Raw genomic sequence first — 72,089 nt, 5'->3', positions numbered from 1 at the left:
AAGAATGAGTTTAATACTACATAACATCCTCCATTTGGTCTGGTATCAAGTGGGTTATGAATGATGTTAACAAGGGAACTATATGGATTATAGAAAATGATCTAGATATTTTTGTTTGGAATGATTCTTGGATAAAAGATAGACCTTTTGTTTCCTTATTTCCTAACAGTAATTACATCAAAAATAATGAAGCTATGAAAGTAGCTGACTTACTTCATAATGGGAGTGGTGCATCATTACAAGTACGCTCAATTTTTTCAATATTCAGAGCTTCCTGTTATTGATGTCAATAATAATATATTGATTTGGCGTGAATCTATCTTTCAATATTTTTCTGTTGATTCGTCTGCTCAAAGCATTAGAAATAAGTTCCCTTCTATTGGTTGGGGAAAGAATATTTGGAAGAGTTTTGTGCATCCTTCCATCCCAAGCAATGTATGAAACCTTATTCATGAAGCTTGTGCTACTGATGAGAAATTAAAAATTAAAGGTTTTGAGATGGTGTCTAGATGTTTTTTGTGCAATAATGATGAGGAGAATCTAGATCACAGTTTGTGGTTATGTGACTTCAGTAAGCAGATTTAGCAATGATTTTTTGCTATCTTTCAATTCTTAAACCCTCAAAATTTTGATGATGTTCTAGGTTTTGCAAAAACCAAAGTCATATTGTTAAAGAGAACTGGTTAATTGCTTCTCTTACCACCTTAGAAAAGTTATGGTTTCTAGGAAACAAGATTACATTTGATAATAGTGTCGTTAGGCCTGATGATCTGATGAACAATAATCCAGTTGACAGGTGAAAGTGAAACAAGATTGAAGGGAACTATGTGTAATACTTCTTGTGATCTTCATATTTTGAAGTTTTTTGGTGTGAAGAGTATAAGTGTTCAAAGTATGCAGGTTATTAATTGCAAGTTTTGTCTTCCTATATATCCCAAAGTGTTGTGTGTTGTGATGGTGCTTCTAAAGGCAATCCCGGTGAAGCGGGTTATGGATTTATTGCTAGATGGTGTAACGGTGAATACTTAACTGCAAAATCTGGAGGTATTGGAATTGCTACAAAATTACTTTGCAGAAATTATGGCAGTTCTTTGTGCATGTTTGCTTTTGAGTTCTGTTAGCACTTGTCGTGTTTTTTTTTTTGTGAACTCTTTTTGCCCTCTTTTGGTTGTTAATGGTAAAAATAGGTTAAGCAAAAAAAAAAAAAAAAAATCTAACAAACATCAAGGATCTGGAATACTTACACTCTTATCAAAGAGAAGCCTAGATTACTACCACCTTACAAGAACAATCCAAAGAAATCAAATAAGAGTTTAAATATCTATCACGTGGAATCAAAAAGTTTGAGGCGAAGAAATCTTTGTGATTTATATCTATCTTGTTCTTGGTTTATAGTTCGAGAACTAACCAGTAAAACAAGGTTCGAATTAAAGAACTATCAGGTAAAAGACAATCTGACCGGACTTCATGAATCCCTAAGTGAAATCTTCAAAGTCATAACCTAATACGGTCTTAGTTGAGGAAAACTATGTTATAGAGGACGAATCTGGCTTAGCAACTAGGTCACCAGAGTGTTAGGGATTGAGAATTCTAGTTGCATAAGTCATATATTTATATAGATTATCAAGGCTTGAGATAGCTTTGAATTCAAGCAAATATTGCTTGGACTTTAAGCTAAATAAATTTTATAGTTAAATAAAATTCTTGGTTAGGATTCATGTAAGCATGTGAGTGTTTATGGGTGAAAACTGTTTCTACTGATTTTGGTAAATTTGGGTGTGTGGATGAGAAACGAATCTAAACCCTAAACAAATGCACTGCACGGGAGTGCTTTTGATTCGAGAGATCAATCTATACAATTCTGGCCTAAACCGAGAAATGGTCGTTCCAGACTTGCTTCGGTCACAAAGTGAAGGAGATGGGGTTGATCTTAGGGAGGGAAGCGAAGAAGGTGTTGATATTATGAAGGTGTTGGATGTTTGTGACTTGTATCAGACTGATGAACTTCTTGCACAATGAAGCTATCATTTTTGGGTGTTTTCTGAATACTGATGACAACACTTGGTTTCTTCTGTGTTGTTTGAATATAGGTCGAAGAACCTATTTATACAAGTCATTTGAGCACAATCCTTATCTCGTAGGAAGTGGAGGAAGTTGAGTGATGGAGTAGTGGGGTCGTGTAGGTGATTGTCACACGATCACGCCTTTGCCCACTTCCCTCGTCATTGTTAACCGTCCATGCTTCCTGACACGTTCTCGTAATGGGCGTGTTGCACGTCGCACGCTGTAAACCGCCAGACCAATACCCCAGTAAGTATCCCCCAGTTTGTGACATGTTTGATGTCTCGAATGAGTGGGTCGAGTCGTTGGATCCGCCGCAAGAAATAGCATACGGTGCTATTAGGTTAAATAACTAAGTTAAAGAATTTATATTCATGAAATATCGTGTATGCTCGATGCACGTAATGCATCGAAAACAATCAATATGCATGAAGCATCGCTGTTTTAAAGCTTAACTGAATAAGTCGCGGATTAAGCGTCTTAAAATGGTAGCATGTCCAACCATCTTCGAGTGATCTTTTGGAGACCGCGTGGGCAGGCCACCATCTGGTCGATCACTCACTACGGTAGAGTGGCGGACGGTGACCACCACTGGGGCGCTTTATTGGTCGCTTAACTTTAAGTCTAAGCCGTCCGTCCAAGCTGGCAAAGTTCGACGGATGAGATGATTTACAGCGCATGTTTGCCGCCATTGATAGATTTTAGGGTTTTAAAGAGGTGCACAACATCCCCTTTGGCTTGATCGAGTTCAAGCATGGGCGTTTGTTATAGTGGGACCGACCGGTCATGCATGGAGACGGCCCATTGTTGTGCATGTATACACCTCTCGATCCCATGAAGGTTCGATCTAGGCCACTCAATTTGACTGGCAAAGATGAGTGGCCGTGATCGATTTACGACAGAAATCCGTTGCCGCAAAGGAATAAAGGCCGCGCAACATGCCATATTTGGACGAATGTTTCGAGGTGCCTGGACATAGTCTGCCTAGGTCGGTCGGTTACACGCACAGGTGGTCCCATAGTGATCACATCAACATCCTTGTGGCTTCTTGAGTCTATATCTACACCCTCCGTTTAGGCTGGCGAAGATGGATGGACGTAATCAAACTACGACAGATGTGCATTGCCGCAAACCCTAATTAGGGTTTTGAAACAGTCACGCACACGTGACTTTGGCCAAACGATTTGGTAGCTGTGCTTCTCCTTTGGGAAGACCGATCGTGTGGGGCCCACGTTGGGCTGATGGTAAACATATGTGCACCTTCCTGATGGTTCTAGGCGCGATCTAAGCCATCCAAGTACGCTGGCTAAGTTGGATGGTTGTGATCGATTTAAGACACTAGTGGGATTTCCACGACCCTTTAAAGCATCACGTCAGCCATGTTTTGAGCAAACGTTTCATTTTTCCATGGCTTTGCCGTGGGAAAACCGATCTGGTAGGGGACAAGTGGGCCCCCCAACGTGTGCGTTAGCGCTTCCCTGATCATTCATGGGATGATCTAATCCGTCCAACCAGGCTAGTGAAGTTGGACGGTTGTCATGGTTTTAAGACTGCCCTGAACAATCTATGCTCGTCGAGCTTCTCCCAAAACGACGCGGCCACTCAACTTTGGGTTGGCGTTTGATAGCGCCGAGGGAGTATGGTGATTGTTCGACCGGCTAGGGCATAAGTGGGCCCGTCGGTGGTCATCACAACAATTGTCTATTTTTGCCAGGGTTTGGCTAGGCTTGTTAAATTACGCGGCCAACTTGCGTGACCGTGATCGTTTCTGAGACTTATATGGACAATGCAGATTTCCCTTAAGGAAATTAAGCATGCTCGATCGGCTAACCAAAGCGCGTCGATGCGAGACTCTCTTTAAAGAGTGATGTAGCCTTTATGGGTATTTCGTGCACATATCAAATTGGCACTTGGAGATTCATGTTACTCTGCTGAGAGTGAACACTCAGTCGTCATGTCATGCTAATAACGAGAGTTCGGCTGAGAACAACACAGGAAATACCAGGCAAATCATGCATTAATTAATAATGTTAAAAAAATTACAGAATATTTGGGATTGATGTTGCACGCACCATTCTGGGTGAATTTTGTGTATTTATTGAATTGCTTCGAATAAATAAAGTGAAGAGGTACTCATCACTTATCAAACGGCTGTACCCTTTGCAGGATGTCAGCGCATTATCAAACGGTTTTACCCTTTGCAGGATGTCAACACATTAAATTTGGTTTTACAATTTTAGCCCTGAACTAAAATCCACCATCAACATTAAGTCCCCTACCTAGCACGCAATGGTTGCACTATTGTGGGGTAGGCATTAGATGGTGACAAATAAAGATAAAACTTATGAGACAAAGTTAGATGTTACTAGGAGAGATGGGTCGTTCTGTCCTTGGAGCTTGTCACGTTCAAGAGGCGTCCAGGTGAGCGTTCCCCTAGCATGATGTCGGTTGGCCACAGGTAGATTAGGCATATGGTTGGTTGGATTCTCAAACTATTCATGACGATGTCGTAATCCCCGACTCTGATGAGAACGGGCCTTATCATGAGTAATATCCTTAAAAGGCTGCTGAAGCAATTTCTGAAAAAGATGTTGAAGCAGCTCCCAAAGAGAACGGTGATACAGCTTCCGGAAAGCGTGTTGAAGAGGCTTCTGAAGCGAACGTCGAGGCGGCTCCCGGAGAGAGCGTTGAAGCAGCTTCTGGAGCGAACGTCTAGGCGGGTCCCGGAGAGAGTGTTGAAGCATCTTCTGGAGCGATGGTCGAAGCGGGTCTCGGAGAGAGTCTTGAAGCGTCTTCTGAAGCGAACGTCAAGGCGGCTCCTGGAGAGAGCGTTGAAGAGGGTCCAGAGAGAGCGTTGAAGCGCCTTCTTCTGGAGAGAGTGTTGAAGCTCATTCTTCAGGAGAGAGCGTTGAAGTGGATTCTTCAGGAGAGAGCGTTGAAGCGGCTTCTGCTGGAGGGAGCGTTGAAGCGGGTCCCGGAGAGAGCGTTGAAGCGCCTTCTTCTGGAGAGAATGTTGAAACGCTTTCTTCCTGAAAGAGCGTTGAAGTGGCTTCTTCAGGAGAGAGCGTTGAAGCGGCTTCTGCTGGAGGGAGCGTTGAAGCGGGTCCCGGAGAGAGCGTTGAAGCGCCTTCTTCTGAAGAGAGTGTTGACTTCCCCTTGTGAATTACATGCTTCTTGATTGACCATCTCTCTTGTGTTGAAGAAGTCCTTGACTGACAGCGCAGGAATTTCATGCTGAGCCTCAGTCCCCAAGCGTGATTTATATGGTTCTATATTATATGGTCGGTAGGTTTACCATAATAAAGATATCGCCATCTCGCCTCCGTGACTCTATTATTTCTACATAGGAAAATAAAATATGCAGAAGTTCGGATTACCTCTGTCCGTAGTGGTTGTTGCTATGGTGAAGCTCGGGATTGACAGTCTTCATATAATGGTAGAGATTGTCTCGTTATTAGAGGGAAAAGTTAATGATGGAACCGATAGATTCCTTGATGTTGCCTCATGGAGTGAAAAATAGGGAGACAGTCCCCTGCCCACGAGTATCTACTGAGCCTTCGACTTGATAGACATTGTCACGCTGGGTTCATGAGGTCGTCTTTACGTCTGCATTGCGTTTCATAGACGTCCAGGAACATCACTAGTCTTTGACAATACGTCTGCTCTCTTGAGTATATCCTCCTCTTTGGACATCTTGGAATCATAATGATAGCGTGCTTGCATCTCTCTAAATTCACCATCTTTGAGATGGGCAGTGCTAAGCAGTCCCCAATCACACTCTTTTGCCATTATCATATTTGGATCGTGTCTTTGAGGAGTAAGGAAGTTACTTCATGCGAATGACTTAACTAATATGTTCTGCAAATATGATGAAGCTCTCTTCATGGAGAATCTGTATGTACCTCTTAAGTCCCAGGTGCAATCTCCTTTGGTAACACAACTACTTCTTCTACGGGAGACGAAATTCTGAAAGCGTCTCTCATTGATGTTTCTGCGGTTGATACAGATATGGAATATCTTGGACGTTGTTTCATCATTGTGGCAGTCGTGCATGTAGTACTGGAGTTGGAATTGGTGATTTTGGACACGCAAGATGTTGTATCTCGGTGGTTTTCCTCTTGCTGCTTCAGCGAAACTGCTTACAGAAGGCTGAAGGTTGTATTTCCTTTTGGTGAGATGTATGCTTCCACGAACATCATGAGGCTCATCATTACTGACAGGCTTGTTCTTTCTAGCAGGGCAGGTGCTGTCGCAACTGAGCGTTTAGCAGCTTCACGGAGTTCAGAGGATGTCTGAAAATGTCTGAAAGCGCAGGTTCTTCGACAAAGCACGATAGACAGGTACCATCATATTGATGCACAATTACACCACTTGTTATTCAGTCACATTTGGATCGTGACCCTCCAGTGCCTGAATTCGGGGCCTCTTGACATAATCATTTGGATGTTCGCTGTTTCGCTGAAGCATTTCTCTTAAGTCTGACAGAGTGATTCTCCCAAGATGGGATTATTTCTCGACATGATGATGCGGGAATCGCTATCTTCTTGAGGCTGCTCCCTTGAGGTGTCGGCTCCAGTAGATCTGAAGATGTCCCGGGCTCGCTCTCGTCCGGGATGACATAATAGGCGAACCCTTTATGATGATTTGGAGATAACAATATTCGTTGAATCTTCCGAAACGCTTCCTGTTGTAGTGCGGTCCATACGAAACTTGCTCCTTTCTTCAGCAAGGGGATGAATGAAGCAACAAGCTGGGCTAGAACCAGATATAAAACTGTAGTTCACCTTGCCCATGAAGCTTTGGAGTCCCTTCACAATTCTCCGAGGTAGCATCGTGAGGATAGCTTAGGTCTTGGATGGGTCCACTTTGATTCCCTCAGCAGTCACCTTTCGAACACTTGTCGTAAGACTCCTGTGTGGGCCACCCGAGATTTTTATTTGACTACTATATCATCCACGTAGTCTTCAACTTGCTTATGCATCATGTCGTGGAAGATTGCCGTCATAGCGCGTTGATACGTTGCACCGGCATTAACCAAATTGGATTACAATATAATAAAAATTTCTGAGAGGAGTTCAAAAAGCTGTCTTACTCGCGTCATGATCATACATCCTTATCTGATTGTAGCCGCTATACCCATCCATGAAGGAGAACACGCCGTGTCCGCTGGTGGCATCCACTAACATGTTGATGTTAGGTAGAGGAAAATCATCTTTCGGGCATCATCTGTTCAAGTCTCTGAAATCCACGCAGCACCTGATCTGTCAATTTTTCCTTTTTACCGGAACCGCATTAGCTAACCAGGTTGGATGATGAATGGGTTTGATGAATCCAGCAGCTAGCAACTTCTGAATCTCAGTCTTGATTTTCTCTTCTACCTTGTGTCTGAACTGCCTCGGAGAATGTTTAACCGGCTTGGATCCAAGTATGACATGTAAATGATGGGTGACCCATTTTTCATCTAAACCGGGCATTTCTTCATAGGTCCAAGCGAATATGTCCTGGTACTCTTTGAGAAGTTCCACGGGCTTTGTGCGTTCATCCGTATACAAGGTTGAGCTGATGGAGATAGGCCCAGGAGATTCCTCATTCCTGATGTTAACGATTTCGAGCTCATCAGTTGTGGAGTTGGTGTCATCTTGCAGCTGTCTTGGAGCATATAACACTTCTTCTTGTGGCTCATCGTTGTTGTAGCATTCCGTAGGGCGGAAAGACTGGGTAACAGTATTCCCTGCTAATTGCTAACAGGTACACGGTTTTCCCTTTCTGATTACGGCTCGCCACAATATTTCGCTCCCTCTTAGTGTGAGCATGGGTCGTGGCTTCACATGATGAAGAATAATTGGTACGTCTTGTCAGCAAAGATGCATCGTGGGACTTAGCCTTCAATGATGCAAGTTGGTCCTCTTCCTGGATTGACGCCCACGTGGGGAGTGGGGTGCAATGAACTTTGTCTGATTCTTCCCGCAGAGCTTCTTTTGGTTCAAACAATTCTGATCCACATATTGGTGCGTAAGGAGACAATGATGCAGGAATACGAACGACTTCTTTATTCAGCATAGTCTTCAGGCATTGGTGATACGTCGAGGGGACGATCCTATTGTCATGAAGCCATGGTCTCCCTAGTATCATAGGGTAGTCCGGCTCATTTTCTATGAATTTGAATTTCACCTTTGATTGGACGAGCCCTAAAAATAAATTCAAATTGACATACCCTTACATGTTGGTTTGGTTTCCTTCAAAGTCTGTCATCTTGGTAGGTTGTCGCACGATCTTTCTTGGGCGAACCTTGGCCGTCCTGAGTGTCTTGAGAGTAATCACATTCGAAGATGCTCCCGTGTCGATGAGATCCCTTTTGAAATATGAATCTTTGATGCATGCAGTAACCTGTAGGGCCCGGTTGTGACCTTCTTCCGCCACCATGTCTTCTTCTGTAAATGTGACATTATTCACAGACATCTCTGGTGTTTTCGAGGCTTCTGGACGCAAAGGAGTTAAATGCACGTCTAGGGCTATCTGGTTGATCGCAGCAAACGTCTCCACCCGCTGATTCTTCTAGAGGTGTAAAAGTTCGCATAAACTTTCCACTAGAGAAGTTACTTCCTGGTCCACCGGCCTCTGGTTCATAGTGAAACTATTGTCTTGAGGAGGATCGTTGCGAGGATAAGTCCCCAGTGTAGAAATCTCTGTGACAGGAGAACCGCTCATATTTGATGTCATCTTGATGAGGAGATCGAGTATGTCGTTTATTGTTTCTTTGATCAGGTCCAAGTTCTTCGTGTGAATCTTCTGCATCCGTGCTAACTCGATCAATATTGAGATTCTTCTGGTTGCACCACCAGATATACCGTTGGGAAAATTGGCATCTTCATTGGAGGAACTTCGATCGGGATCTGAAGTTGTTGGGGCAGTCCTAAGACTAACCATTTTGAAAATCAGCCAAATGGGATTGGGTATTGAAGAAATTGACTTCACAACCGAGAGATTAATCTCCCACTGTGATCGCCAATTGTTTATGGGTTAAAACTGTTTCTACTGATTTTGGTAAATTTGGGTGTGTGGATGAGAAATGAATCTAAACCCTAAACAAATGCACTGCACGGGAGTGATTTTGATTCGAGAGATCAATCTATACAATTCTGGCCTAAACCAAGAAATTGTCGTTCCAGACTTGCTTCGGTTACAAAGTGAAGAAGATGGGGTTGATCTTAGGGAGGGAAGCGAAGAACGTGTTGAGATTATGAAGGTGTTGGCTGTTTGTGACTTGTATCAGAATGATGAACTGGCTTGAACAATGAAGCTATCAGTTCTGGGTGTTTTCTGAATACTGATGAAAACACTTGGTTTCTTCTGTGTTGTTTTAAGATAGGTCGAAGAACCTATTTATACAAGTCATTTGAGGGCAATCCTTATCTCGTAGGAAGTGGAGGAAGTTGAGTGATGGAGTAGTGGGGTCGTGTAGGTGATTGTCACACGATCACGCCTTTGCCCACTTCCCTCATCATCGTTAACCGTCCATGCTTCCTACACGTTCTCGTAATGGGCGTGTTGCACGCTGCACGCTGTAAACCGCCAGACCAATACCCCAGTAAGTATCCCCCAGTTTGTGACATGTTTGATGTATCGAATGAGTGGGTCGAGTCGTGGGACCCGCTGCAAGAAATAGCATACAATGCTATTAGGTTAAATAACTAAGTTAAAGAATTGATATTCATGAAATATCGTGTATGCTCGATGCACGTAATGCATCGAAAACAATCAATATGCATGAAGCATCGCTGTTTTAAAGCTTAACTGAATAAGTCGCGGATTAAGCGTCTTTAAAATGGTAGCATGTCCAACCATCTTCGAGTGATCGTTTGGAGACCGCGTGGGCAGGCCACCATCTGGTCGATCCCTCATTGCGGTAGAGTGGCGGACGGTGACCACCACTGGGGCGCTTCATTGGTCGCCTAACTTTAAGTCTAAGCCGTCCGTCCAAGCTGGCAAAGTTGGACGAACGAGATGATTTACGGCGCATGTTTGCCGCCGTTGATATATTTTAGAGTTTTAAAGAGGTGCGCAATATCTTCTTTGGCTTGATCGAGTTCAAGCATGGGCGTTTGTTTTGGTGGGACCGACCAGTCATGCGTGGAGACGGCCCATTGCTGTGCATGTCTACACCTCTCGGTCCCATGAAGGTTCGAGCTAGGCCACTCAATTTGACCGGCAAAGATGAGTGGCTGTGATCGATTTGCGACAGAAATCCGTTGTCGCAAAGGATTAAAGGCCACGCAACATGCCATCTTTGGACGAACGTTTCGAGGTGCCTGGTCATACTCTGCCTAGGACGGCCGGTTACACGCACAGGTGGGCCCATAGTGATCACATCAGCATCCTTGGGGCTTCTTGAGTCTATATCTACACCCTCCGTTTAGGCTGGCGAAGATGGATGGACGTGATCGAACTACGACAGATATGCATTGCCGCAAACCCTAATTAGGGTTTTGAAACAGTCATGCACGCGTGACTTTGGCCAAAAAATTTGGTGAGTTGTGATTCTCCTTTGGGAAGACCGATCGTGTGGGGCCCACGTTGGGCTGATGGTGAACATATGTGCACCTTTCTGATGGTTCTAGGTGCGATCTAAGCAATCCAAATACGCTGGCTAAGTTGGATGGTTGTGATCGATTTAAGACACTAGTGGGATTTCCACGACCCTTTAAAGCATCACGCCAGCCACATTTTGAGCAAATGTTTCATTGCCCCATGGCTTTTTCGTGAGAAAACCGATCGAATAGGGGAGAAGTGGGCTCGCCAACGTATGCGTTAGCGCTTCCATGATCATTCATGGGATGATCTAATCCGTCCAACCAGGCTAGTGAAGTTGGACGGTTGTGATGGTTTTAAGACTGCCCTGAACAGTCTATGCTCGTCTAGCTTCTCCTAAAACAGCGCGGCCACTCAACTTTGTTTTGGCGTTTGATTGCGCTGGGGGAGTATGGTGATTGTTCGACAGGCTAGGACATAAGTGGACCCGTCGGTGGTCATCACAACAATTGTCTATTTTTTCCAGGGTTTGGCTAGGCTTGTTAAATTGCGCGGCCAACTTGCGTGGCCGTAACCGTTTCTGAGACTGATATGGACAGTGCAGATTTCCCTTAAGGAAATTAAGCATGCTCGATCGGCTAACCAAAGCGCGTCGATGCGAGACTCTATTTAAAGAGTGATGTAGCCTGTACGGGTATTTCGTGCACATCTCAAAATTGGCACTTAGAGATTCATGTTACTCTGCTGAGAGTGAACACTCAGTCATCATGTCATGCTAATAACGAGAGTTCGGCTGAGAACATCACAGGAAATACTAGGCAAATCATGCATTAATTAATAATGCTAAAAAATTCACAGAATATTTGGGATTGCTGTTGCACGCACCATTCTGGATGAATTTTGTGTATTTATTGAATTGCTTCGAATAAATAAAGTGAAGAGGTACTCATCACTTATCAAACGGCTTTACCCTTTGCAGGATGTCAGCGCATTAAATTTAGTTTTACAATTTTAGCCCTGAACTAAAATCCACCATCAACAGTGAGTAGTTTTCCTTGAATCACAAATGAGGATATGCATTATGACCCGGTTGGTTATGGAACGTGCACAATGGTGGTTCGACAAGACCAAGTGAGGTCGTGAGCCTTCAAGCAATAATGGTGTCCAAATACTAAAAACTAAACAATAATCCACAAGCCCAATAAGATTTTATGAATAAAAGTGTCTTCGAAGTGTTTATGAGAGATATAGGAAAAGTGCAAGGATACCACAACAATTAGTGTACAAAAGTACAAGGGCTCCTTTGCAAATATTATCCTTTTTTCTTTTCACGAAAAGTATATGGAAACATGTCCAAATCGACAAGGTATGCAAACATTTTCGCTAATCCCTTGGACAGTTCGTGAACTTTTTCCATTATCAAAAACAAGGTATACATACTAGGTCAAATATGACATGTACTTTTTGACTTAATAGTAGTTTTCTGAACGATGTCAAATATGACATGGTATATGGATACGTGGTATTCATAATCCTTCCAAGTTCGTGTCTTAACCCATAAAAAGTAAATGCTACAGAACTATGTCAAACATGACATGTATGGATACGCGGTATTCATACCCCGAACTGTTGGTGAACTTTTGCCTCTCATATTAGTATCCAAAACGTTCTCAATGACCATCTATATTATACAATGAAGTGGTGTGTGTGTAGCCTGATAAATCCGACCATTGATTTTGTCATCCCACGATGTGGATTGATTCGTTATATGTTCTATATAGACGTCCGTCGGATTGTTGGGTTTCCTGATTTGACTATGCTTCCATAATAAGAATATATGGTTAACTACGTTTCCTAATAAAAATACGGGAGAGGGATATATCCAAATTTCCTTATCTGACTACATTTTGAGAGATACTTACGTAGACAGCCGAAAAAATGTAAACAAAAAAGGAAACCAATGCAAAAAAATCGCAAATTTTTTTTTCAAAAAAAATTTAGACAGCCGTAGGACATTAGCACAATATCACAGTATCTATATATGTACTAGGTATCAAGTTAAACTAACTAAGTTATGGTAAGGTAAAGTAAGGAATTGGAGAAAGTTGTTGGGCAGGAAGCTTCACCCGGGTGCAACCTGGTGCTTCATTCTCTTCCTTTCGCAGCAAATTAAGACAAAGCAAAAAGAAAATGTTACCAAATAGACACGAACTCAAAAACACGAATAGCACCCCATGAAATCATCTCTTGCAAATTAAATACCCAATGACATAATTTAATTTGCAATTTAAAGAAAGCACGAGGAGCAAGCATAAAACCTTGCCCAAAAACATAAAAAATGAACAACCTAAAAGTTTGACTCGGTCAATCAGACCTTTGAGGATGCAAATGTACAAATTGCTGAATGGAGACAAAGTTGTATAACAAAATGGACAAACAAACTCGGTGTAGTTTACTAATATTCTATGTACAATTTTAGAACCATGTATAGAGATATTAGATTCACGCATATTACAAATTAGCCTTGGGACAGATCCAAACATTGACTTTGGCCATTCTGCCGCTTGGACCGTTAGTTCGCGAAATGTACATCCGTCCGTTGTATCTATGACGGGGATTTTATTATTTTGGACGTTCGGGATTGATGCCACGATATAAGAATATATGACTTTGAAGTAATAATAAGGTTGTTATAAAAAGAAGTGATTCTGTCTTGGGTAATAGACGGCCCTTGATTTCGGCAATCCGACGGCTGAGAAAGATAGTTGGCGAGATTTCTATCCATCCGTCCGTTTTAGACATATAATTTTGAGAGAGATTTACGTCCGTTGGTTCGTGAGATGATCTTATTTTAATATTTTGTTTTAGACGGCGGGGATTATGCCCCGGCCCGGTGCAAAACGAGACTCAACATTTCCTTATGTGACTCGAATCAACATTTCCTAATGCGTGTCGGTTTCCTTGAAAGTTTTCATGCACTAACTATAAATATCCTTTCTGATTTTACCAAAAAAAAACAAATATTAATTTGAAGACTCTATATATTTTACCTAATCACGGCTAATTTTAATGCGGATATCATATTTGCCTTTAAATTTTTTAATCCACGGCGGGGGCCGTAGGCTCCGGCCCCATCCGACTATTATGACCCGCCTAATTGAACACGCTATTGTGACCCGACTAACTAACACGGTATAATATGACACGACCAACTAAATATCAGGACCGTTGTGGTATTGATCGGACTAACTAAATATACTCCCGACTATTATAGATGGACTAAAATATGGGAAGACACTGGCCGACCGACCAAACAATAAACAGAACTCTAAAAGGTTGAGCCTCGACCGTAGGCCGGGGTGATACCTAGTATTTATATATAAACTAAGTACACAAAGCCAGTGAACAACTTGGAAGTATGTGAAAGATCAATTTAGAAAAAAATAGTTTGTGAACAATAAATTTTTTTTGAATAGAATTGACATAGATCCATGAATAACCATTAATGCTGGAATCATATGCTAAAATCATACGACATAGTCTCATAGATACAATGGTAGATACTTTGGATAAATAGTATAAATCAGTCTTCACATACCCTTGATGATGAAGTTCTCGTAAATGTCTTCATTTGTCCTCCAGTATTCAATCTTCGAGGGTACTTGGTGATATTTAATACTCAACTAACATGCTCTAATCCTAGTATGAGACTCAATTTTAGTATACTAGATTTTAAGATATAGTTTTGTACATCTAATATTGACAACAATCTTGAGATAACAAAACTTGTGAGTTTGACCGAGCGATACTCTAACAACTACCATAACATCATATACCATAATTCGAAATAATAATAAGAGCACCGGGACATTTTAGATCTATAAAGACAGGTATTAAATTGGCAGGGTGTCAAGTGGGTATGATTCCGATCGAATACCATAAGAACCAAATCCTATTATTGAGTCGGACTCGACTCTGAGTAAAAAAATATTAAAAGTAGAACTGCAACCGCTAAAAGATCCAGCTACGTACCTATAGGATTCGGGTTTCCGTTCGTTCTTTATAAAACATTAAAATATCTTTAAAAAATGTGTTATTTTTACTGATTTTGGTTCAAATCTAATTTCTTACAATCATATTTATTGTTATTATTTTATTAATGTTCTAATTGATGATTAAATGTGAGGGATATGAGAAATATAAATAGACGCCGAAGTTAAAATCAATTTAAGCTAATTATTCCCAAAGTTTAACATATATCTGGATACTCGGTGGGTGAGTATACTCTTTACGTATCAAAATTACTATGAGCATCTCCAACGTCATTGGGCAAGGTCTTAAATAAGTACGATAAGTGAGATTTATTTTTATTTATTTTTTGACTGAAATTCAACTCCAATGCAAGCGTCCTAATTTACGAAAGATGACATAAATGTCATATCATGAGAGGATACCAAAGAGAAAGTCATTTATTTAAACTTTCTCAATGGCCGTGGTTTTAAGTCCATGTCGTCATATTTTCCCAAAGATTTTATTTTTACCTCCCAAATAGGATAACCTTAACCTCTAATATTGGACGAGTTTTAGGCGAAAACTCTTTTCTTTACTTGTTTTTGCCACATAGGAATGACCACAAGCAAAAATTGTCATATTTAGATCTACATGTAGGATGAAAGAACGAACTTGATCCCTACTATTGGAAATGCCCAAAAGCTTCTCCAATGGTGAGTATTCTAGTCTAAAAATGCTATGCCACATTGGATTGCAGACATTTTCATAAAAAATCATCTCCAACACATTAATATGCGGATGAAATGAGAAATAATTTTGAAGACATCCTAGAAAAGACTTTACTTATTAAGTAATTTAAAATTATATACATGTACTATTAATCAATCATACAACGACGCATGTAAAAATCGGAGATTAAAACTTCCTACTCCTAATGCCTAGGATTTCTTGGCCTCATCGTATGATTAAGAGGATGTCCTGTAGTGATGCCAGTATAAAATATCCACACTCATCAATGAAGCTTTAAGATGGGTCTAGTGTTAAACTCACGGGTCGGATTTGAATCAAACAGTTCCAGTAATTTTGATTATCAATTCGGTTGCGGTTGAACTTCGTGTAAGTATTGTCTGTTTACGACCCTGTATCTTATGTTTCATTTTCTCTCAATGCGCCCTTGTTCCTGTCAATCAAAAGAAGTTAACTAAAATGCAAGAAGATTATATAATCTACACTAAAATAGTTATTCCCCATCTTTTTTATCTTTCTTCATTAAAATAGTTATTTGTTTTGTGAAAGAAATATCAAAAATTCTTGATAAACCTTCTGAAAAACTACACAAAAATCACGCAGTCACATGAAAAACACTTTTTCCGGGTCCCATCATATTCATATGGGATCCATTGTCTCTCAAAATATATTCATCATTGCCCTTTTATTGGGTATTCGGTATATAGTATTTTTTTCCCTGCAATTAAAAATGATATGCGAAATATTTGGTTTTTAGCTCTTCGATTCTGCCAACTGAGATAAGCAAGCTATTGTCAGGGCCGTCTTAGGCCTAGGGTGGGTTAGTCGACCTCCCTAGGCCCAAATTTTGGAGGGGCCCATAAAAATGCATAATCACCTAATCAACCCTTTTCTCTTAGATATGAATCAGGGATGGTGAAAAATCAAACCTTTGAAGACGAGAAAATTGAGAATAGTAATGAGATCAGTTTATGGTTTAATAATGTTTTTCAAAATTTCGGCTTGTAAAATTCAAAGTTACCTTCTTTTTTTTGATTTTTTTTTTGTTAACCTTCGAAAATTATCCTTCATAATACATACTAAATTACAAAGTTATTACAAATCACTGAATTTAATTTATTTATTTTCTTGACATTTTGCAGCGAGTATAGTATCTGGATCAAGGTAGTCAATATCGATTGTACAAGATGATATTACAGATTTTTATCGGGTATCGGAAAATACCTACACAATATCGAAAATATCAACGATATAAAGACGAAACGATATTATCAGTTGTAAAGGCCGGTATAGACCGATATCAGTTTTACTTGTACACCGATAATGTTTCAGTGAATGAATTTTCCATCAAGTACAACGTAAGTTGGAGAAGGTAAAAAGCCTTAATTTATTTATAACATAAAATCAATGGCTTTATGGTAGGATATAAGATGGAAACCATATTTCGATTGCAAGGCAGAGAAATATAAAAGATAAATCTGAAGGATAATAAAAAAAGATTTACCAGCATAATGGGACAACAATCACAACGTTGGCGAATAAACCACCTTGTATTTTGGAAATTGGAGATAGTGCATGATTCTTATTATTTTTTATATATGTGTACAATTCTTATTGTTTTTTATTATGGTTTTATAAATATTTGAAATCCTAGTTCTAATAATGTAACACTGATAAAAACCGATATAATCTTTTGTATAGGTGTATCGTACCCGTCCCATACGAGTCCGACACGCGATATTAACTACCTTGATCTGGATGACATTTTCTTTTAGCAAAAAGCAAGATAGAAATGTCAAAAATGTGGGCGACCTTCGGCCACTATTATTATTTTACAATGGTGTTTGCTAGCACTGTACAACTCTAAATAAAAATTTATTTTAAAATTCTCACTGCGCTTTTTAATCATCGATTCTCCAATTTTTATCTATGTCCATTACGCAAAAAAAGAAAAAGAAAAAAAAAAGAGAGGCCTATTTTTAAAAGAACTGTTTTTTTGGGACCAGCCTTTTTTTGGGGACCATTGTTTTATTTTGGGTAAGACATTAGAAGTAAATCTAGGTCACCCCTTATCTAAATATTTATATTAATACCAAAATTATCCATTTCAATTAAGTTAGTGTAATGATTAGTTGTATCATTAGGTTAATATAATTGGTGATTAGTGCAAGATTAAATCAAAAAATAAATAATTGAACTAAACTAAATGTTTAGTGCAAGATTAAATCAAGATTAAATTAAAAAAATTGAACAAAGGTTCGGTAAGGAAATATTTTTTGCGACATAACCGAACCTTAGTTCGGTTGGGAAATGTTTTTCGCGAGGTAACCGAACTATGGTTCGGTTGGGAAATATTTTGCGAAACAACCGAACTAAGGTTCGGTTGGGAAATGTTTTTTGCAACTAACCGAACTAGTATGTTAGGTTGGGAAATGTTTTTTGCTGCTAACCGAACGATTAGAGTTCGGTTGGGAAATATTTTTTGCGACTTTACCGAACCCTTAGTTCGGTTAGGAAATGTTTTTTGCAACGTAAACGGACTATTATCATGTTGGGAAATATCTTTGCGAAATAACCGAACTAAGGTTCGGTTGGGAAATGTTTTTGCAACTAACCGAACTATTAGGTTCAGTTGAAAAATGTTTTTTGCTACTAACCGAACTATTAGGGTTCGGTTGGGAAATGTTTTTTGCGACATAACCGAACTAAGGTTCGGTTGGGATTTTTTTTTTGTGAAATAGCCAAACTGTTCTTCATGGTCATCATTTCCATTAGATTTAGTTAGTTCGACAAATTTTTTCACATAATTCCTAGCCGAACTTCTCTTTGCAACTTCCATTTTCAACTCATTTGATGGTTAATACTCATTTTTCAATCAAACGAGGAACGTCAAGGAAAAAGAGAAGAAGAAGAGAACAATTTTTTTTCAAAACTAAAAAATTTGGATTCCCCACTGTTTTTGTTTTTGATTTTGATTCTGGTTAATAGATTCATTTAGATTAGATATATATGATTAGACTTATATAGTTATTACGTTAGTTTTAATTTAAATTAAAGTAAAGAGTAAATGTGTATTTACCTAACTTTAGGACACCCCTTATAAGTATAGGGAGGTTGGCATAATAAGTCCATGATCCCAAAAAAAACCATGGTCCCTAAAAGATGATTCTTTTAAAAGTTTGCATCATAGCACCTTGATTTTGGAATCTGATCACCTACAGTTTTGTATCTGTTTTTGGACTGCTCAACAATCTTTGTTTTGGCCAGTTAGTGGGAACCAAATTTATGTGCCCTTGTGTGTGTGTTTTCTAGTTGATTGATCAGCTTCCTTACTTTTCTTTTTCACTTTCTCCATACTCCTTTTTGTTTTTTTTCCTGCCTGTATTTTTGCTCTCAGGTTCCCCTCCTGGTAACTCTTCTTCTTTGAGTGTACTGCAACCTGTTCCAGCAATTTATTTTGTTTCTTCTCAAGTCCATTTGTTGCTTTGTTACTTTCTGTTTCTCTTATTTTCTTTGGCTGAGTTTTGCTGTCATAGTGCTTTCTACTTTAACTAGTTTCTTTAACTAAATTGTGTGTGATCTGTCTCTCCTCACTTAGTTTCTTCTATTAAGTTGGTCTTTTTTCCTTTTCCTTTAATCTCTTTTTTCTTTGCCATGAGAATTCTCTCATGGAATGTTCAGGGTATTGGAACCCCAATAACAAAAGACCATCTGGATCATTTATACTCCAATTTTAAACCAGACGTGGTTTTTCTTTCGGAAACAAAAGCTCCATTTAATAAAATGGATCTTATTTTTAAAAAATATAATTTCCTTGATTGGTTCATTATACCACCTATGGAAATATCTAAGGGGTTAGCAATTGCCTGGCAAAACAATGTAGATCTAAAATTAGTGTCGGCCCAATTTAATGTGTGCCATTTTGAGGGTACTTCTGATGATAAAGAGTTCGAATTAACCTGTATTTATGGTGCAGTAGAGGCCGAGGAGAAAATAATACCATGGTGTCATATTCAGAATTTAGCGAGCCAAATTCAAAAACTATGGACACTGATTGGAGATTTGAACATAATTCTGGATCCCGCAGAAAAACAAGGTGGAAATAATACAAGTTCAAGTACTAAAATTCGTGTTAGACAGATAGTGGATTCTCTGGGCCTACAAGATGCGGGATATGAAGGCGCCCCTTTCAAGTGGTCAAATAACAGAAGCGGGGAAGCTAATATATGCGAAAGGATTGATAGAGCCCTAATATCCTACCAATGGATACAATTATTCCCAAATACAAAGGTAAGTCACCTAACTTGAGTAGGGTCAGACCACACCCCTATCCTTTTAGATACCAATCTGGAAATCAGAAAATTGCAAAAACCTTTTAGATGCATTAGGTCTTGGCTTTCTCACCCAACCCTCAAATCAGTAGTTGAAGCTTCTTGGAACTCTCAATTTTCAAACCGGTCGTCCAAAAACTTCTCATCAAACCTGAAGTTCCTTTCTTCTGATCTGGCTCAGTGGAATCATGATGTTTTCGGTAATATTCATAAAAACATTAAAATCATTTCTAGGAAAATAGATAACATTCACAAATCTGGAAACATCGCTTCCAAGATAAATATTCTCAAGGATCTTCAAGCGGAATTAGGAAAGTGGCATAAAATCAAAAATGATTACTATCACCAACTCTCTAGAGATAAATTCTTCAAAGAGTTCGATCAAAACACAAAATACTTCCATGCATCCGCTTCAAATAGGAAAAAATTAAATGAAATACACTATCTTAGAGATCCATCTGGGCTCTGGATTACAGAACGGGACCAGATCAATTCTCTTCTCATCAATCATTTCTCTCAAATAGGCGCATCCCGAATAACTAATTACAATGTTGATCTGAAAGAAATAATTCAGCCTTGTGTATCGGAGTCAGAAAACTCAAGTCTAACCCAAATCCCTACAAAAGAAGAAATCTGGTCAACCGTTGCAAATATGAACCCTTGGGGCCCCCCAAGCCCAGATGGATTCCAACCGGGTTTCTTCAAAGAAAACTGGGACATATTGGGCCCGTACATAATTAGTACTACACAGGAATTTTTCAGAACTGGGTTTTTGGAAAAGACTTTTAACCACTCTTTCAGTACACTCATACCCAAAATATCCACCCCTAAAACCCCGGCGGATTTTCGCCCGGTCAGCCTCAGTAACACAATCTATAAGCTCATTTCAAAGATCCTAGTGAATAGATTAAAACCCATTCTGAATAGGATAATCTCTCCAAATCAATCAGCTTTCCTTCCAGGAAGATAAATAACAGACAACATTATCATAACTCACGGGCTGATACACTCAATGAAAAAGTCTAAGAAGAAAAAAGGATATTTGGCTCTCAAGATTGATATATCAAAAGCCTTTGATAGAGTGGAGTGTATTTTTATTAAAAAGTCTCTATTTTCATTCGAGTTTAGTGACTGCTGGGTTAACTTAATCTCACAATGCATATCCAAAACTTCTTACTCCGTTCTTCTTAACTGTTCTCTGGGACCAAATTTCTCCACCTATCGGGGTCTACGACAAGGAGACCCCCTATCTCCTTATCTATTCCTAATCTGCACGGAAGTCCTCTCCAGGCTTCTTGAAAAAGCGACAATTGAGAAAAGAATTTCAGGAATTAAAATAAACAAACACGCCCCTACTATATCCCATCTTTTTTTCGCTGATGACTGTTTTCTCTTCACCAAAGCAGATTTAGGGGAAGCAAAAAATCTCTTAGACATTCTAAATCATTTTGGGGAAATTACGGGTCAAATGGTGAATCTAAAAAAATCAGGGATTTATTTTAGCCCAAAAATCCACCCAAAACACGCTAATATAATTGCAAAAATCCTTAAAGTCCCTTTGTTGACTAAACATAATAAGTATCTTGGCACTCCTCTTTTTTCCGACAAAAATAGAAAAGAGAATTTTGAACCTCTTCTTAAGCGTTACTATAATACTCTGCAAGGATGGAAATCTAAGTTGCTCTCACAAGCGGGTAGGGCTGTTTTAATACAATCGATTCTCCAGTCCTACCCAACGTATCAAATGCAGATGTTTGCCCTCCCGAAAGATACTTTAGACAAACCAAATAAAATTCAGAGAGACTTTTGGTGGAATAAAGATAAGTCAAAAGCAAAAGGGGGTTATATAAAAGCGTGGAAAGACATGTGCAAACTAAAATCGCAAGGTGGATTAGGAATAAAGAATCCACATAATTTCAATATTGCTCTTTTAACGAAGTTAGCAAGCAGAGTCATGACAGAAAAGGATCAACTATGGGTTAAATTACTTGAAGCGAAGTACTTTCATGGATCGAATCCATTTCAACCGACAAGAAATTACGAACTCTCATGGATTTGGACAAGCATTCAAAAGGGCCTCAATATAATAAAATGCAACTACATTTGGCAAGTCAAAGATGGGACAAATACAAAAATATGGGAGGACAAATGGATCCCAGGTACAAACTCGATAGTTCAACCAAGTAATAGGGAGGATTCGTTACCTCAAAAAGTCTATGAACTGCTAAATTCTGAAGGTGACTGGGACATTGGAAAATTAAATAATTATTTTTTATCAGAGATAAAATAAAAAATATTAGTGATCACTCCGAAAAAAGACTATAGGGACAGAATCCGATGGGAACACCATAGCTCAGGAGCATTCTTTATGAAAAATATATACAACTATACTATCAGTCAGAACAATTCAGATGAAGAAGAAATTGTTTTCCCTTGGAAAAATCTTTGGAATTTAAAGTCAATCCCTAGGATACGACTATTTATATGGAAACTAATCCAAAAGGCACTGCCTATAAATAACAGACTAGCATCCCACAATCCAGAGATCTCCTCAGAGTGCCCCATGTGCAAAAATCAAGAAGCAGAAACAGAAGACCATTTATTCAGAAAATGCCCCTTTGCAAAAGCAATCTGGTTTGGGTGTGACCTGGATATAGTAAATTCTCAAATCATTACAGACTCTATTGTTAGTTGGGTTGAAAACTGGATTACAGATGCTAAATTCTCAAGAATTTGTGATCAGATAGCAACGACTACTTGGTTTCTGTGGAAGTATAGATGCGAGGTAATTTTCAGGAATACGAACCCAGATCCATACATACTGATCCAAAAAATCAAGAATTTTTTACAAGCCCAGCCGCTCAATAAAGAAAGCATACAGATGACTAGTAAAAACAGGAAACTTCTTTCTGCTAGATGAAACAACTTCAACTCAGATTGGATAATCTTTACTGATGCTTCTTTCAACAAGGACAATCTATTCATGGGTTATGCTTTCATTCTTTTCTCAGTAGAACAAGAAGCCTTTATGCATATCTCTGCAGGATCAGACTGGGCTTCATCGGCGTTACATGCAGAAGCAAAATCAGTTCTGAAGGCTCTAAAGTGGTTAGAAGACAATATTCTCTCTTCTGTAATTATCGCCATGGATCGTAAAATTTTATCAGATTGTCACAATAAAAAAATTACAACAGCGGACTAGGTGGCAGAAAATACTATAGAAGAAACTAAATCCATTCTGGACAAACTACCACAAGCCAGGGTTGAATTTATCAACAGAGTCCATAATGCAGCAGCGGATACAATAGCAAAGGAAGCACGAATCAGAAGACTACAACATATGTCGGAACATATGCACCAACAAGTCCATAAAGAAAGTATCATTTCAAATGTTTTTGGAAGAAAATGAAATTGTAAAACTTCTGAATTATATTGCTTAATTAATATATATTTAACCTTTCTATCAAAAATTTTTTTTTGCCATGAACCTCCAAAATGATAGAGACGGCCTTGGCTATGGCCCATTGGTCTGGAACGCGCTGGGAGAAAATTTTCATCAGCCTTATATATCAATGAGTCTCCAGCTTAATGGCCGGCAATTCTCTTATAGGTGCTGGAGGATCGGGTTGGGGTTCTGTCTTTTATTGGATGTGGTAAAAGAAGAATTAGATAATTCATAGTGCAAGTGATTTCCCCAAGGTAGTGCCAACAATACATCTATTTTCAATGACAATGTTCCTATAGACCTTTAAGGATGGCTCTAATGGAGACCCAAGATTCAACTTTTTTGGGTCTTCCACGTCATCAAAATTTAATTATCAGGTTTAGTGGAAGTTCAAGATACAAAGTAAAAACGCAATTTCAAACCGCGTGGTACGCCATTTGAAACCACGTATCATTTTCAGCCGTTAGATCTTCGTTAAAGTTATCAATCCAAGAGTGTATTTGATCCCAGTGTTTGACTTTAGGGTTCAGTATTTCCCATACGCCGTTTCAAACTGCGTCTACTGCTTTTTCCACACGCGGTTTCAAATCGCGTCCCCGGGTTACTTCCATCTTGGATCCAAGCCATACGCAGTACTCTCTGGGAAGCAAGGCTACCATTCATCCATAAACGACACTTCTACAGGGAAAAATTTTGGATCCTGGATTCCATTAGAGCCAGTCTAAGTAGCCATTGTTGTTGTTGAGCCAATACGCAGTATTTTAACCTGGATATAAAAGTCATCACCAGATTATTAAAAAAAAAAAACCACCAGTATGCTTATTCTGCCATGTTTTTAAATCTTCCAGTACTTATCTTTTGTTGTCGTAGACAAAGCGAAGACTTATACAATCAAGTTCCGCCTTAATAAACTGATTGAATTTCAGATATTAAGGATAAGGGTTAGTGATTATTATCCTAATGTTTATGTTCTGAAATAGTGTGAGACCGAATTAATATCATGTACTGATAGTAGGCAGCACGTTAGATTTGCAAGGTAGCCAAACTTTAGTGGTTGCCTTTGCCATTGTTAAAATTGTCAGTATACAATGTAAAGTATTATTACCCCTAACTCCCAACTAATAGCCGGCTATAACTTCATTTCTTTATCTTTTTCAATCTGTTGACTTGCAGACTCAGTACCGCGGTCATACGCGTCTTGGAGATACTAACAAGTCTTATTTTGCCGAGTAGACCAAGGAAATAACACTCTTTAACCATACATAGTCTTGAGGTTCAGGTGTTTCGAGGGCTTAATTCGGCTCCGCCAAGTATTAATTAGTCATTATCCGTATAAATGACGGAAGAAATATCTTTCAATGGAGAAGAATATGAAAGGCTGTAGGAACCAGCGACCAAAGCAGGATTAGAAGTCTAGGTGAATTGGCCAAATATTAAAATTATTAACATTTTAGGGGGTAAAAAGGGAATTCAAAAAATACACATCAAAAATGGATAACATTATGGCTAAATATCACATTACAATATAATAATATTTATGCAATTTTTGATAAATTTTGATTAAGGACGTTTTCAATCCAAAAGAAGTAAGAGATCGATTTCAAGCTACATAATCCCTTCGTACTCTAAAATAAATAAGAATGACAAGTCTACTGCCCCAAACAAATGGTTTTTAGATCACAAAAATAAAGACACTATTCATTTTTTAAAAGGAGATGAATAAGACGATAAAAAGGATAAATAAAAAAAGAAATAAACTCCTAGTTACATTTTTCATTGTTCCAACGATACGCAAAAAAATCAAAACTTTTAATAAAAAATTTAAAATGAATTGTGAAATAGTTTCTCGATATGGAAATAAGAAAACTGTCTAACATAAGCTTCTTAGTCTTAAAGATATGCTTATAATTCTTCAACCAACTTTCATAATTGGCTAAACTCCTGATATGAAGATTAGGCTAACCCAAGAAACTGATCCACTATTTTTGTTTATGGGTGTTGATTTATCTAGAAGGTCAGATTTGACTTAATCTTTAGGGAAACTGCGTCAAATAATTATTTTACTGTTAATAACATAAAACAACACTTGTGCTTCTATAACAAGATTAATCCTAATCGATGACTAAATCTCCATTAATTATTTTCTCCGTGTTTAAGTGCTCAATTCACCCTCCAAAAATATTTTTGTACTTTATCTCTTATAAAACCTTCATCTTCGTTTACATGCAAAAGATTTAATGAAATAACCCTTACTTTCGATGATGATGGGTTATATGAAGATACAAAATAGGTTGTTCGTAATAGCTATGTTTTTTTGAATCAATAGCAATATGGTTTGAAGTATTTGGAAAGTTGTAACAAAAAACCCATTAAATTTGGGAATCATAAGAACCCGGGTTTTTACTCATTGGTTGTCATCGCAGTTTTTGTCCTCGTCTTCCTCTGACGAACTTGGTTTTATGGAGGAGGATCATTTCGGGTTGGAGATAAGTTGGAAAGTAACAGAAGTAAAGTTGTTGCTAGTGAATTTGATACATGGAAGAAAGTCGATTATGGTGATCAAAATACCAACCATGTTGAGATCGATACTGGATAATTTAGGAGAGAGAAACAAGAAAGATGCGTTTTTGAGATATTTACTAGTAAATTGTGTAACTTAATGTTTTATGTTTTCCAACATATTTAGGATAAAAAAATAAGTGTAAAAGAAGTAAATTAAAACCACCACAACAAATTAAAACAAATGACACAAATTACACTCTATATTTGTATCTTCTAGTTACATGTCATTCTTACCAAGAACATTACACTAGTAACTTTTTTTTTTGATTGGAGGATGGAATATATTAATTAACAAATATAGTACAACAAGTTTACAATTTCATTTTTATCAAAAACATTAAAATAAATACTTTTTGAACTCTTTGTTGCAACTGTGAAGACATATGTTGGAAGCTTTTAATCCTCGCTTCCTTGGCGATAAAGTCCGCCGCTAGTTATGTCTTCTATTTATATACTTCACCTTCGCTTGTGGTAATTCTCTCAAAATTTTCTTGACCTCCTACAAAGTGTTTTTTGTTGTCCAAGGGATCTCTGTGCTGATCTTTTCGATGTTGTCTACCAGAACCTTGCAATCGGTGAAGATATAAACGCTTGATAGAATGTTCTCTTTTAACCAAGCAACTGCCTTAAGTAATGCTTTTGTTTCCGCATGAAAATCCGAAGAAGCCCACTATGACCCCGCATATATGTGCATGAAAGTTTCTCGGTCCACTAAGTAAAGAACAAAAGTGTAACCCATGGTAGAATCTTCTTTCCTAAAAGAGACGCCGATAAAGATTATCCAATATGTGTTTATGTCAGACCATCTATAACTAATTGAATCTTCTCTTTGTTGGTTATTTCCCTTTTGTACACTTTTAGGGGGGATAGGTTGCAGATACATATTAATTTAATCACTTAGATTTATAGGATTGCTTTTTTCAAAAACAACCGAACATCTATGTTTTCACATGAACCATAGGGTTGTGGCTATTTTCCCCTCGAAATGAACTAAGCATGGGTCCGATAACCAATCTTTAATCCATGTATCCATTGAATTTGTATTATTTCTCGAGATAATATTTTCTAGTGATAGTCCTAACTAAATAGCTCTGGCAGACGGACAAAATCTGAATAAGTGTTGGTCTGTTTTTTGTTCTTAAGAATTACACATCTGACATTGGGTCTCTGTAGCTGCATTATGGGCTCCAAGCCTGGCCGAGGTTGGGAGAGCTGTTTGTGACAATTTCCAAATAAATAATCTTATTCTTGGAATAACTTGTATTTTCCAAACTTTTTTCCAAGGAAACTCCGCTATGCTATCATTATATTAGGCTTGCTTTGCTAGAAAGTTGTATATGTTCTTAGCCGAAATTTACATGTATGGTGATGCCCCCATCTGATTTTGTCTTGTTCTTGACATTTTGGATTTATTGCTTGAATTTTTTCTCTGACCTCTGGTTGGAAATATTGTTCAATTTTTCGTGATCCCATTTATTTTCTTCTGTAATCAGCTCTTGAACCATTTTTGGTGCTGGTTCTTGTAAATTGGTAGGTTGGGAGATTGTTTCAGTATTAGGTATCATCGGTCTTCCCATATTTTAGCCGAAGCTCCATTTTTTATTTGCCATATAAAATTACCCTTTATCATGTCTAAGCCTTTTTGGATGCTCGTCTAAGTCCAAAATAAATTCAAAGTTCTAGAGGATTCTAATGGTGGATATTCAGACAGTATTTGGCTTTAAGAAGTTGGACCCATACTTGATCTTGTTCAGTAATAAGTCTACTGGCAATTTTTGTGAGTAGAGTTATATTGAATTGGTGAGGGTTTTTAATACCTATACTACCTTGATATATAGGCTTGCATATACTAGCCTAAGCTTCGTAAACCCTCCATGTCTTTTTTGCCCGTCTTTTTCCACCAGAAATTTCTTTGAATACGGTCCAGTTGATCTAATATTTCTTTTGGAATAGCAATAACTTGCATTTGATAAGTTGGGTAGGATTTTAGAATGGATTTTATTAAGACTGTCCTACCAACTTGAGAGAGGAGTTTATATTTCCATCCTTGCAGAGTGGAGTAATACTTTTGCGGAAGCGGCTCAAAATTCGCTTTTCAGTTCTTATCAAAGAAGAGAGTACTCGGATATCTATCATTTTTAGTCATCAAAGGGACTTTTAGAATTTTTGCTATTAATTTCCCATGTTTAAGATGAATCCGAGGACTAAAGTAAACACTGGATTTTTAGAGGTTTACCATGTGACTATCAAGAAAGTTTTTAGCTTCTCCCAGATTTGCTTTGGTGAATAAGAAGCAGTCGTCGGCAAAGAAAATGTAGGAGATATTCGGGGAATTTTTGTTGATTTGAAGCTCGAGATTTTTATTTATCTTCAATCGCCTTTTAAAGAAGCATGTAAAGGATTTCCATGCAAATAAGGAAGATGTAAGGCGATAGAGGATCATCCTGTCTTAATTCTTTTGAGGTGTTGATTTTTGGTCCAGGCGAATTATTGAGAAGGATCATCCTGTCTTAATTCTATTAATTATGTTATCTTCCGATTATTTATATTCAGATGTTTTACTATATATATTTCTTCTGATTATGTATTGTTTTATACTCAGGAGACTGTCTAATTTTTTTTTTTTGAAATCGGTTGTCTGGGGCATAAAATATACTACCGATTGTGGAAACACTCGGTAGTATAACTTAGTACATGTCTTTCGATTATTGTAATAAAACTTGTTGCTTCCTTTTGCAGGCCGTTGTAGCGTTTGTTGATGATTTCTATTTGGGGCCCGATACTTCCTTACACTATGCAAACGATTTGGTATACTCATTACTACTATTTTATTTCTTTTAAAATTATGTGTGTTAAATGCTTATACTTATGATATTTGTTTTTTTATATGCGCGTTTAGTCATTTTCAAGTAAGACGGAGGCAAGGGAACGACTTATGAACAAGGCAAAAGAGAAGATGTGCGTTGTAGTTCAAAACAGTCACGTGGGTGAAACGCGATTTGAAATGATTCGTGAGGTGGGAAGAGAAAGAGTCACGAGGGAAAGAATAATAAGTACGTAAGGAAGACGGAGAGGAAATATCGAAGCAATACAAAGAAGATAGGATGCCCATTTAAGGTTGTCTTCTATATGCCCGAGTGTAGGGAAGGTAGAGAGTGGAAAATGTTTAAAGTTGATAATGGTTGTCACAACTACGATGATCCGGATACTCTAATTGGACATGTAATGGTTGCCAAGCTAAAACCAAATGAAATGGAGATGGTGAGGTCTATGCGGATCCAAAAAGTGAGTGCGTTCTTAAGTAAAATAAAGGCGAACGACCCCAACAACTTGTCTTCTTTGTCTACAATTAAGTCGGCCCTAGATACGATCAAAAGGACGGAATGTGATGGTAGAACGATCATGCAACAATCAGAGTGGTTAGCAAAGTTACACGACTACACGAGGATGGGAAAGTGGTTCGTATTTTCTTGGCACATCCCTAAATGATCCAATTGGCTCAATGCTTTCATCAAATTTTGTTGATAGATGCTACTTATAAGACAAACAAATATAACATGCCATTGTTGAACATTGCTTGCCACACTTCAGACAAAAACACGTTTACGGTTGCATGGGGTTTAATGGATCATGAGAACAATGTGAGTTTAATTTGGATGTTGGATACATTTAGGTCCATTTATAACGGTGATAATTTTCCAAGGGTTATTGTAACGGATAACGATCAAGCCTTAATGCATGTGCGATAGTGTTTCCGGAAGCCCAAAACTTGCAATGTACGTGGCACATTCAATGCAACCTCAAAATCCAATTTCCATCATCATTTCCAAGCTAAAACACCAAGGAAGGGCACCAAGAGGTCAGAGGAAGAGGATGAGCGCATTACTAAATTAACCGTGGAAGAACACGAGGAAGAGGATGAGCGCATTAGTATCCAAATAGAAAATTTCCTCCATCCGCCGGTAGTCCAAGGATTTTGCCTGGTGGAATATTCTGCACCTTCAAGATATCAGGACAAGATGTGATGCTTTCTTAGCAATATCCTTCTTTCCACCTTTTCCTCCTTTGTTGGCTTTTTTGGTACCACTTGGTTGTCCTTCTTCTTGTACTGTTGGCACTGGATCAATTGGTTCAATTTCATGTTGGGATGTAACCTGTGGAGCACTTTGTTCTACACCACCTTGTTCACTGCCTTGTGGAGCAGTTGGTTCTTCACCTTGTTGAGTGGCTTGTTGAGCACTTGGTTGCACACCTTGTTGACTGCCTTGTGGAGCAATTGGTTCTACACTTTGTTGAGCACTTGAATTTTCCTTGGCACTCCTTTCTCTCCTAGCACTAGCTGACATTTCCTACTCCCTTCTGGACGAGGCCCTAAGTCGCATGTTTTAGGGGCTCGCTTATCTCGACTTTGCCCAAATAACAAAATAAGGAACAACGTTTACAAACTATACAATCGGAAGAAAAAGTACACAAATAAAACCCGATGCACACAGTCGAAAGTAAAAGGAAACATTTTGTTTCCGAATACATCATAATCGGAAGATAATCAAATATATTTGCTACCGAATATTCATCAATTGGAGTTCAGAAACTCTAAGTTTTTCATCTTATATAATCGGAAGTCATGAATAATAATTTCTACCGAATGAAATATGGCCCCAAAACTATATCAGTTTCAACATTTTACAATCGGACGTATAGAACATTATATTCTCTTCCGAATATATGCTGGCCCCAAAATAGGATTTTGCCTAAATCACAATTTTGAGAATTTTCAAAATATATATATTCGGCAGTAAGTGTACTTCCGATTACTGTGTCTCTACATCAATATATTCAGAAGTAAAAAAATCCATTAAGCTACCGATTATATCCATTTTTTTCACTGGAAGATATGACCAACAATATTCAAAAGTTAACCTATAAATCTATCTCCCGGATACTGTCGATGTTCTTGAGAAATGAAGAACACGACTATATTCGGGAGTTAAAAAGCATGCATATCTCTCGAATCTGGGAAAAAACAGAAAACCCTAGAAAACAATTTCTCGATTCGTCGAATTAACGCGACATAAACCCAAAAGATTATAGAATCTTACCTAACTAGGGCCATTTGAAGTTGCCGGAGTGTTTGACTATCAGATTCGCCACCACCAACTACATTGGCGGCTTCCTGTTCTTCGTCATTTTCAGCAACAATTTCTTTATTTCTTGATGCAATTCCAATACGTGGATCGACACCGTGAGGAACGTTTTTCGTTCGAGCTCTTTGGGGGTTATCATTTGTAGACATCGTTGAAGAGAAGAATCGACGATGTTTTGATTTGGCGATTCACAACGACGACGATGAATCGAAGAACGAGGGGAAAAAAAATTCCTCCATAATCGGGAGTGAAGGGGAACAACAGAAAAAGAAGAGTTGAGATGGGTTGGAATGATTTTGATTTGGTTTTTATTTTCTTTTTACCGGAAGGGATTTAGGTAACTTCAATGTCCTGTAGGGTATCCCTTAACTAATGCCCTTGGCTGGGTATAAATTGTTGGCCCCTAATTCCTTTTGAGTGGCCCCTAAAAATGTCAGGAAAAATAATAGGCAATGCTCAAAAAAAATAATAAAAAAAATAATAATAATAGGCAATTCCCCTAATTGTGACACAATCTCAGCCCCATCCGCTTCGGCTCCATTGGCTAGGTTACCCATGAGGCTTCCTGATAGGTTAGCACAACAACCTGCTCAATTAATGTAGTAATACGTTGTTGGAGCTTAGCTTGTTAGGCTTCCAACTAGTCAATGTAATACTCTTTGTCTGAGAAAAAAAAAAAAAAAACGAAAAACATAGGTAGTAAAAATAATGAAAAAAAGGGGAAGAAAAAAAGGAAAAGAAAAAAAAGGAAAAGTGACGTTCCGTTATCACATCGTTTGAGAAAGAGTAGTAAGTAAGTACTAAAAAACAGAATAAAAAGGATAGAAAAAGAGGCAAGAGAAAGAGAAGAGAGAAACAAACCCTGAATTTTGATGGATTTGCAAAACATTCAGACACGAGAAAAGCTTGGATAAACTCCGGCATCACACTTCTCTCTATCCATTTCATCAAGAATTTTTCATGTGATAGGAAAGAAAAGGTACTGATTTTTAATCTGAAGAATTTTTCTAGTTCTAGTGTTAGAAATTGAAGAAATATCAGGTGGTTTATAGACTTTATTGGGGGAATTTCTTACTTATTAAGGAAACTGAAAAATTTGTTACCAAATTTCGCTAAGATCCGAGGAGCTTTGGAGTTAAAACTGGGTTATATGGATGATGCGAAATAATTTATCGGCAAAAGATCAGGTTTTTCTCCTGGTAAAGAAATAATTGATTTTTCATGAAGGGTTATCTGATATTTGGCATTTGATGGTAATTTCTTTGTTGATTATTGTGTTTCCTTTTTAATTTTCTTGAGGTTATTTGGTTTCTAGAATTTGGGGCTTTTGAGGTTTTTGATTAATATAATTGATTAGGTTTTTGAGAAGTATTCTTTATATGTATGATTCAGTTTAGGGAATTTACTTGTTCAACTCTCCAAAGTTCCATCTGTATGTGTTCATTTTGAATATTAACCATTTTCTGTTCAATCTTTGCAGTATGGGTGGATAGTCTAAGCTTTTGATTGTATTGCCGTCTTCAAATCTTAACGTTTTCATCTTCAAGTGTTGAATTGGATTCCTGTGAACATTTTCTCAAAATGCTTGTAAGTATTCAATGGCCACCTTTATCAAAATTTATCTTTCTTGCTTCTGTTGTTGACGTATTACTAGTCTAGAGCCTGGAAATAATTTGGTTCTCCTAAATTATGTCTTTCAAAACAGAAAACACAGTCAAAAATACGAATCCATGATGCTGATATCTGCGCAGACCAATTTGATAAGATACCGGATTCTGTACTACTGATAATCCTCAACAAGATTGCGGATATTCGGACCCTTGGTCGTTGTGCTGCTGTCTCCAAGCGATTAAACTCTCTCGTACCTCTTGTTGAAGATGTCTATGTTAAGATCGATAAGGTTGTTAGCATCGATGGTGATAGTGATGAGACGCTATATTCCCAGAAGCCTCCTAGTCTATTCACCAACTTCCTGAAGCTGTTTTTTACTCTTCTGAAGCCCTTCCACCATCTCAATAATGGGAACGACGGAAATAAGTTCTTTTTTCCTCAAGTCTCGCGACACACATCACACACCCCTGATCAAGTTCTCAAGAATTTCCATCACATTCACAATTTACGTATTGAATTACCATCTGGAGATGTGGGCACTGAAGATGGAGTTGTTCTTAAATGGAAAGCGGAATTCGGAAGTACCCTTCAAAGTTGTGTTGTTTTTGGAGGCACTCAGATTGAAAGAAAACCGGGTACAGATCAACGACCGTTTGAGGACAACGGTAGCATACCTGAATCGTTTTACACTAATGGGGGTTTAAAACTACGTGTAGTGTGGACAATAAGCTCATTGATTGCTGCTTCGACTAGGCATTACTTACTGCAACCAATAATTAAGGACCACCCAACACTGAAGACTGTGGTGTTAACTGATGCAGATGGGCAGGGGACTTTGAGTATGGGAGGTCAGCAGCTGAGGGAATTTAGGGAAAATCCGTTGATTGCTTCAGCATCTTCAAGGAGGACCCAGGTCCCGGCTTCTAACATGCGATTAAGGTATGCTCCATTTCTCGAGCTTCCTGAAGGGATGGGAATGCAAGGGGCAACACTGGTAGCGATTAAACCATCAGGAGAAGGCAGTGGAAAGAGTAAAAAGGAAGTAGATTCATTTATTTGTGGAGCATTTGATGGGCCGTTTAAGGCAGCTGTAAAGGCACTGGTTAAGCGAAGGACATATCTCTTGGAGATGAATGGTTTTTAAAGTTACCTCTACATACACTGATACAGTCCAGTGGGTTCGTTATAGATCATCGAGACAGAAATTTCTCTTTTAGGTCGAACTGATAAGATGGGCTAATTCTCTAGTCAGCCAAAAATGGGTAGAAAAAAGTAAGCCTGACATGTGTTCGTGAAAGAGATGTGGATTGTATCTGCTCTCTTCCACCATATTGTTCCCTCTTTTTCTTGTTTTTTTGCTTCAATTTGTGTATAATGTTTAAGCACAATGTAACCACAGTTAAAGATAGTAACGTGGGAGAAAATGAGAATCTCTTATCACATGTTTATGTCTCGACTATCTCGTTATTGTGTTACTTGAATTCATGTTGCAATGCAAGGAAAAAATTGGGGAATCTCAAATTATGACTTGTACTCTCTTGGTTATGCGATGGAGTGCATAACCCGAGGTATCTGAACGTTTGCAAGTGACACTTTTGTTGATTTCATTCATGAGTGTCTGCAGTGCTAGGCTGCAAGCAAAGCGGTTGATGCCTAGTCTTTCTAATGCAATCAGATGCCTAGTCTTTCTATGCTTGCAAGCAAATCAGTAGATGGGGTTCTTGTATATAATGTGCTGGTAACACTATTGTTATTGACCTTGCTTTGGAAGGATATTAATCATATTCAAGAAGTAATTACTTAGAATTTGAAACTGAGTTATCAGGTTAGCTAGTAAGATGTGCATGAAGAGCTTGAGACTAATGTAACATATAAATTTTAATTGCAACAGAAAACTGGAAGACAGTATGATAGAATCGGACAGGAAGAGGAAAAATGAATAATAACCTACAAAATTCAACTACATTGTGCTTTACATCTGAGGGGTGCACTTGTTTTCTGCCGCCTCACCTAGTTTGGAAATTAAGAGAGCGAATAGAGAAGGCAAAGACCAATGCAAAGAGAAGAGCAAAGCCGGCAGTGGCACATGCTACAACAGGTAGCATATCATGGTGAAAGCCAAATGAAGTTTTCAGAAATTCCTTCAACGGGACTTCCAATCCATCGTATGTTAACAAGGAAGTGGTCATATCTCCGAATTGGGAAGTCACTAATCCGTTGAGTGTCCAGGCAACAGGGCATCCCCAGTAATACCATCTCCACCACACCGGGAGGCTCTGCAAATAAACAAATTGTTTTACTTCATGTTCCTGATGTAATTACGGATATGTATTCTATGGTATTCGTTACTTACTGTTTTAGGGATCAGATAACCAGCAAAGAGCATCCAAACTCCATAGAAAGCTGCAGCCACGACTGCGGCTAAGGTTGCATTGGGAGTCAAAGCAACTGTCATCATCCCATAGTATGTGTAGTATAAGAAGGTGAAGAACATGAAGAAGAAGAACCATAAGAACTTTGCGATAGTCCACTGGAATCCAAGTGTGGAATAAACGATGAGTGCATACACGACAGCCTGCACCAATATGTAGGGCAACTCCACTAACAGCTGCATCAATTACCAGGTATGCAAATTTAGTAAATATGGTTTTTATTTTCTTAACAGCAAGAGTGAGATTGATAGCTTGTAGTTTTAGTTTTTCTCTTTAAAGCTCGTGGGTGATTTACCTGGGCCAGAGCATAAGGAAGAGCAGAATACAAGCCTGCTGCTCGCTCTCTATAGAAAACACTTCTCTCTATGCCTACTACTGGCTGCACTGACGAGGCACTGTTGACACCAAGGAAGGTAACCGCAGTGAACATTGATCCCATAGCATTTAGAAAATCTTGTTGCTTCTCACTGTTAACACAAATCTAGCATGGATTAGTAAACAGATAAGTCATAAGTGAACCATAGCATTTCATAAGATTATATTTCAAGGATAGTGCTTACATTTTACCACCCATTTGCCAAAATATACTTCCAAAAAGGAGAGCACAAATGACAGTGAAGAAAAAGCGGATGGCATTATATTCCGGGTTCCTCCAGTAAGACCAGTGTTGCTTCCAGAGGCAAGCTTTAGTTTGAACCCAGAATGGCTGGGAAAATTTGGTCTTAAAATGGATATCTTCTGATCCTGGGATTGGTTTCTTCAAGTTCTCTATCATTTCTTTGTTTCTTTGATGGAGAGAGCTTTTAGAATAAATTTCTGCAAAATCTACACCAAGCAGATTTTCTGAACCCACTGAACTAGCCTCCAACATCCATGTTGCTGGGTTGTATCCAGGTGTTATTTTAGTGACTCCATCAAGTTTTTCGAAGTAGTCTAGTAGTTCTTGAGAGTGTTTTCCAAGCGGACCTGCATAGATCACTTGCCCTCCACGTTTCACGAGTAATAACTGTTTATACAAAACCAAACAGAAAGTTAAGAAAAGGACAAGAGGATTCCATTAGTCTAATGATTTGTGTTCATTTTGAGAATGCGACTTACCTCATCAAAAGATTCAAAAATATCAATGCTGGGTTGGTGAATGGTGCACACAACGGTTCTGCCCGTGTCTACCGTGTTTCTGACAGTTCGCATAACTATGGCTGCAGCTCGAGCATCTAAACCTGATGTTGGTTCGTCCATAAATATAATTGAAGGGTTGGCAACAAGTTCAACAGCAATAGTCAATCGCTTTCTCTGTTCTGTTGAAAGCCCTGAAACTCCTGGGACACCTACTATTGCATCCTTCAGGCTGTTCAATTCTACCAACTCCATCACCTCTTGCACAAACATCTGCATAAGGTATTGAGCTATGTTTACTGATCAAATAAGGGAGCATATTTGAATAGAAAATTTTGCAGTGCAGGGAAAATTTACCTCTCTTGTCTCTATGTCAACATTGGAAGGAAGACGGAGCCACGCTGAATAGAGAAGGGATTCATACACAGTAAGGTTGGGAGAATGAATGTCATTTTGTTCACAATACCCGCTAATACGTGAAAATGTTTCCTGCTTCTTTGGATATCCTGAGATGGTGATCGATCCTTCAATATAACCACCTGTTTTCCTTCCTGCTAAAACATCCATTAGAGTCGTTTTCCCAGCACCACTGACACCCATCAAACATGTTAGAACACCTGGCCTAAAAGATCCAGTTACTCCTTGTAGAAGTTGGAGACGGTCCTCAGGAAACCCCCGATCTTTCATTTCCTACCAATAACAAAACAAATGCATTAAACAATTTATTCTTTGTTAAAATCACTTAATCCTTGTTGCAATGGTCTGTGTAAGCACTTACAGCTGGCATGTCAACGTAGTAATTCACATTTTCAAATGCCATGCCCAGGGGTTTAAATGGAAGCACCATTCCTTTCTTCTCAGTCATCTTATTCTCACCTGAAGATCACGGCAAACTTAGTCAGCTCAGAAAGACTACATTGTTTTTGTATAACATTATAATCTGGTTTTGGTTAGCCCTCGTTTTACAATATATGAATCATGCTATACCAGAATCTTGGACTTTGATGTTTGGTTGTCTCTTCTTCACACTTTGCTCCCCATTACTGGCTTTATCCTCCTCAGAGATAGATGCTTGACGCTTACCAAGAGCTGTAGAAACAAATCCAATAAATATGCATAGAGAAAAATCATTCCACCATGACCAATACTAAGTAATGAAGGACTCTTTAACTTACGATTTAAATATGTGAGTGCTACAGTGTATAAGACGTTGAAGAGAATGTTGTATGCTGCCAGGACTCCAATTCCTATCCAATACCAGCTTTCATCTGTAAATAATCCCCTAAGCTTGAGAATAGTTTCTCCTCCCTGCAAAATTTACCAGATTTTTCAACTAAGAAACTTAGAATATCGTCATCAACATGTTCCTGCATTACGGATTGTTGACGTACCGTGCCCCATCTAGTTGCCAAAAACTCATTTACGGAAATTGCATTTTGGGCATACGATAGAGGAGATGTCCAGTATCCCCAAATCCACCAGCTATATATGTCCTCTGTCATTTTTTTTCAACCAAAGAAAAGCAGTCTTAGTACAAAATGAAAGTTACTTGCTGAACGATTAGACACATAACTGGTTAAGAAATAATTGCTCACCTCTGGAGACTACAAAACCACCTAAAACAAAAAAAACCAGTAGAGCAAAAGCACCAAATGTACTTGCAACAACTAGGGTACGTCCAACTGCTGCAATGAAGCGGAAGAGCGATAGTGACATTTGGTGTAGGTAGAACATTAGAAGCAACTGACGAAGGAACCTGAAAATAAAAAAATGAAGCAAGAATTTGCCAGAAATAAGTACCAAATCTTATCTTTTGAATGCCTATATAATGGGTTTATCACCGGAACAACCTCTCTGGACTAGGTGCCATTCCAGTTGTGTAGTATGTGAGAAGCACCCAAACAGAAGATTCCATTAGTGAAATGGGTATTCTTGCGATAAATGTTGGAAGTGTGTATGCCCACGAAGGGAAGAACATTGCATCCCTCTGCTTGTAAAAAACTGGCAACCTTGCAATTGTCATTTGCAATTCAGCCAGTCCATTAAACATATTGTTCACTAGTCCAAAGAAAAGAACACCCATATAATTCTGTGCGCCTTGTGCAGTGTTGTGATTCATCTCTGTTCTTAGGAAAACTGTCATGGTTATTGCTGCAACTACCGTAATCTGCCCAAGTAATGAGGCAACAAAGTTCGATTAGCTCGACAGACTAGTTCACAATTCTGACGATTATTATTTCAATAATTGCAAGTTTGGAAGATAGTAGTTGTTGTTTCTCTCACCTGTATGATTTTGAAGACGTATATGAATGCGCTTCTCTTCATAAGCAGAACTTCACGGTCGAAACATGCTTCAAAGAGTTCTTTGTTGGTTAGTCCATACTTCTGTTTTACCAGAGCAGCTGGATGACACATTGATTTGTCGTAAGGAACATCGAGAGAAGCTTGTAAATCTTTCCCTACATGGAATGACCAGAATCCAAGGCACAATTCGTCAACCGAGATATAACGAAATTGTTGCTCCTTATTATACCAATATTGTTCTTGATCTTTCTTCGAAGTCACCTGTTTTTATCATACATATCTTCTGGTTAATCTTGCCAGGCCAAAAACAAAAACAACAGAAAGTAACTCTCCAGGAAAAACATGCATATATATCTAACCTCTTGCAGGAAGTCAGCTACTCCTTTTCTTTCAGGACATTTAAAACCCATCATCTCGAAGAATTCAAGAATTGAGTCTCTTGGGCCATGGTAAACTGTCTTCCCGTCACAGATAAGGATCACATCATCGAAGAGAGCGAAGGTTTCTGGTGCAGGTTGGAGTAGAGAGATTACAGTTGTTGATTGGAAGACATGGATGAAATGCTTGAGGCACTTGACAATTTGGTATGTCGTGGAACTATCAAGACCTGTTGAGGTTTCATCCATGAAAACAGCTGTTGAAGGACCAACAATCATTTCACCAGTCGTCACTCGTTTCTTCTGCCCCCCTGAAATTCCTCTTCTCATATCATCCCCAACCATTGTGTCAGCACATACATCTAGCCCTAGCATCTGCAAATTCATGGTAATACCTTAGTTGATCATTTTCAATTTTAAACAACCTCAGAAACACTGACAATGATCAATTTCCTTACCTTCAATGCATAATCAGTCACAATGCTCGACTTTTGCCCTTGAACTGTCACTGCCTATAAGAGGAACACCAAACCCGAATTTAACATGGCGGGTACAAAATTACTTTTCAAATGACTGGTTCTAGTAGGGTAATCTGTTTACCTTCATAAAGAAATCGATATCCGGGTCTGGCTTAATACAATGATGTTTCTCTCTTCTTGCTAGTTCAGTAAGAACATCTGAAAGAATGTTTGAAAAACAAATCAAACCTGTACGCTATATGACATAAAAAAGTTTGTCCATGAAACCTTAGTTAGAGAAAATTACCTTGTCTATATCCTACGCCTTGACAACGAGCCGAAAAATCTAGAGTTTCCCTTACAGTCATATCTCCATTATGTACATCATGTTGACTAATGTAAACTGATGTTCTCTGTGGAACAAATTCTTTCATGGTGTGTCCATTGTATGTAACACTTCCAGAAACCTATCCATCCATAAAAAAGAAAGTTGCAACATAAAACAAAAATGAACTAAAAATGGCAAAATATTCAATGGTGGACAAAAACTTCAGCAGATTTAAGTAAACAAATTTCACCTTAAGATCCTTATCAAGTTTTCCAGTAAGTGCCAATAATAGACTTGTCTTTCCAGATCCCGGTGGACCGAGAAGTAGAGTCAATCTTTAAACACAAAACAACATACATTTAGTAACCATAATTAGTACTAATTGATTCATGCACAAAAACAGGAGTCTAATTATACCTTCCTGGTCTGATAATACCACTGACATCATTGAGAATTTTGACTGGTTTCTTCTTGCTCTTATACATGGGAAGAGAACTTATCATACTCTGCAAAAATATCAAATCAAGAACACAGATTGAAACCTAACTAATTTCTTGTACCAAAAAAAAGAAAAAAAGAGTGAAAAGTAAACCTCAATTAAGTTTAGAGTTGAATTGAGTAATGTTGGCATTGCTCTTCCACCAGCATAAACATCAGCATCAACGTTAAGATGATTATACCGAACTTCAACTTCCGGTAATATAATCCCAACTCGATCAATTCTTTCTCGTAACTTGGCTATGAAAAACTCATTATCGACACCAATAATGTGAACTAATCGATTAAGAAGTTGTTGTCGATCATCAATACATACACTTCTAACATCAACATGTTGAAATTTCTCACCATCATGATTATTATTCTTCATTAAAGATATATTGAGTCTATTATAAGTTGGTAACTTCTCTAATGCAGCCCATTGAAGATCATCCTCATCTTCATAATTCCTTCGGGTACTAGCGGAATTAACAAAGACACTGTCACCTCTCTGAAACATAGTTTTACTTGCTGATCTTAAACTTGATGTTCTCCCTACTGATTGTGCTTCTGTAGCTCTCATTGATCCAGACATGATGATTTTCAAGAAGAAGAAGAAGAATTCAAGAATCTAAGGAAATACTAATAATTTGGTTTCTTTTATAGAGAGTTTTATAGCGATTTACAAGGTCATTTTTAGTGTTTCTAGAAGGTGATGAATATTTGGGATAAATAGCTGTTTGTTGTTAAGAGTAACGAGTGGAGTAAGGGTTTTGTGTATTTATATAGGGTTTTAGGTAACTGATTTTTTTGTTTCATACAAACTCTGGAATCAATTTTCCTTTTCCCCCTGGAGTCATTTTCTGGTCACACATTATTTTACAACACACTAATAGTGTGATGTTCGATACGTTCTGTCCTATCTGGACAAAGAAACAAAACAAGGCACCAAAATGGCAAATACTTGTTTAGGTTTTTACTAGGGGCAGCCTGAATTATTTTTTTAAACAAGATTTCATGCTTAATTTTATCGTATTACCCCTGATGTCCCTCCAGGATCGGCATGCTCAACATTTTGTCTAGAAGCTTAAGATTTTCATATCTTAATGTTGCTCTATCCGTGCACATAATCCTAAGTTTCTGGAGATTTGGACTCTAATGCTGCATATATGCCATCAGATTGCTAAATTATAGTAACAAAAGAGTTGGTTCTGTGCCTTCTGGCGGTGGAAGCTCTATACAATGCGCCCAAAATTTAGATATCGAGTTTATTTTCAAACACGCACGGCTCTACATATCCACAAAGCTAAAGATCTAGAAGATAGAGACAAATAACTAGGATATACAATAGGAGGGTAGCACCACTTGGTTTAGCATGTACAGCGAATATAGTTTGAGTAAGACGGTCAAATAGGTTTTTGCTTTATGACAAGTTAGGCAGGCAGGCTCATAAACAATGACAGAATTCACAACTTAACTGTGAGTCTGTGACAATTGGCTAAGTACGGCCCTTGACTGTTCAGTTAACCTCCCCATGTGCCTAGTCTAGTTATACCCTTCCCGTTTCTCTCCTTCAACTCTATCTCTCAACTGTACCAACAACCATGTCTCTCTCTCTCTCTCTCTCTCTCTCTCTCTCTCTCTCTCTCTCTCTTTCATCCGAATCTTTCCTTTTAACTAAAACACCTCGTGAATCACCGCCCCAATCCTTCCATTTTCAACAACCTGTTCCCTCTAAAAATCGTTTCAATTATTTAAACTTTCTCTAAACGTTATGTATTTAGTCGACTAAGTTAACCAAGGCTGGTACGCCGGAATAGTTGGCAAGACATGTGAAGATAGTTATTGCAAGGGTCTATCTTAAACAAACTGTCCAAAATGACACGCAAAAGCAATAAAACACACAGACACACATAGTAAACCATAGAGGAGAAGGTCATCAGTATACATGTAACTGCTTTCTAGTTCATTAATAAATGCATGCTTCAAAAAAAAAAAAAAAAAAAATGGACAGTGGGAGTTGTATTCTCGACTCATGTCTAAACTCATTTCACACTGCAAAAAATGAGGATGATAGTCTTGGAAGGCTTTACTTCAATGTGAGATTATTGTCCTCTGCACGGAGAAGCTATGAAATCCAAGATTTTCTGTGGAGACTACTGGACAACAGATGTCCATGTGATGTATATTACATACTATACAATATACATACAAGGATTTTAGCACTTGATGAGTATCAGTTGAAAGTTGAAACACTTTTCTTTCTCAAAGGAAAACTGAAAAATGCAACAGTTCTCTATTCATGTAAAGAATGCATTTACAAGGTGGAAACAAACAAATACCAAGTCCTCATCATATTTCAACTCTTATCCTTTTTCGCTCTTTTGTTCTTTTCTATAGACTCCATTGTTTCTTCAAATGATTTCTGCATAGCCAAACACAAACTAGTCAGTAAGAATATCAGTAATATGTAATCTATCGTATGTGTAATTAGACTCGGCCACTCTGTCCACGCCTCTCATTATTTCTCGAATGGAACAGTTGTGGAACTGAGAATCAAGCCGAAGCAGAGCATTTTGAACTTATACGGCAGCACCTAGTGGGTCTTAAGATAAACGACAAAAGGCTAAACAATAAAGGTTCGTTAGTAAGCCCTATTAACCGATTCCCTTCCTCTCTGAGCTTGCTGGTTAGCCAAAGCTCGTTATACAGGGATTCAGATTTTAAATTTGTTGCGTTAACAATACTTAAACCAACCAACATGGGTTGGCATGACTCAAAATGTACTTGAAGCATCTGAAGTAGAGAGCAAGACAATTCCATTCAATCTAGGCTATCATACCAAACTATAAGCTTTCGTTCTACCACATCTCTAAAGCATCCATTGCACCATCCGTTAACGCAAATGAAAGGGGAAACCCAGTGCCGGTACTCCATATTATAAGGTCGAATCTTGGACTGCTCTCAAACTGCAAGTCACATGGTTTCCTTAAATATGGCGTTTGGGATTAGTACTGATACAAAAATGTAAAAAACAATCCAACATTTAGCAATTTGTGTTTTTTTTCTGTGACCAAGGCCCTCAAAGCAAAACCTCTTGCCTAGAAAAACTAATTGAGACTTCATTAAGAAATGCGGTGGAAAAACACAGAGGTATTCATTTGATCAATTGAGGTAACAAAAATATAAGCTACATGCACATGTATCTTCTTACTCAATGGAGCTGGAGATTCAGAATCCAAATCCAGCAGTGGTGCAAGATTATATCAGAGAACTGTGGCAATGAAGGCTCAAGGTGGCTCCCTCATCATCCAGGATCTCTTTTAGCCTGCTCCTTGTAGAGAGATATTGCTCAACATATATTCTAGCTCTTCTAAGTTGGAAGCTGGAAACTCGATATGTTTGGATGGACCCAGGAACTCTAGCTCCCCCTTAAAAAAACCATTGTTCAAACTCTTTTCGAGCTAGGCTCTTCAAAATCAGGATCAATTAGAACATGTACTACTGATGATGCTCATTACTGGCTAGTTCTTTCTTTGTTGGACTCTGAAATCATTCTTCTTGCTTCCACTTCTTAGCATCCCACCCTCCACGTTTCTCTTGCCGATCTGATCCTACGCATCGAATCACTCCCAAACTCTCTTCACTGATTAAAGATCTAGTATCTACTGCCCCTCACCACCAAACCACTACTTCAAATGCCACTAACCACATCCAACAGTTCCCACGTAGATTCCTTTGGAATACTCATATTCCCCCACAAGTAAGCTTCTTTGTATGGTATCCTTCCAATACAAAATCCTAACCCATTTTCAACTTCAATGAAGAGGGTTCACTTGGCGACAGATGCTATCTTTGTGGTTTGGATTGTGTGAGCACCTGATTTCTGTATTGCTCTCTTGATAGCAAATTGTGGTTCGCCAGCATTCCCTCTTGAGACATAATAATTTGTAGTGTCTAGATAAATCAAGAATTTTCTGGATAAATCTAGAAGTGTCTACATATATGCAAATTCTTTTAATGTATAGACTAAGTTGGTTCCGACACCTAGAATAGACTAGACAACTATGTTGGCTGTGTTAGTCTTAAGAAAATAAGATTTTGTAGTATATTCTAGCCTTAAGTTGGCAGTTGTGTCCTCAAATAGTCAAATGTAACTCAAGCGAGAAGAGAGATAATAAGCAGGTATTTAGTAACAAAGGTCTTGCTTCCCTACTGATACGGGGGCTCTAGGATATCTGTACGAACAACTAGCTCATACATCTCCGGGATACTTGAGCCGGAATAAAGAAGTTAATACAGCTTCTGAACACATTGACTGACGGTGATGGATATCAGAGTTTCTATATTCCCATTGTCTTCTAAAGAAACTAGTGGGTCTGTAAAGAACAGTTGGATCTATGTTCCGGCTGCTATTGTGTAATGTATCTGGCAAAGGAATAAACAGAAGCATCTTTGAGGAAAAACAAAGAAGCAATGATCACTGTCCTATAACATTCATCCTTTCAAACTAATTTCAGTCACACTATCGAGCAATGCATCTTTTAGCTGGGATGCGATACTAGCATAAATTTGTTTGGTGTATCATTTTTCAGATTCAAGTTGGTAATTTTCTGTTTAACTCCCATAGCAGAAAAGCCACTGTCTTGTAATTTTTTTCTAATTTAATATAATCCTCGTGCATATGAATTTGGAGGTTTTATGGAAGCAAATAATCCTATTCCTAGATTCTGATGAATAAGCGACGCTGCTTAAAGTCACAGGTTTCCTAATAATACCGTCATCCTCATCTAGAAACAGTAGAATGCAGACTTGGATTTCTTAAAGGAGTTCTAATATATAATGCACACAGTACAAAAAGTTAACATAGTTTCTCATAAGAGACAGAGAGTTGCTTTCAGTGACATACCCCAGAATTGTTAAGCCTCCAGATAGCTTCTCTAGCTATATTAAAAAGTGCTGATCCACCTAATAACACACTACAGAACCAAAGAATCCTTATGAGAAGTAATTTTTTTTCCAAATTCAGATGGTGTTCAGAATACATGTGATTCATTCTAATTATTGAATTAGAGGATACCGACATTCCGTATAAGGTTAGGATTTACATCGCCACTAGAAGTCCATTTGATGCCATTGAAGGTACCCTTGGCTGCGTACTTAGGTGGTTCATAGTAAGTATTCCTCCCACTAGCATATCCAAAAGTACCACCGCTAAAACCACCAGCACCACCGCGACGACTACCACCACCAGTGCCACAGCTTGATGACGTTGATCTAAAATTATATTCAGCTCGCTTCCGATCATCGCTAAGAACAGCATAAGCTTCAGAAATTTGTCTGAATTTGTGTGTAACTCCATCTTTAACTCTCTGAGATGATTCAGAATGCTTATCTGGGTGATATTTCAATGCTAATTTCCTAAAAGCTTCTTTGATTTCATTCTTACTTGCATTTTTTCTCAACCCTAAAACTTGATAATGATCCATCTTTTACCTATTACCACTTCAATCACCATAAATTACTAGCCTAATCTTTTCTGGGATTAAATCATAGTTGAATACCGTTTTTGAAAAAAGAGAGAGAAACCAAATCATCTTTTGTTATTCTTTTTGTTTTGTCAAGCCAATATGAAAACGATAGGTAAAAAAAACAGTGACGTGTTTGGTTCCATACCATTAACCTGTTAAAAACCCAAAACAGGGGAAATGACCCCAGATGGGGAATATTATAAAAAAGGAACTCGCTGGAACTTCGTGCCAGATTAAATAGTACTACATATTTGCGAACATGTGAGTCGAGCATTTGACGGAGGGTATCAGGTCTTGCCAGTTCACTTAAGAATGAAGATCGATATGCTGAAAGCCTGAAACAAAGAGGAAAATAACAATTCCCATGCCTCCTGGTCATCTTAGGCGCTCAAGATTTTGGTGCATTATGACTTGCAATAGGAAAGCAGTAACAGTGCCTTGTCATCTCTATTGACATATCAAATGAACCAAAAATCCAATTTTTTTCTACATTTTAAACAAATTTATCAATAGCATCATTGCTGCCAGAACTATAATTCTACCTATTAAACAACAATGACCATGTATCATCATCGACCAAAATGCTACTATGGTATTACCCTCTCTACATCTTCGGAGATACACCCTCCAACAGACAGACATTCCACCAGAACACGCTATCTGTAAATTGCGGTGCACCAGATTCAATGTAAGCTAAAGTATAAAATTCATTCATGGTCACTTCTCTTCTTCTCAAGTGGAAGAGTATCTGCTACTAAGATACTGCCGGGGCTTGATCATAAAAAATTTTGGCCACTTCAATGGCTTTCTTAAGATCAACATACATCTTTAGCGACGACTCAGCAAAGCAATTTAATTTCTCAATGAAACCCACCAAACTTGATTGAAACCCCTCAAAATCTGATTCCCAGTCTTCTGATGCTTCTTCTCCCAGTGCTTCATTGATTCCACCTCTTTTCTTTGATCTCTTCTCGTGCTGGGGTAGCAAAGAGATTGTATCAGAAACTAAACTCTTTATAGAATCCGCAACTTCCTTGGTAGGCAACACCTTGAGCTTGTCTAACCATACACCACAAGTGACAAATATTGGTGGGCCTTGTTCTCTCAAGGGTCGTTCTTTTTTTTGCCTTTTCCATCTTGTAGATTTTTGTTGAAGGGTTGTACACTTGTTGAGCCATCCATCTATGTACTCCACATAGGTTTTTTGCGTTGCGGTCCACTTCACAAAGCTTGACGAAAGAGAACTCAATTCATTTTCAAGATGAGCAGCAGCCTGGCGATGTGATTCCGTATGCATGGAAATTTTGGTGCTTGCATTGTGGTGTGCTGTTGAGATCATGTTGTACTGAGCCTTATGATATTCAAACATCATTTCCCACATTCGACTTAAACTGTTGCCATAAAAATAACCATATTAATATGTTGCAATAAAACTAAATTTCGTTGTCATGATTCAAAGCATAGAGCATTCCAATATTTCAACATTTATATTAATAATGAAGAGGAAAACATACCCTTCAATCAACTCTTCAAGTTGTGGCTGCAACTCTTTGTCTCTTAACTCCTCAATTCTCTTTGATATTGAGTCAATTCTATGAATTGCTACTCTGATTCTCGAGTGTAGATCCTTGACAATTGTTCTTGTTTTATCAGCCTTTTGCCGATTTTCTCCAGTCGAGTCTTGCTGCCTCAGCAGTTTACATTTCATATCGTACTCTCTTCTAATGATGCCACAGGCCTGAAATGAATAGAGTTATTATGATGGTATACCTTGAAATCTAAGAGTTATAATAGGAGGAAAGAAAAAATCGCGATTCTCTAGCTATACAAGATTCACAGAGTCTTCAAGTACATGTTATAGCAATATAGTAAATTTAACCATTACGTTACTATTTTGTACTAACATGTTAATGAAGATCAATATTCTCACTCATATCGACACAATACTCAGAAAGAAATTGCATACAAGCAACATTATCTGCAAGAGGTATATTTGAGCCTATGTGCTAAGCAAGAACAACCGTTGATTTGATACTTAAGATTGGATTCTGAAATATCAAGGATTAGTGAGTACAGATAAATGGAGGTTCTTTAGATAAGGCCAACTAAATAACATTATCATCTTCTCTCTCTATTTCTTTTCAATTCCCATTCCTTCTTCATCCTCTTATTTGGAAATAAAAGTTAGTAATAAATGACTAATAAACATTAGTTGAAATTTTGAATTTTTCACGGAAAAGTATATGGTAATGAAAAGTTCTAAAACTTGCTGAAATTCCAGGAATTATTTACTCAGTAGCATTGATAAGTTTAAATAACAGCGGTTGTTACCTTGACTTCATCATATAACTTTCTCTCCCATGCATATAGCCTATCTAAGGTAGACACATGGCTGCCTGAGTTCATAAAGGAACTGCTGAAAACATTATTGTCCATGCCTCCAACATCACCTGTCGGAGTAGAATTAAGAAGATTCCTTGAGGATGAGGAACAGGACGATGATGTCTTTGGCCAAGTTAAGTACTTGGTTTCTGTAGGTGCAGGCCCTGAGTACATAAAAGCAAGGAGCTAAGGGAAAGATTGGAAATGAGAAGATGATGCACTAATATAACTATCAGACGCAGAAAAGCCAGTAAAGTATAACCAGCATCTGCATTTTCGGTGCAATTCAATTGCTACCAATTCTTTTCCCATGAATGTTCTGACTGTTCGGACACCTTAGATTTGCCACCACTAAAAGGTAGTACAACTCATGATAGGGGTAGGATTTTACTCACTATGACCAACTGAACTTGCCCACTTATCTTAACTATGGGAAGGATTGGTTGGTGGGTTGACATTCCTTCAATTTGTAGTAAAGATATGATTAAGAATTACCTTCTGAAGCATGGCTTGGATCTTCACCACAAGTAAAACAACCTTTGATCAACATTGATGCTTTTGACCCAGCTGTTGCACAGTGAAACTTTTTTATTAGACACACTCCTTATAAAACCATGTCATAACTTTCAAATTGAATGAGGAGTTAAGATGAGAAAACTAGTTTAATCAGACAGTGTGTGCGAAGAAATTAGCCTCTCACCTTCTTGCTTAGGGAACACTGCGCGAAAATGAAACTTATTGGCTTCGAGCATCCTTGGAACCTCTGTTCCACATTCAGAAGCTCTGAGAAAGAGAGATTCAATTTCCCTCATGATTAATACGAAGTCCTTGGGTGCAAGCTTGTTGGTGTGACAAGATCCTTCTTCTGCTGTTCTCTTTTCATGTGTTGTATGTGTAACTACTGAAGACATACTTTTTAAAGGTGACAAATCAGGAGAATCTGTTTTACCTTCAGTCAAGGTCTTGATTTCTCTTGGAGAAGGCACAGTATGGACCGAGGTATCCTCCCTATTTAGATTTTTGAAACTCCGAACGAGATTATCCACAGGTAGGTCATCAAATTCATCTTCAGACTCTTGGGAAGCCGGCTTTCTAGTGAAGGAAATCCTCTGTCTCTCTTCTTCCAATTCAGAAACTTCCTCTTCTTGCTTTCCTTCTCTGAATTGGCCTACATGATCAACATTATCCAACCCATAGTTTTGTCCATCTTCAAAAGAAAGTCGCCTGTCGACTGGAAGACCAAAAAAATCCCATGGTGGAGCTTCAGGGGAAAGTTCAGGAGCTTCAAACGGTGATGTATCATGCTCATCGCCAGATCTAGGTGTGAGATATTGAGGTGTGAGATTTTGAGGAGTGACACTTTGAGGCGTAGCTGACCTTACGGTCCCAGTTACTGAAAAAGGAGGCTTCTCTTGAATTATCATAGAAGAACTCCTTCCAGATTTCATATAGTTAGCCCGAAACTGGCCATTTTGGTGTGGAGATAGATACGGGAAAAAGGTTTCAACCGCATCCACATTCTGTGACACAGTAGGAGAGGAAAGAGAGAACTGAGAAAGAGACTTTTCGGTCAAAGCAGGTGGTTCCGAGGTAGCGACTGTGGAAGTATACAAAGACGGTGCAGCCGTAGTATCAGGTTCGATGAACTTTCTAAGAGCAACCCCCGTATTTTTCAGAGATTGAATATAAGTGACATGAGCAGCCGCAAGTGAGCACCTTCCATCAAGTGCTTGCCTAACAAACTTCTTCCTTTGCTGACAAAGTTGTAATGCCTTGTCTTCTTCTACTCTAGAACTTGCAACCCCCATCGCCAAAACGAAACTATGCAGATTATTCTTACTGGTTAAGTATCAATGAGGTTTCCTTCTGAAAACTAAGAAGTTAGCCCAAAGTTAGAAACATAAAGACTAATGAAACCTGTAGCTACAGTCCACATATCAGTGTTACTAAAATTTGCGAAACTCAAAACTACTGCAATTTTGAAGAATGAACCAAATCTAAATCAGATTGAACCGAATCAATAATGAGAAGCTCGACAGTTCGATAACATCTATTCAAGAGTGACAGGCATTAATAATAGCTACTGAAAGGACTACTTTTCCACCCTTGCAGGTGCCAAGTTTGCAAGCAACATAAAGAAACAGGTTAACTGTTGCAAGAATAAGATCTTCTTAACTATTAATTACCTTTCTTTCTCATTCATGAATTCGTAGGAACACAAAAATCGAGATATCATCCTTATACTCGGAAACATCAACTTCCATAGCTAGACTCTCCTCCTCCACAAGCAACTGCCACCAGAAATATAGAAATCATATAATATAGACAGAAACATAAACAATCAAATGCAATCACTATGTTATCCAATTGCTGACATACTCCACTTAATCGCTAGATAATAGATACGAAATCACTGAAGAATGAAGACAAACTCAACCAGTATGAACAACAATCTTAAAAATTCCGAACTTGGATCCTTCTTAGGTTTCGCTTATTTACCCTTTGAAATCAAATTAGTTCATAAACCAAACGAATCTCTTTGGGCACAACAAAAACAATCTAATAAAATCCCACTTTAACTGAAAAACAACATGCTATTCTCCAATCCGATTCAGAACCCACACCAAGTTTTGATGTTCAGATTCAAAAGGACAGCAACAATAACAAAAAACCAAACACAATACGCGAACTTGAGATTCAGAATTTCATGAAACAGAAGCTAACCTCAGAAACCCTATCCTAAATAGGTATCAACAAAAATGCAAAAATTGTATATGTAATAATACATCAGATGTTGTAAAAATGAAATAAATTACCTGAAAAGGAAGCAAAAATCCAAAACAATTGTACCACAGGTTGGGATTTTATTAGAGAAGCAATCCAGAAGAGCGAATCTTGTTACAGAGAAGAGTCGGTGATGTGAAGATCAAAGTTTCAGATAGGGCCTCCACTTTGAGATAACAAATGATTCATGGGTGGATTTCTCATGCAAAAAGTATGTACTGCTACTTGTTACAGATAGCAGTGCAGTGTAGAAGATAGAGATAGAGAGAAAGAGAAACCCACAAATAGCGACAATGTTATGAAATCGGGTCCTACTTTTTCATTCATTTTTCAACCAGTCTTCCCTTTTCTTTTCTGTTTAAAGGACCTAGAGAGGAGTAAAAAAAGAAAGCAGTCTCTGGTGAAAAGTTGAAAAAGAGGAGAATATGAAAGAGTTCAAAAGCTCTTACCAAAATAAATATAGATTATTATTATAATCTTTCAAGCTGCACCAAGGTAAGTAAACTTATTCAATTGCTTTTTAATTTCTCACATTCTCATAAACTTTGTGGTCCAGTTTTTAATAGTTTGATGCTGCTATGGTAGGGCTGGTGACAATAGTCAAGAGGATATTTAACTCCATGCTAACATGACTGTTGTAGTATGAGTTACTGCATTCTGCGAGCGTTACGAATCCAATGGTAAAAAAAATTACTTTGTTTTGTATGAATTTTTTAACCACATGCTAACTGGTTGTTGATGTCACACAAAATCACAGGTTGATAATACCAATAACCTCAATTTGTACGGATGACCTGAATTTGAAACTTGTAAACAGCTATGGTAGTACTATATGTAATTTTTGCAATCACCTTGGGCCACTTGATTCTCTCAAATAGTGTTTCTTGATTGCATAAAACAGGTGATCTGGGGACGCATTTAACGGAACAACAGTAAGTTTATCCAGGCATTTGCTGCACACTATAATCCGAAAACTTTATTAGAGACAGATCAGATCAAAAACAAGATAAAAGATGGATTTGCAAGAATCAAAACCAAAAAGGAAAAAGAAGTGGAGGAAAATGAGAAGATAAAAAGAGAAGTTGAGATCGGTGGTGGATCAAACGTCAAATTTGTGCTTCCAAAAGTATAAAAAAGTCTTGTAAACTTTTTTGCGAGCTTGACAAAGACCTAAATGTTTTTGGACATATGTTCATAAAACGAAAATGGAAGCATAGAAGGCGAACCTTTTTCGAGTCACTAACACATGGCTCTATGCCTAACGTACGCATAGGGAACATAAAAAGTTAGTGCTATATTTTGTCGATGTTTTTATTATAACATTTCCCTTCTTGTGCGTATAAAAGCATGGTCACATAATGTTATTTTTAATCATCGTGCGGGAGAATATATGATTCATGAATATTCCGTCCAGCAATTGCAGTCAGGGAGCTGGACTTTACCATCGTGGCCAACCATGATAAAAGATCCTCTCATGGCGGAACAACCATTTATTAGGCCTTGAAAATTGAGTCTGTGTAAGAATAGGTCAAGTTGGTCAAAGGTACGAACTACTTAGTTGACCCTTCTTAAAGGCAACAAACAGTGGTGCTCGCCTGTTGGGCGTACCGCCCCACCCAAACAATTTTAAACCCGTTAACTTAGAGAAAAGTGGCCCAGCTCTCGGGAGTTGTAGGGGTTAGTTGTTGACTCCCAACTGTGAGAGACCGGTTTTAATTTTGTTCGAATGGGCGGTACGCCTGTTAGAACGAGGGGTATGCCTAGAATTTTTGGGCAACAAATTGCATTGGTCCATTCCAAGGCCTTTCACGGAGAGATCAGGTTCTGGTGTATCAAATTTCAAATAAGATAAAACAATTTTTTTATATAAAACAAACAATTTTGTCATGGACCTGGTACACTTCTAGAATCAAGCCCTTTTATTATCTTGGTCTACTCCTACCAACCCTGACATATAAAGATAAATACTTTGCGCAACCCTCGCTGGGTAGTCATTTTATCTTTCTGGGTAGTTTTTGTCCCTTTTCATTAATGCTTCTGCAAAAAAATAAAATAAGTGGTAACATTAGAGAAGCATTTATATTTGAATTACAAGGAAGTTATCTTTAGGAAGAAGTATATTAAAAATAACGTATTATATGTGATGAAGAAGGATCCACTTGTATTTCTGTTTTCACGCTATCTTATAGTTTGGATGTATTTTTCTTTTTGCAAAACCTAAACAGTAATAAGTTTGAAGTATTTTAGGGATATGTTTTTTTTTGCAAAGCTATACGTTTTATAAAAAAATGAGCACATTTCGAGACGTGTAACATCACCATCTGTTGATTTGAAAATCAGTCATTGAATGTAAATGAATTTATAACGTTAAAATTGGGATAGGTAGATCGTAAGCTTCAATATCTCGAAATGCACTCATTTTTGGCAGGTACGTTGGGCTTTGTAAGACGAACATATTCCTAAAATATCAGCTTTGAATCCGTTATCATATAGGTTTTATCAAAAAAAAAAATCCAAAGTGTAAGGTAATGTGAGAATAAAAGTATGAGTGGATCCTCCTCATATGTAATTAACATACACATAGAAATAAAATCCAATCAGATATTTTTTTCCTCCAATCAATACTCCCCCTCAAGTTGCGCAAAAATCTCTTGTAATATTACAGTTGTACGCCTTTGGTAAAAACGTCTTCAAGTTGTTCGTGACTACATAAGTCCACTTTCGTATGCTTTATACACGAAAACGGGGTTTAAAGCAATATGTATAACAGTACATGGATGACAAGAAACCACATGATCGACAATTTTTGGTGACATCCAACTGAAGCATAAGAGCACGAGTATTTCTAATATATATTTGAATTTTTTTTGCAGCAACACCATTTTGTTCCAAAGTACAAACTTGTTTGGTGAATAATGTCATGGCTGCGGAGATAACCTGGTAAAGACCTTTCGACAAATTCAACTCCATTATATGGTCTAAAGGATTTGATTTTAGCATCATACTGATTTATTACCATAAAAAGAGATTCTTCAAAAATAGAAGATACAGTATAACCACTACAAAATGATAACGTCAGGATCGGAAAATTTTATCAATTTATCGCGATATTAAATTATCAATAAAATAATAATTCTTAATTTATCAAAACATTGTGTATAATTCTTGCCACCAGACACCATATCAAAGATTCAACCTTTGTAACGCGTGGACTATAAGAGTTCTCAAGATGTATTATCGTCGTCGATTCTATCGTAGTCTTTCGAAAGGTTATGAAGCAGAAGAACCAAATCCAGAGAAGATTAATTTTTTAGACGCGATGAACCTTGTTGTTTTATCTTGGTAACCAAATGTTCGTTCAATGGATGACACCACGCTGAGAATGCAAGTAAAATGTTAGATAAAGAACTGCAAAATTTGACCAAAGGACTGAATTATAACAATAGAATGGACGTTGAAGTAATTATGTGGAAGCCGAAGATGAAATTTTAGTTATAGAGCCACCTTCACGTAAAGATGCTATCAAAGCTGTGAAGTCATTGAATGTTTTTTTATTGCATCTCCAAACGACAACACCAAAAACTCTTCAAATGTTAGTATATAAGAATTATTAATGGGTTATTTAATTGGCCATTTAAAAGTATTGGGTTGTGTGATACGTGTCGTCGTCACTGAATCTCTGCACAAGTAGCAAATCGCAAAATCTGACAGAGGGATTCTGTTAAGTGATGTTTTACAGAGATGACACTAGTAAACAGACCGAGCTTATGCGTCTAATGCTATGATCAACCTAATTCACAAAACGTAAAGAGTCCGAATAATTTACACCTTGAGTGTGCTACTTCTTGGTGGGTTAGTTGGAAAATATCTGATAGTCGAGCGCTTTCGTATCCAGTTCCAGTGACAACATGAATTTTGGGGATATCCAAGCGTATTATTATTTTACGGTTGATGACAAATTTAGCAACAAATAAACAAGTATTTTAATTACGTTTCTGTTCAGTGGCGGCGAATGATTCTTTGCTTGTCTTTTTTATTATTGTTCTAAATCAATTTTTATTATTTCTTTTATGTATTTTTTTTTTCTATAACTCAAAAATCCCCCTTTGATACTTTTAACAACTAGAAACTCCCCGATCTTCGAGGAATTATATTACTAGTTTATTGTATGGAAAGAAGTGATTAATTTGTTGTATAAACGACACGCCTCAATCATATGAAGATCTCAAGTTCGTTCATGTTAAGCATTGCTCAGCTGAACCACCAAGCATTGGTATGTCAAGTTGAGTTCCAAAACTCCTTGTCGCTTGCATCGATTACTAAAGTAAACCTTGTTAGGCTAGACTAGGAATATAGAAATGTTGAGACTTGCACTGATTACTCACGAAAACCTAAATATGTATCGAAGACATCATCCTTCATTTCGAGGTTAGTAACTATAGACTTAACTTGTTCCATTTTTATCTTCTATTCAAACAAGTCTACATTCATTGAAAACATAAAATACAAAGTTATGTTTGTTATAATGACTTTAGTATTGGTGACATGGTCATTATACTATGTTAAAATTTAGGGTATGCAATCAAAACATCAATGGCTGAGGGCGTGTAATCACTTTCCTTAAAACGTCATTTTGTCCCACTCGATAAGATTTTGTTGCGGGATCGAATGCAAGCCGTTTCATAGAATACGGTCAAGCCTTTGCATGATCGGTGATCAATAATAATCCACAAATCACCCTTGAACTCTAATTGGTATTACTACTCGTTTAAGAAAGAGGGAGAAGAGTTTGAATATTGTGTTTTTTCAAGTTCCGTACCCTTTTTTATAGATAGAAAGATATATGGACACGTCTCTTCATAACCCATATGAGAAGCCATCAATATCCCCAACTTTGGACCGTCGTGACTTTCGAAAACCTTATTTGAATTGAAATTCCAATCTAACTAACTGATGCCTCTCTATAAAACAGTTATGTAATGCTTTTTCCTTTATTTTTCGCAGGTTATGTCAATAACCCAAGCATATATTTAATTTACACACGTGAATACTTATCAAATATTCAACAACCCCCCACTAGATTAAATATACAAGTCAAACGAGTAATATGATGACTCGTTTGAGAGGCTTAAGATTATTAGAAATTTAGGGTATGGAATCAAAACATCAATAACTTGAGGGTGTATAATCACTTTCCTTCAAATTTTATTTGCTCCCACTCGCTAAGAGTTTGTTGCGGGATCGAATGTAAACTGTTTTCCAGGATACACTCATAAAGTCCTGGCGTGATCGACGATCAACAACAATCGATGAATCACCCTTGAACTCTTATTGGTATTACTACTCGCTTAAGAAAGAGGGAGAAGAGTTTGAGTACTGTGTGTCTTTCAAGTTCCATACCTTTTTTTATAGATAGAAAGAGATATGGACACGTCTCTTCATAACCAATATGAGGAGCCATCAGTATCCCCAACTTTGGGCCGACATAACCTTCGACAACCTTATTTCGAATTGAAACGCCAATCTAACTAACTGATGCTTCTCTATAATTAAAACAATTACGAAATGCCTTTCCCCTCATTTCTAGCAGGTTATGTCAATAACCCAAACATATATTTAATCTACACATTTGAATATTGATTAAATATTCAACATACTATGATCAAATTATCAATCAATGGTATACTACTTGTTTCTACAACTTAAGTATGTGAAGTTACGAAGTACATTGTATTTATGGACTTTGTATACTCAACACCACACTAATTGGTAATTTGTTATTATTTAGTGTGTTGAACTTCCGGTTGAATCCAGATCTTAGAATTATGTTTGAACGCAATTTTAAAATTATAGTTTAAGTAAGTAGATTTGGTGTTTCATTTACTTAGTTTCTCAGCTTAAATTCGGGGTAATGCACTTGCATAAATGGATGAAAGATTTTTAACTGTGCATTCAAAGGAGTATTCTTGCTCATATTTGTGTGAAGCTTTTCGAGTTAAGATTGTAATACTGGAGAGTTCAAACCTCATTTGAGATTGAAAGTGTGAATGAAACTCTATTTTAATGACATTGTTGCTATATCCAAAGATCACACACGGGCTCAATAAGATAATTTCACTATGTGGAAACTATCTTACATGTATTGTCCATGCTGAGAATTAAGATTATTATTTTTCTTTATTTTGTCCCAGTTTTGATAATATAATTTATTTGGTCACATAAAATTGCATTCTACTTTCCATTAAACATAAAAAAGATTTCCCTCGAGTAATTTGCAAACCTTAGCATATCTAACTCTTTATGAAGGAGGTGCTAATTTTGACTTTGGAGCGATTCGATTGGGCTGACAGCGAAGTTGGTTCGTCCGATGGACTCTCCAAAAAAATCTGGCTATCCAGAATTTCAACAAACTTCTTTGTCTCTTCTTTAATTTCTTCTGTTCATTTGATTTCAAGTTAAATGACGAAAACCATAATAGTTTTTGATTTTGTTGCTTCGAATGACGTTGTAAGATTGTTGGAAATATATGGTATGGAATCAAAACATCAATCTTTTGAGGGTGTATAGTCACTTTGCTTAAAATGTTATTTGCTCTCACTCGCTAAGAGGTTATTGCGGAATCGAATGCGAGCTGTTTCCCAAGATACAGTCAAGCCTTTGCGTGATCGGAGACCAACAACAATCGACGAATCACCCTTGAAATCTAATTGGTATTACTACTCGTTTAAGAAAGAGGGAGAAGAGTTTGAATATTGTGTTTTTTCAAGTTCCGTACCCTTTTTTATAGATAGAAAGATATATGGACACGTCTCTTCATAACCCATATGAGAAGCCATCAATATCCCCAACTTTGGACCGTCGTGACTTTCGAAAACCTTATTTGAATTGAAATTCCAATCTAACTAACTGATGCCTCTCTATAAAACAGTTATGTAATGCTTTTTCCTTTATTTTTCGCAGGTTATGTCAATAACCCAAGCATATATTTAATTTACACACGTGAATACTTATCAAATATTCAACAACCCCCCACTAGATTAAATATACAAGTCAAACGAGTAATATGATGACTCGTTTGAGAGGCTTAAGATTATTAGAAATTTAGGGTATGGAATCAAAACATCAATAACTTGAGGGTGTATAATCACTTTCCTTCAAATTTTATTTGCTCCCACTCGCTAAGAGTTTGTTGCGGGATCGAATGTAAACTGTTTTCCAGGATACACTCATAAAGTCCTGGCGTGATCGACGATCAACAACAATCGATGAATCACCCTTGAACTCTTATTGGTATTACTACTCGCTTAAGAAAGAGGGAGAAGAGTTTGAGTACTGTGTGTCTTTCAAGTTCCATACCTTTTTTTATAGATAGAAAGAGATATGGACACGTCTCTTCATAACCAATATGAGGAGCCATCAGTATCCCCAACTTTGGGCCGACATAACCTTCGACAACCTTATTTCGAATTGAAACGCCAATCTAACTAACTGATGCTTCTCTATAATTAAAACAATTACGAAATGCCTTTCCCCTCATTTCTAGCAGGTTATGTCAATAACCCAAACATATATTTAATCTACACATTTGAATATTGATTAAATATTCAACATACTATGATCAAATTATCAATCAATGGTATACTACTTGTTTCTACAACTTAAGTATGTGAAGTTACGAAGTACATTGTATTTATGGACTTTGTATACTCAACACCACACTAATTGGTAATTTATTATTATTTAGTGTGTTGAACTTCCGGTTGAATCCAGATCTTAGAATTATGTTTGAACGCAATTTTAAAATTATAGTTTAAGTAAGTAGATTTGGTGTTTCATTTACTTAGTTTCTCAGCTTAAATTCGGGGTAATGCACTTGCATAAATGGATGAAAGATTTTTAACTGTGCATTCAAAGGAGTATTCTTGCTCATATTTGTGTGAAGCTTTTCGAGTTAAGATTGTAATACTGGAGAGTTCAAACCTCATTTGAGATTGAAAGTGTGAATGAAACTCTATTTTAATGACATTGTTGCTATATCCAAAGATCACACACGGGCTCAATAAGATAATTTCACTATGTGGAAACTATCTTACATGTATTGTCCATGCTGAGAATTAAGATTATTATTTTTCTTTATTTTGTCCCAGTTTTGATAATATAATTTATTTGGTCACATAAAATTGCATTCTACTTTCCATTAAACATAAAAAAGATTTCCCTCGAGTAATTTGCAAACCTTAGCATATCTAACTCTTTATGAAGGAGGTGCTAATTTTGACTTTGGAGCGATTCGATTGGGCTGACAGCGAAGTTGGTTCGTCCGATGGACTCTCCAAAAAAATCTGGCTATCCAGAATTTCAACAAACTTCTTTGTCTCTTCTTTAATTTCTTCTGTTCATTTGATTTCAAGTTAAATGACGAAAACCATAATAGTTTTTGATTTTGTTGCTTCGAATGACGTTGTAAGATTGTTGGAAATATATGGTATGGAATCAAAACATCAATCTTTTGAGGGTGTATAGTCACTTTGCTTAAAATGTTATTTGCTCTCACTCGCTAAGAGGTTATTGCGGAATCGAATGCGAGCTGTTTCCCAAGATACAGTCAAGCCTTTGCGTGATCGGAGACCAACAACAATCGACGAATCACCCTTGAAATCTAATTGGTATTACTACTCGTTTAAGAAATAGGTAGAAGAGTTTTAATATTGTGTGTCGTTCAAGTTTTGTACCATTTTTTATAGATAGAAATAGATATGGACACGTCTCTTCATAACCCGTATGAGGATCCATCAGTATCCCCAACTTTGTACAATCGTGACCTTCGAAAACCTTATTTCGAATTGAAATGCCAATCTAACTAACTGATGCCTCTCTTTAAAACAATTACAAAATGTCTTTTTTCTCTCATTTCTCGCAGGTTATGTCAATAACACAAACATATATTTAATCTACACATTTAAATACTGATCAAATATTCAACAACCCCAATAAATTAAATATACAAGTCAAATGAGTAATATGATGATTTTATGTATACATAAAGGTGTCATTATGATTAAATCCTAAATAGTGTAAATGTTGCAAAGTTATGTCGAAGTTGATGGTGGCCTTGGCTTTAAACCTCTACTCTTATGTGACACAACTGGAAACACCACAAACATGAAAACAACAATACTGAAAAGGCGGGGGTAGCCAAATATACCTCAAGCTAAAACTTTTCCTACCTATAAGTTCTTTCTCTGAAAGTGATTGTCTATGGACTGAGTCGAGACAATAAAACTAATCGGTTCACACTTCGTATGATTGTCTATGGATACGAGATCGAGACAATATAACAACGAAGTATGTTTACTTGATACAAAGGTTCGTACTTAACCAAACACAATAGGATTGCTTATCAAGTAAATAAGAATTAACGTTTGTGTAATTTACTTTAATTATAATAAAACAATTATAATGCGGAAAATAAAAGTAAATGACACAACAAGATTTTGTTAACGAGGAAACCGCAAATGCAGAAAAACCCCTGGACCTAGTCCAGAATTGAGTACTCTCAGGATTAAGCCGCTACACAAAATTACACCTAACTTCGTATATTTGAGACCAAGTAACTAACCCTATAGTTCCGTCTGTATTCCCACGCCTCCGACATATGAATAAGTCACGTACTTGGAACAATTCCTTTGGTTCGTATTCCAAACAGTAAAGGAACAAGAAATCTGTTTGGCATCAACTCTATTCAACCAAGTGATATGAGTCGGACAAAGTCTCTTCCGTTTATCTTAACATAAACTCCTTCGTCAGGTCTAGATCTATCTTATGTTCAATCACCCTAAGGTAATCGTTTAAGATTAAGCCAACAACACCTTTAATCCGAAGAACCTTTAATCCGATAAACCGATTATTAATTGGATCCTCTTTTACCGAAACAAGTATTGTGCAGACCAAATATTATAAAACCCAAGTCAGATCTTCAATATCTTCTTTGTCTTCAAATCTTCTTAAATCTTCAATAAAAACCTGCACACAATCACTTGAATCTCTTGTGATCAATCACGTACAGAACGAAGTCTGTTAACAATGGATTATCACAAGATCGTCTTTAGAACTAACAACAGTCTAAAGATCCCTGTCGAAACTCTGAACTAGTTTTGAGTGAATCTCATATCAGAAGAGAAAGATTCTCAAGAATAAACAAACTAGGTGCAATCAGATTTCAACCACCGTTAGTCAATCAAATCAATCGAAAACAATGATAAACCGCAATTATCTAGTTTCCCACCAACGGGTCGCGCTAGAGCTTCTCAATCCCAAAGAAGACTTTAAAACGAGCGGCCGTAAGATATTTCACCTTATTAGATTACTCTCCTCTCCGATAGGCGGCTACACCAGTAACAAAGACAAAAGAGGAAGTCTGTTGTTACGAAGGATTAGTTTGCTAGAAAGGAAAACTGCGTGTATTTATAGACAAGGAAGTTTGGACACCAAGGAATTTCCAAAACCGAAAATATTCTCAAGATATTCATAAATGCACAGATTCGGTTTTCATAATTCCTGGAAATGCTCTGTCCAAAAATAACAATCGAAATCTCTTGGAAAATATAATTAGTAAATGCACATTACTAATTCTGTAATTTCCATACAAACGAAATTAATAACCTTAATTAAAAGATTCTTAACTTATTTGTGTTTCAATCCTGGGATCATCTTCCCTTAGACATTAAGGAATATCTTTGAACAATTATAGAAATAAACATTCTCAGCACGTGTTCAAAGTTTGTCGACATCTTAACTTTTTAAGTTCTCTTTCACACTTACAACCTTGAAACTGATTTGCCACACTTCCAAACAAGTTTAGAATTGGTTCTTCTGACTTTCAAGAACTATGTGATTGATCAAACCAACATTCAATCACAATCATGGGTTTACGGTTCTACCAAAACAAGTTTCGGTTCTACCTCCATGTGAGTACTACGCATAGTCACACTAGCTTCCCAAAAGACTCGGTTAACTAGGTACTAGGATCGGTTCCCCACATATATATGGTATCTAACTTATATGTGTTGCACATGTTCACAGGATCGGTTCCCCTTTTTGCTGTAAACCTTGCTGCACCCTATACAAGGATCGGTTCCCCTTGATGTACTGCACCCCTTACAAGGATCGATTCCCTTACAAGGATCGGTTCCCTTTCCCGAAGGCAGACATAATCCGATCATACCAAGGTGATTACTTAAGATTGGTTTTACTAATAAAAGTTATACCAATACAAAAGTCAGGCCATTGTTTATAGTTCTACCAAAAACACAACAAGTTGTGAGCGGTTCTACTTTATCACACATATTGGTTGTTCATAAGATATGCAATGAATAACAAAACCAATAACACCTGGCAATTTCCTTTTCGGTTCACAAAACAAGTTTATGAACTTACTTCCTTAGAACACATGTAAACATTGTTCCCTAGGATGAAATCCTCACCTCATACCCATACATAATCACAATAACATTCAAATGATTATGGCGATGTCTTATCTACAAAGTTTAATGGTTAAGCAATAAACCTCGTATTGTATTCCTGAATACTATGTCTATCTAGAGTTCAAATATGTTTCGCAGTTATGTTTTCAATATGCATGACTTGAAAGATACTTTAGGGAATGAAACAGTTCAAGTCAAATATCACTAACCTCAAGTGGAAGGATGATTGTTGTCGTTGTAGCTCCTTGCTTCTTCACATCTTCAAGTCTTCGCAATACTTGTAATGTCTCATATCCTAATACTTTCAAGCTAACCTATACGAAGTTTAACTCTAGTACATAATCAAACGACTCTTAACATGAGTTTGATTCACTAAAATATGACAACCAAACTTGATATACCAATGTTTGATGGGTTCAACCGAGCCATGGTCTAACAAATACCTTTAATGAGTTCGATTTTTGCTTAGCATTATTATGCCTTGTGTTTGCCTGGATTCATGAGCAATCCCAAGAGAAACCTCACTCTTACAAGAAGCGACATCCCTTATATGCTCACATAGGTGAAATCCTTCCGGTTTTACCGTTATTTTGAAAACTTTTTGAAAAAGAACTGGACTTCATTAAGACTACCAAATCAACCTCAATTCATAACGGTACAAATCAACACTCATCATAATTGGGATTTTTAAAATCTAATAAGTGTTGAAACTAATCACTTATCGTTAACTTTTTTTTACCCATTAAACCGACGAACTAGTCATTTCCTAGTGGTTGGTACGTTTACCATTGTCGGTGACTAAATATCACGGAGGTTGGATCCCCTATTACAGTATATCAAATTCCCTGTGAATTTATTCAAAATAAATCCTCACTAAATGTTATTCCAACCTAAATTTGGCTTCAAACATTCCTATAACCACATTTGTTACAAAATGTGTTTTGGTTCAATCTTTTTAATATGTATACATCCTTATACATAAATCCCAAGTGCCTTGGATGCACCATTCCCCCATAACATAGCCTTTCGTACCCGAGTATAACCATTAAGAACTCCAAAAATAAGAATCCAAAATATACATCTCTAATAAGGAGATCAATATGTATATGGGTGTAATCATGGTTGGCCGCACATCTAGCCATAATCTACAATACCTCCGTAGTTAGACTAACCATGTGAACATATAAGTCTATAATAGTTTTAACATAACTGCATACACCTCACTTACTGTTGAGAATCTTTTACTAGAGAAATCACTTGCCTCTTTGTTGATGGTGGATTTTCGACAAAAGTCAAAATCGTAATATCATGATACTGCATGTTTCTGACCCGGCTTCAGGAAAGCATGTGACGATTCATATTTTACGATCCGTGAACTGTTTCACGATCTTTGATCGAGTTCCTCTCAGAGCCATGATGAATATGTTTCTCGAAAGACCTCCCACTAGCTGAATAGTTCCATCATCTCTAGTAGTTGAACAAGTGTCCATGGTATCTGAACATCCGATCAACAACATACCTTCACTGAGGAGGACCAAATGGCAGAAGAAGCACATAACCGAGCCCTGTTCGTAACTGCTTCTAACAAGGATTCCAAATTCAGGAGAGTTCTCATCGATACAGGCACTTCTACAAATCTCATCACTATGAATACTCTCAAAGAGGCCAAAGTTCCACAAAGAAAGATTGTTCATCACCCCATATTAATGACGGGTTTTGAAGGAAGCCAGAGTCACACATACGGGTATGTCTATGTGGATCTGAAAATAGGGCCGATTCAATCCACTGTCAAGTTTCATGCGATCGAGAAAGATCCTGATTATCACATGATACTCGGACGACCATGGATCCATGAAAATAAGGTTGTTCCTTCGCCATACCATCAATGTATGAAAGCTTTGCTCAACAATAAAATTATCCGCATTGCATCTTCAGTGTCTCCTTATGCTCCGGTTTATGATGATGAGTTCCTGGAACCACCAAAGAGCATCCCCGAACCTCCAAGCAAGGTCTACAGTACTCCACTCCCATGTTGAAAATCTATTGAGAAGACTGACAAACCATCATCATCAGATGCTAAATCGATTAAACCATCTACCACACAACTCAAGCGTCGTCAAGGTCAAGGTACAACTCATAAAAAATCCAGCTTTACTACTAATTATGATGCGGAAGGAAGAGTCATTTATCTCCGTCGAAAAGATTAGCAATTAGCAGGGGAGGTCGATGAAAAATCTCCCCGCCCTGAAGAATCATGCCACAACGACCAACTGCCTGATGAAGAAATTCAAGATGCACCACGACAGCTGCAAGACGGTACAGATTCCACCTCTGACGATCTTGAGACTATCAACATTGGAACAGATGAAAACCCAAGGCCGATCTTAATTAGTTCTTCTCTCTCATCAGAGGAACGAGAAGGATTGATAGGTCTGTTGAAAGAATATCAAGATATTTTTGCCTGGACGTATGAAGAGATGCCCGACCTAGACGACAAATTAGTCACTCATCATCTGCACATCACTCCCGGTTCCTAACCTGTCAAGCAACCGCCCAGGAAGTTCAGGCACGATGTCGAGGAACAAATCAAAGTCGAGATCTAGAAGCTACTAACAACAGGGTTCATCAGACCCATTCGACATCCAACATGGCTGGCGAACATAGTCCCAGTCAAGAAGAAAAATGGTCAAATCCGATGTTGTGTGGACTCCTATTGGAAACTTTCATCATACGGTGATGCCCTTCGGCCCGAAGAATGCAGGAACCACTTACCAGCGAGCCATGGCCACGATATTCCATGATATGATGCACAAGCAAGTGGAAGATTATGTCGATGACATGGTGGAGAAATCGAAAACTCGAGCATCCCACCTGGAAATTCTGAGACAAGTTTTCGAAAGATGCAGAGAATATAAGTTAAAGATGAATCCTCTAAAGTGTGCATTTGGTGTTTCCTCCGGAAAGTCTCTAGGATTCTTGGTCACTGCAGAAGGAATCAAGGTCGATCTAGAAAAGATAAAAACCATCAATACGATGCCTCCTCCACGCACCGTGAAACAGCTCCAGAGTTTTACGGGCAAGGTAAATCATATTCGGCGTTTCATTCCTTGGTTGGCTCATCTTATTGCTTCGTTCACTCCTCTGCTGAAGAAATGAGCAAGTTTTACATGGACGACCATTCAACATGAGGCATCTCAGAAAATATAGGAAATACTATTATCACCTGCTGTCATGAAATCTCCAGTGCAAGGACAACCACTAATACTTTACACGGCTTCCAGTGACGTCGCCATCGGAGCACTTCTCGCTCAAGAAGATGAAGAAGGCATCGAACGTCCAATCTATTACTTCAGTTGTACGATGAGGGATGCTCAACTCCGATACCCAAAAGATGAAAGAGCGTGCCTAGCATTGGTTCACGCGATCCAAAAGTTCAGGAATTATCTACTATCAAACAGAGTTGTGTTGGTGGCCAAAGCCGATCCCATAAAATTCTTACTGTCGAAACCTGCACTGATTGGGAGACCAACAAAATGGCTACTTCAGATGTAAGAATTTGACATATGATGTGTCCCTCCTAAAGCAATCAAAGGGCAAGCAGTTGCAGACTTACTTTCCGTTTTTCCTGGAGAGGACATCACAATGGTGCATGAAGAAATTCCCGGTGAATTTCCATAGATCTCAATCATTCAGGAAGAAACATGGCTATTGTACTTTGATGGATCCGCTACTCCGAGCAATGATACTGGCGGTGCAGGAATTTTACTAGTATCTCCATCCGGTGAAGTCTTCTCACATTCATTTAAGCTGGATTTCCACTGCACCAACAATTCGGCAGAATATGAAGCTTTCCTCCTAGGGTTATCTTTGGTCAAGCAAGCGGGAGCGATGCACCTGGAGATAAGAGGAGACTCAAAGTTTCTGGTCAATCAAATGAATGGCGTGTACCCTCTCAAAGAAGTAAAACATGCTCCATTCAGGGCCGAAGCGCAACGACTACTAGCTCATTATTCTGATGTAACAATTGTGCATACTAGTCGTACCAACAACAGACACGCTGACTCCTGCCTAGCGACTCTTACTTCAAACTGCAATTTGAAGGGTCATAGAAATCCATCACTGTGAAAAGACGTTCTGTATCATCTACCTGGCTTACTCAAGTTGAAGATGCTCAATTAAGCCACTGGCGGGCACCCATCATTCATGAGTTGAGCAGTTCTCTTACAGAAGGGAAAATCAGTCTCAAAGAGTTGAAAATACTTTTTCTGCTACATGGAGCATTATATTATCGCAATCCTGATAGATCCTTGTCACGATGCCTTGGAGACGAGGAAGAGAGCGAGCAACTCAAACGCATACATGAGGAAATATGCGGGAAAACCTTGGTGGTCACACTTTACAGAAGGCTTCAAAGGCTCGGGTACTATTGGCCCTCCATGGAGGCTCAGTCGAGAATGTTACAAGGGTCCTGTCCCAATTGTCAGACACCACCTCATCATTTGGAGGTTCTAACAATCCACTATACTGAGGACTGGAGAAAACCTTACATAAAATATTTTCGTGACAACGATCTACCATCGGAAAATAAAGGGGTGATCAAACTCACCCAGAGGGACAAACGGTTTGTCTACCTAGAAGGAATTTTGTATCACAAAAGCTTTGGTGGGAACCTTCTGAGATGCTTGGCCGGGCATGAAATTCCCACAATCTTGAAAGAGATGCACGAAGGTGAACACCAAGGAAAGAAGAAATTATTCTCCAGATTCATGAGAAATATTATTGGCCGACCATGGAAGACGATGCGACTACCTATGTTCGAAGATGTCATCAATGCCAAGTTCATGGTAACCTCGTTCACACTCCTTGTCTTCCATTACATTTCGTGAGCAGTTCATGGCCCTTCTACAATTGGGGACTGGATATCATCAGAAAAATCAATCCAGCGTCTTCGAAGCAGCATGAATACATCATCACATCAACTGAGTTTTTCACCAAATGGGTTGAAGCTATTCCTCTCCGAAGCATCACTGGAGTCACGATTGCAGCTTTCATCAAGGAATACATCATATGTAGATTCGGTGTTCCTAAACATATCATCACGGATAATGGAACTCCTTTCGCCAACAAACATGTTGCAGAATTGCTCAAGGAATATGGAACCAAACAGATTTTCTCCACACCATACTATACCCAAGGAAACGGACAAGCGGAGAGCACCAACAAAACCTTGATCCGCATTCTTAGTCGAACAATTCATGACAATCCACGAACGTGGCATGAAGAATTTCCCATGGCTTTGTGGGCCTACCGCACCGCACCAAGAAGCTCAATTGGGACTTCACCGTATTCTCTCGTCTATGGCGCTGATGTTATTCTTCCAGCTGAGATCAAGATTCCCTCTGCAAGAATCGCAGCGGCCAGTGGAGTGTAGTGGGATGAATCTGAAGTTTCTAATTCAAAAATTGTCGAACTGGACATGCTCGATTCAAGAAGGGCCAAAGTATAAAAATATGTGGAAACCTACAAACAAAGGATTTCCAAGGCATACAAAAAAATGGTAAGACCTCGAACATTTCAAGTAGGAGATTTGGTTTTGAAAACAACAAATCATATTCAACAAGACATGTCCTCTCCCAAGTTCTCTCCTAAATGGGAAAGGACTTATGTAATCATCAAGGCAGTATACAGCGGATATTACAAAATATTAGTTGTTAATGGAGGAGTGGAAGGAAACATCATCAATTGCAAGTGGCTCAAGGCATATTATGCTTGAATGATCGGTAAACAATTGTGTGTTAAATTTCAAAATGTAATTTCTATTCCTTCAAAGAGTATGCAATATGCTCATTCGTTCGAAATTCAAAAAATTTCATGAATCTCACAAAAATTCTTCCAATCATCCTACTTTATTCAAAAACAAGTCTCAATCTTACAAAAATAATTTTTCCTCAAACGGTCACTTAGAGAAAATCATCCAACAACAAATAATTTTTACTGAAAGCCATTTCAAGTCTTTTTTGAAAATTTCCAGTCTTCACTTTCAAGTCCTGGACAACTTTCTCAACTCTTGCTGATTCCAGCGCGAGGGCTTTCTCCTCGTCCATAACAGCTGTTGCAGCAGAAATCACATTAGCAGTAGCTGCCGCTTTGTCAATCTTGATGACCTCGAGATGACGATGGAGCCAGCCTATGTTGAACCGCAAGGTCTCACAGTTTGAAATCATTTCATCCCATCTATGCAACTCTTGGTTTTTGACATCTCGCAGATTTGTCCTATTCGTCTCATCAATAATAGGCAACAAACCGGCGACAGTAGTCAACAAGTTTGGCAGAAAATCTCTCCATACTTCAGTAGTAGAAGTGTGCCCATACCTCCTCCATATCTTGGTGTAAAGGGATGCATAACACTTGGGAACGATGAAACCACCGATTAACTGATTGTCTGGGCAGGCGTTGACCATGAGAGTATCGAATGGAAACCCAACCGCTAGGTACACACGAACAGAAACCCTGGAATCAACGTATACAGAGTTGGTTGAGTTTTCGTTAGCACGTTTGTCAGCATCGCCATCGGCTGCAACCACAGACTTTCCATTCTTTATCTTCCTAGCATCGACAACGACATGAACATCAACCTGCGACGATAGAATTTCAGTAAAATTGTATAAATGCTTGATCGAAGGATCTTCAATCAGAGACTCACGGATATTCCAGCTGCAACACGAGCAGACCTATAGCGAGCAGGAGCCTTAACAGTCCTCTTAGGCCTCAAGCTGTAAGAGGAAGAAGAAAGTCGATTCCCCTGATTATCCTGCAAAAAATCGCCTTCTATGGTTAGTCATTGATTACATGAAAATAAATAAATAAAAAACGTGCAACCTATCGAGATGGACGCTCCAACCTCATGTTTTTACAGAGATTCATTTCGAGAAGAGGTACTGTTGTCATACATGATGGTGAGAGGTATGATCATGATCAAAATTTCTTCTGATAGTATACAGGAGCAGAAAAAGATATGTCGTATAAATAGAAAACCGTAAGTATTGACGGTCAATACGTGGATACTTATCTTCTACAAATAGTCAAATCAGTTACGATTTCTACTCAGACTCTGAAATCTCGGATCAGAGTATATCGATGATGGTGATATGGAAGAAAAACGTCAATATTGGGGACTGGCGGTTCAACCAGGTGCAGTCAATAATCTGATTGCGGATTGATTATCTGTGCAAATCACTAATTTGTTCGTGCAATCATACTTCCGTGGTTAACTTTCACACACATGGACATTAGTCATGAAGGCATGAGAAGGATTAAGCAGAAGATATAATAGGGGATTATTATTCAAAAAGTAATTCCCAATGCAATGTCTCTACAGTCAAGCTACTCAGATGATCAAAATAGTATCTATTCCGACAGAAAATAAATGATCTCAGGAAAATTTGCAAGTAAACTTAATCATCAGATTCGTCAGATTCGTCAGATTCATCACTGTCTCTGCAATTGTCATCTCTCGCAGAGTCTTCATCAGACTCCTCTTCACATTTATCTTCAGAATCAAGGACTTCTTCCAGTTGATCTTCAGGATCGTCGTACATTGCATCCAAATAGTCATCTTCTTCACATTACTCTTTGAAATCAGCCCTAACCAACCATTCAATCCTTATACTGGGTGGGTGTAGCTTGACTTTGCGTTCGACAGGTTCCCAAGAAGATTCAACTTCCTCCACGTTTGAATCCGAAGTTGTACCATCAACACGAGATCGAATTTCATCCTCAACTGCTAGCCTTTTCTGCTGAAGTCGACGTCTTTTTTGTTGATAAGTGGCTAATTTTTCATCCTCGACTTCCCTCTTCAAAATTCTATCACGAATAACTTTCAGATGATCGAGGGGCGTACTGTTTATTATCTCCTTAGCATCCTTCAGTGATCGATCCATCTTGGCACGTGCCTCCGCTGCAGAAATCTTCATCTCTGGCCTAGGAATCTCAGAATCCTTCTCAGAAGAGATGGAAGAATGGTCACTGCTGGAAGTCACCATTATCTGGAGCCAGGAACATAAGAGTCATGGATATGCCAATATCAAATTCGCAACAACATGGTAATCCTCAACTCTTACCTATTTACGTTTCACTAGCTGTAGTGGTAATAACGTAAAACTTCGAAAATCTTGCTCGCTTCTTGAAATCTGCAAAGACGAGCAAAATCCATTATTTAAAGTCAATGATGATATTTTCAATGATGTTGTAGTAAGATGATTCTTTCACTCAGATTTGTTGAGAATTTGTTTTAAGACTTAATAAAGAAAATAAGAAAAAATATATATACAAAATTTGTCACAGGATGAAGAGAGACCGGGACTCGGGATTTCACTACTTTTCATATTGCTGTGGTTCAGACATTAACTCTAGACAATATAGCTCAAACAAAAGAAGTTGTGACTCTAGTTCTTTGTCAAAAATAGATTTCATAAAATATTATTTGTAAGTTAAAAGCATGACGCATCTAAAGTAATTAAAACTAAGCATTCGGCATCTAACAAAATAACAAATAATTAATAGAAATCATAAAACAATTAAATATATGCAAAAAGTCAATAAAAGAATTAATTCATTTACCACAATCATGAAAAGTTGCTTCCTCCGTTGTCCCAGTGATGGGGTCTAGCTCCGCATGGTGAAAACACACTCAAAGGAATTTTTCATTGCTCAAAAAGGTGTTTACAAGGAGAAAAGGTATAAAACAGGGCCTTTGTAACAATTATATGTGTTACTGTTTCTCTAAGACCCACGACTCTGTGCCGCAAACGCTGTAGCAAATAAGTCTGCCCCTGATGTACGACCCTCGCATGTGAGTCGTTATCACTGTAGAAAAACGACTGTCTTTGGCAGTCTGTTCTTCGTGTTTTAGGGTTTCTGCAGCAGCAGAACCAACTCTGCAACTCGATCAAACTCCTCTCTTTTCTTCCCCTAACTCTCCATCCCCCTTTCTATTGCTCCTCAACAGTTTATATAGCCTCACAACACAGAAATATCCCGTCATAACTCCATATAATTCTCCATTTACTCGGCAGTAAAGAATATCTCCTTGGGAATATTTTCTTCCCTTTCTTCTCTTCTCACGCTGTCAAACAGTGCTGAAACTTCCTTACTTAATTCCTTCATGTCTCTGCAGCGACCAAGCACTTTCCAAACATGAGAAACACACGATTTAAAGTCCCAGCAGCACACGAAATTCATAGCAAATCCAGTGAAAAACTCTCCCACGAACGTGTTGCTCTGTTTGTTTCAATCCCACGATGCAGCCAACTCTAACCGAAACCATCGACCATACCATCCCTGTTTGGTCCAAACAGGCCCAAAGAAACCAAATCCAGTGCTCGAGTCTCATTCCAACTTGACCAAAATCTTAACAGAGTTTCCGCAGGAAGAAAACCCGGGAATATGTTCAACCCTTATATCCACCGTTCTAGCCAACTCTGGTATAAACGACGATCATTACTATCTCTATTGGATCAAAATAGACAAACCCAATGAGTTTCAACCCTTGAATCTCCCTAGAACACGATCAAAACTTCAACCCTAATTCTGTCTGCGTCTGCACTATCTCCCGCCGAGTTTGCAATTTGAAATGAAAAAGAAGATGTGCCCTGATCCAAAACACAGGCGCCTTTAACAACCTGGGGTTCCCTTATCCAAAATGAGGGTGCCTTTAATACTTTTCTCCGGGGGTCTAAATATCACTTTTTGAGCAACTTTTTCCACACAAATGTATTTCTCCAAAAATGCCTACAAACACATAAAACACCAAAATTAGTACAAAATCGAGTGCCAACAATATATAGTATTGAGAACAAATTAGACACAAAATGTGTCTATCAAATACCCCCAAACTTATTATTTGCTAGTCCTCGAGTAAAACTAATAAAAAATAAAACCGAGTTAATCTCGGGAGGGTTTACTAGAGGTGTACCCA

The 72,089-nt window shown here is 38.0% G+C and overlaps 3 protein-coding genes and 1 pseudogene across 7 annotated transcripts; 1 reads left to right on the top strand and 3 right to left on the bottom strand.

Moving 5' to 3' along the window:
* Positions 1–31,663: 31,663 nt before the first annotated feature.
* On the top strand, positions 31,664–33,894 carry LOC113308507 (F-box protein At4g18380-like). 4 transcript variants are annotated; one of them, XM_026556967.1, is made up of 4 exons: positions 31,668–31,809; positions 31,948–32,083; positions 32,311–32,417; positions 32,536–33,894. In XM_026556967.1, the coding sequence occupies exons 3-4, from the start codon at positions 32,412–32,414 to the stop codon at positions 33,583–33,585; spliced, it is 1,056 nt and encodes a 351-aa protein (XP_026412752.1). In that variant the 5' UTR covers positions 31,668–31,809; positions 31,948–32,083; positions 32,311–32,411; the 3' UTR covers positions 33,586–33,894. The 4 variants fall into 4 exon arrangements, with proteins under 4 accessions (XP_026412753.1, XP_026412751.1, XP_026412754.1 ...); XM_026556968.1 differs by having other exon boundaries at positions 31,664–32,029; XM_026556966.1 differs by having other exon boundaries at positions 31,664–32,083.
* A 423-nt stretch (positions 33,895–34,317) lies between these two features.
* Positions 34,318–40,709, bottom strand: LOC113308505 (pleiotropic drug resistance protein 1-like). The gene is made up of 20 exons (XM_026556963.1): positions 40,049–40,709; positions 39,874–39,962; positions 39,707–39,791; positions 39,436–39,595; positions 39,271–39,347; positions 39,129–39,182; positions 38,653–39,045; positions 38,273–38,554; positions 37,840–38,156; positions 37,585–37,745; positions 37,381–37,484; positions 37,165–37,297; positions 36,977–37,078; positions 36,768–36,865; positions 36,347–36,679; positions 35,972–36,262; positions 35,434–35,879; positions 35,169–35,340; positions 34,795–35,049; positions 34,318–34,717 (listed from the first exon to the last, which is right to left on the bottom strand). Exons 1-20 carry the CDS (start codon positions 40,526–40,528, stop codon positions 34,448–34,450), a joined length of 4,302 nt encoding a protein of 1,433 aa, XP_026412748.1. The 5' UTR covers positions 40,529–40,709; the 3' UTR covers positions 34,318–34,447.
* Positions 40,710–41,859: 1,150 nt separating this feature from the next.
* Positions 41,860–45,653, bottom strand: LOC113308508 (annotated as a pseudogene).
* Positions 45,654–45,875: 222 nt separating this feature from the next.
* LOC113308506 (nitrate regulatory gene2 protein-like) lies at positions 45,876–50,952 on the bottom strand. Of its 2 annotated transcripts, none has more exons than XM_026556965.1 (7): positions 50,663–50,952; positions 50,033–50,137; positions 48,547–49,712; positions 48,342–48,413; positions 47,796–48,010; positions 46,979–47,202; positions 45,876–46,855 (listed from the first exon to the last, which is right to left on the bottom strand). In XM_026556965.1, exons 3-7 carry the CDS (start codon positions 49,652–49,654, stop codon positions 46,219–46,221), a joined length of 2,256 nt encoding a protein of 751 aa, XP_026412750.1. In that variant the 5' UTR covers positions 49,655–49,712; positions 50,033–50,137; positions 50,663–50,952; the 3' UTR covers positions 45,876–46,218. The 2 variants fall into 2 exon arrangements, with proteins under 2 accessions (XP_026412750.1, XP_026412749.1); XM_026556964.1 differs by having other exon boundaries at positions 48,547–49,719; positions 50,663–50,951.
* Positions 50,953–72,089: the final 21,137 nt, after the last annotated feature.

Source organism: Papaver somniferum, chromosome 9 (genome assembly GCF_003573695.1).
Source record: "Papaver somniferum cultivar HN1 chromosome 9, ASM357369v1, whole genome shotgun sequence".
NCBI classification, from domain to species: domain Eukaryota; kingdom Viridiplantae; phylum Streptophyta; class Magnoliopsida; order Ranunculales; family Papaveraceae; genus Papaver; species Papaver somniferum.
Note: the sequence above shows the minus strand (reverse complement) of the source record. Positions and strands in the feature narration are given on the sequence as shown.

What these genes read in the sequence shown, in the direction of transcription:
- LOC113308506 (XM_026556965.1), bottom strand. Translation starts at nt 49,654, where the DNA reads ATGGGGGTTGCAAGTTCTAGAGTAGAAGAAGACAAGGCATTACAACTT. An exon ending in AGTGTTCCCTAAGCAAGAAG is followed by an intron (nt 48,414 to 48,546) that starts GTGAGAGGCTAA and finishes ACTGTGCAACAG; the next exon opens with CTGGGTCAAAAGCATCAATG. An exon ending in TCCAAGCCATGCTTCAGAAG is followed by an intron (nt 48,011 to 48,341) that starts GTAATTCTTAAT and finishes TTATGTACTCAG; the next exon opens with GGCCTGCACCTACAGAAACC.
- LOC113308505 (XM_026556963.1), bottom strand. Translation starts at nt 40,528, where the DNA reads ATGTCTGGATCAATGAGAGCTACAGAAGCACAATCAGTAGGGAGAACA. An exon ending in TTGACATAGAGACAAGAGAG is followed by an intron (nt 36,263 to 36,346) that starts GTAAATTTTCCC and finishes TACCTTATGCAG; the next exon opens with ATGTTTGTGCAAGAGGTGAT. An exon ending in TTTTTGAATCTTTTGATGAG is followed by an intron (nt 35,880 to 35,971) that starts GTAAGTCGCATT and finishes TTGTATAAACAG; the next exon opens with TTATTACTCGTGAAACGTGG.